This window comes from Pinus tabuliformis, chromosome 3_2 (genome assembly GCF_031772625.1).
Source record: "Pinus tabuliformis cultivar Carrire ecotype Pingquan chromosome 3_2, CPIR1, whole genome shotgun sequence".
NCBI lineage: Eukaryota > Viridiplantae > Streptophyta > Pinopsida > Pinales > Pinaceae > Pinus > Pinus tabuliformis.
The window spans coordinates 758,545,193-758,617,281 of NC_142302.1; the positions used below are offsets into that span (position 1 = coordinate 758,545,193).

The 72,089-nt window shown below is 40.3% G+C and overlaps 1 pseudogene; it reads left to right on the forward strand.

Annotated features, from left to right (window-relative positions):
- The first annotated feature begins 37,651 nt into the window (after positions 1 to 37,651).
- LOC149182828 (pentatricopeptide repeat-containing protein At2g27610 pseudogene) lies at positions 37,652 to 41,407 on the forward strand (annotated as a pseudogene).
- The last annotated feature ends 30,682 nt before the right edge of the window (positions 41,408 to 72,089 follow it).

Consider the following 72,089-nt stretch of genomic DNA (forward strand, 5'->3'; position numbering starts at 1 on the left):
GAATATACGTATTCTTCTCCGAGTAACTATTGTTTTCCATATCATTATTATGTAAGTGAATGTTTGTTTCTACATTCATACGCAGAAAGCGCAAGCATTAATGTCATAAGTCAACAAATACACACATGAACTATTGTTCTACAAATATTTTATGCAAAGCAACAAATTATTATTACTTAAACATGGAGTGATTCATTTTTCAAATTTTAGTGTACTATTGATGTTAAAGTGCTTAAGCATGTAGCACTGATTAGCCATGATAAAATGTTTATAAATGGGAGTATTAGAAATAAAATTCCATGGAGCTTCACCATGTTAGCAATGGAGATTTTGGTCAGTTACACAAAGGGTCATAGTGGGATAATAGAACATGTTTTATTTTATTTAATTTCAACTCATAATTTATATGGTCATGAAGACAATCCATGAAGAAAACAAAAATACAATTATTATCTTAAAAAATCCCTAACCTTAACACCCAATCATAATTGGAGATGTAAAGATCAAGATAGGCATTGGAATTGAAATACAAAGAAACTTAAGTGGCTTTTTTAGAAGCACTACTAAGTATCACAACTTTTCTTTAGCACTATATTATTTGAGACCATTTTATAATTTGGCTTCTTGTATCTTCTGACTTTCAATCTCAATGTAGTATCAAGTACATGAAGTCGAATGATGTAGTGTGTTAAAAGTATCATTCACCTTCCTGTATGTTAAAAATATTTCAATTAAGTACTTGTTGCCCATCCAAAATCACAACATGATAAAAATATTAAGGGATTCCTTAAATTGCAGCAGAGGACACCATTTCAATTCATTTAGGCTTTTGAGCACCCCATGAAATGTGTGTTTCTCAATTGCTTTTTTTTCTCCCCCATCCAAACAACTTCTCATCATAATCTCTAGGATGTTGTTCAGAGAAGATGGTAGAATATCACAGTGATGTCTCCTCAAAGATTGCTTCTAGTTTAGTTATGAGTTCGGTGATAGAAATATGATATATTGTAGATTCTATAATGCACTTTTACCCACTTGGAAAGCTCTACTTTACCAATACTTTAGCCTCCTGATTCCTCATGCCTTCCACGTCCACATCCTTGTTTCCTGCAATGCTACCTTTGTGTCACTCTACATTCATCTACACTTCTATCGACATGTCTTTGCACCCTTTTGGTGCAAATTCTAGTATATATAACCTTTGCATGTGTCCTCCACTCATAAAAGGAATCTTCCTATCATGATGCAAGGACAATTAATGTTATGTATTGTAAGATTATTTTACAAGCAATCAATGATATAAGTAATAAATATGATAAAAGTAATCAAAATTTATTTAATGCATTCTCTTGGAGCCATTTTCTTAGTACACACTACGACAATTTGAAAACCTAGTCTCTATGTATGCAAAGGCTGGAAGGTGAAAACTAGGACATCACAATAAAAATGAAGCATGGCTAGCATGCCAGATGCATGCCCATAATTTGTACATTATACCATATGAAACTTCAAAATTCATCTTGAAAGTGGTAAATTCATGATCCCTAGTGCATTCGAAAGGATAAAAATGAAGACAAAGCAAATGATGAGAGTGCACAATGTGCCTTGTAAAACATGAGTCGTCATTTCCTTGGACAACGACTAGGTCATAAGTATTGGAAAATCATAAAGGAAGTAAAGATTTTCTCGATGTTGATAATTACTTGTGATGTTTCGTATTATTACAATTCTTTATATCTTGTTTCTTTAGTTCATCAAGCAATTACCAAAAGTAACAGCACATAAAACAATGGACACAAGATGTAGGCACATGTCAAGGCAAAACCCCTGTCGAGGGGAAAACCCAGTCAAATTAATTATTCCTTTCAACAGTATCTTTGTGACTCTTCACCCTATACCTTGACTAGACCTTCCCTCCACACCATTTCAGCCTCTAGAAGATTGACCTCTTCCTAGCAACTTCGACTATGCAGCAGCTAACAACTTCTGACAGTAGTCCAACTTGGAAGACTTCAATCTCCCAATCCAGAGCACGAAATAGAGATATACCACCACCAAAATTTAGATTTTCCTTGACTCCTTAGACTCACCCAAACTCGCATTCACTTCAGCTTCCCGACAACAAACTTTCCCAGCTACCCACTTCGCACTTCTACCCAGCAATAGGATTTTCGCACTTCTGTGCAGTAGAGAGAATTCGAACTTGATGAGAAGTGATGCTCCAAATGAATTTGATGTCCTTCCTTTTATAGTCTTCTTATGGGGTCGAATAGGGTCTTAGGTCGACTTGATCTTCCCTTAGGCCGACATGGTGTGGAGGTTCCATAATTCATATTTGACTTAATACTTAACCTTTTCACATGATTCAAAATCCCAAGAAGGGTCTCTTTAAATGTACAATAATTCTATAGACCCAGAATAAATCGTAGAAGTCATCAATGGGGACTTTGACGTAAAACATGGTGACCCAAGCTTGAAACCCATCCTTTAATAAGTCACAATAATAATAGTTATTACTATTTTCTTTATTCTTTTGACAAGTACATTACATAATGACTCAAGTACGTTATTGAAGACCATACATAATTACTTTTTCCAACGCTCCCTCTTAACTAGGTAGGTATTCATAATGTACATATATAATGGAATATCTCAAACTATATGAACCATGAAGAACTTTAGGCACCGCAATGCCATGGACTAGATACCTGACGAGGGAAATCTATCCAACAAGTCACTCAACAATTTAGGCACGCAATGCCATGGACTAGATTCCTGACCAGAGAAATCTATCCAAGTGCGACTAAGTTGGAATCAAGCTTTCATGCCCTCTAGGTACCATCAGGCTTACTTTCTAACCACCAACCCAAAAATCCAGGTGTGTCTCCAAAACAGAGTTCAATAATCACAACCACCTTTCCAAATTCGGGACCCAAACATCAGCATTAAGTGCCAGCCAGATGTCTTCCCAGGAAATGCTTCACTCGCAAAGCCTCAACACCCCTTGATCCAGTAGATCAATAATAACCAATCTATCCCAATCAAATTGATTGGTAACCAGCATGTTATCAAATCCTTCGAGAGATTCACCTATACAAACACAACCTCAATCAATAATATACTTTCACATGTACATAATCAAATACAAACCTGTGAGGTCTTACAGACAACAAATGTTGCTTCTGAACTTTCCATAGTGGGACTATCAATTAAATTTTTGTCATAATATTCCTCGATCATATGATTTCCTTCCTACTTCTGATGCAACATCATATCCTCCGAAATTCATTCTTCAATTAATACCAAGTTATGCCCTCCCTCTTGACCAGGAAGCACCTCTTTATCCAAACTCCCTCTTAATCTTAGGGAGATCTCTTCTATTCATGCTTCCTTTGGGAGATCAACTTATTTTTTTCGACATCGGAGAATCTTTCGTGGATTTCAACCATTTCATCAGAGTTATCATCATCCCCATCATGTTCATCACATCTTCACCAAGTTCAAGATTGTGTACCTGCACAGCTAAATAACAAGTACAACCAAATCCATAGAAGCATGATGTTATCCATATAAAAACACGGAAGCATTTCATATATATATATCATATACCCAGACTTAATTATAAACAAGATACATATACTCTTCAACATCTTGCTAGGGACTTTGTTATACACCCTAGACTATTTCATAACAACATTCATTCCATCTAGGGTTTCAATGTTCCTTCCAAAGGTATGGCATATCTTCCTTCAACATATAGAAAACCCTAGAAACAATTCACATAGATATAGATCTTCAAAGTATCTAACAACCTTTCAAAACATATATATTAGACTTCTCACTAGGGATTCACACAAATCCTAAATTTCAAACAAATCCATCAAAGTCAATCACATCTTTGTCATTAACCTAGCTAGCTTCTACTAAGGTTAGTTCCAACCCCTAGAATTTCAATCAGTCACTAACATGACCAACTACTACTAGGGTTAGTTGCAAACCCTAAATTTCTGATCAGTCATCAATCTCATCCAAAAATTCAAATTTCAACAATCTCTTCACAAATCTCAAATTATCATATAGTCATCATATATTAGAGATTTCTACTTCGACTAAGGTTTAACTCCAAAACCCTAGAATTTCATTTTCACAATTTCAACAATCTTACACAGATCTCAAATCATATAGATTTTACTTTGACTAAGATTTAACTCCAAAACCCTAGAATTCCACAATCTCAACAATCATTAATTACATAGATCTTAGATTGTTACATTTCACACCAGACAATGCTACTACTAGGTTTTAACTACAAAACCCTAGATTTTCATTTTCAACAATCATCTAATAGATTTCAAATTGTTTATATCACACATACTAGACAATTTTGACTTCACTAGGATTTTGTTATAACACCCTAGATTTCTAGATATCATCATCCTATAATCTCAGACAAGGACTTTCATTAAATCCTGGAACAAGGACTTCCATTGGGTCCTAAGACTTATGACAATCAATAAATAGGTCAACATATATCTAGGATTTCATAACCATACATAAGCATAACATATGCATGAATACATATGACCTAGACCAACCTAGGATTTCAACCAAGAGACATATCTATATATGCCTAGATTTCATCATCATGCAGATACATTTCATGAGTTATTCAAACCCAACTTCACAAATATCATCAAGAGTTATACACAGAATCACCTTGATTACACCTAAGGTTTTATCAAACAAACACACACATACCAAAGGAAACATTTCTAAGACACTATAAGGGTCTTTCTCACACATTCCACCAAACCCTAATGAGCTAGGGTTCCAATGTAGAACACACATTCCACCAAACCCTAATGAGCTAGGGTTCCAATGTAGAAACATAACAAACCCTATATTATCAAAACTTCAAAGATTCCTAGATTCCAAACCTTATCATTCAACCCTAATAAGTTAGGATTTCTAGATCACACCAAAATCCCAAACAACACATCATCAGTAAAAACTTCAACTAGCATTTTATAATATCCCTAAGCAGCTTTAGGATTTCAGACATTCACAATAGCATACTCTTGGATTAGGGTTTTCCAGAACCTGTCTAAGGTTCTCCAAATCAGTTCAGATTATGAGAGAGGGTTGGTAGATTTAACAACAGAAGAATCACCCAAATAAGAATCACTAAGATTCAATACAGCTAGTCATAACAGAGAGTAATAGATCATCAAATGAATAATCATTTCTATCAGTGTATTCAAAGCCTACCTCTTTTTCCCGACTAGCCTTTTCTTGAGAGAGCCTCCTTCTTGTAGATGTTTTCCCTTTATTTTCTCGACTAACCTTGTCTTGAGAGATCCTCCTTCTTGCAGATGTTTTCCCTAAGACAATAGAGGGAGAATGGTGATTAGTATTCAATATAATCAAAACTAAATTAACCCAAAACTCAAAAGGTATGAGACACATATTTTTTTGAAACAATCTCATCAATGGCCAAGAGACCATACCTGTGTCTAGCTATCTTCACAAAGAGGGTTTCCACACTATCTTCTTTAGTCATTTTCGTATTCCTCAACTCATTCTTCAAACGTGCTACTTGACCAATGTTATTAATAGTGAACAACTTTGACAAGGCTTCATACATCTCTTGAGCATGATCGATGTTCGCTATGAATGGGACAATATTGTCTTTTATGCCTTTACCATTAGAGTCATAGCCACCAATTCTAAATCCCTGAATTTCGCTTTGTCAGCATCACTGACTTCTTCTGTAGGCTTCTTTACTTTTCCTTTTACCAAATACAACACCTTGTTCTTCTCGAGGATTAGGTCAATCCTGTTCTTCCAGGATCTGAAGTTATATTCTCCTTCAAGCTTGTTCTCACCCTTGATAGATTAGACATCTTCCTTGAATATGATAGACTCCTTTCCTAAGATAGTGCCTATGAATGGATTTGCCTTTTTGTTCTTCACCAAAGCTCTGAAACCATGTTGGAAAATTAGAAAGGCAGTAAATATTTTATCGATCTTGATAATTACTTGTGATGCTTCTTATTATTACAATTATTTATATCTTCTTTCTTTAGTTTATCAAGCAATTACCAAAAGAAACAACACATAAAACAATGGACACAAGATGTAAGCACAGGCCAGGGAAAAACCCCCCTCGAGGGGAAAACCTTGTCAAAGTAATTCTTCCTTTCAATAGTATTCATTGAGACTCTTCACCCTAGACCTTGACCAGACCTTCCCTCCACACCAAGTCAGCCTCCAGAAGATTGACCTCTTTCTAGAAACTTAGAGTATGCAACAACTTGTAGCAACTAACAACTTCCTGCAGCAGTCCAACTTAGAAGACTTTGATCTCCCAATCCAAAGCATGAAACAGAGAGAGACCACCACCAAAATTTCGATTTTCCTTAACTCCTTAGACTCACCCAAATTCACGTTCACTTAGGATTCTTGACAATATACTTTTCCAGCTACCCACTTCACACTTCTGCCCAGCAATAGGATTTTCGCACTTCTACCCAGTAGAGAGAATTCAAACTTGATGAGAAGTGATGCTCCAAATGAATTTGATGTCCTTTTTTTTTTAGGTTTCTTGTGGGGTCGAATAGGGTCTTAGGCCGAATTGATCTTCCCTTAGGCCGACATGGTGTGGAGGTTCCATAATTCATATTTGACTCAATACTTAACCTTTTTACATGATTCAAAAGCCCAAGAAGGGTCTCTTTAAATGTACAATATTTTTATAAACCTAGAATAAATCCTAGAAGTCCTAGAATAATTCTTTTCTTTATTCTTTTGAAAAGTACATTACATAGTGACTCAAGTACATTATTGAAGACCGAATATAGTTTACATTTCCCAACAAGAAGGAATAGTCATAGTCGTGAAACCTTGGAAAGCAGAGGGGGACCAAAAATTTGAGTGTGAAGTCATAATTTTGGGTTTTGTTATAGTGGCTACAACAAATGGTGAGCCACTGGTAGAGTCCAACTTCTCTGCCTTAGTCCCTTGATAGATTGAGTCTTGAAATATACACAAGGAAGTATTGAACTAGGTATTGTGGTTATCACTTGAGTTATTTGACCGACTATAAATATGGCATTCATTTGTTGCACGACCAGGTTCCATTAGAAATTAAACACCATATTAAGATCTCACACATGTCAACCTTCCACGATGATATAGGGAACATGTCAGAGGGATTATTATCTTCAAAAATTTAAATTAGGTTTTGGTGTTGCCCCACTTCCAGTAAGCCTATTCAATACCGTGATGAAGTTACTTGCATCACCTCTCTGCGTAGGAAGGATTTCTCTTCTTTCACTCTTTTTTTAATTTTCATTATGCTTCTGGCATTTATTAGGTAATTATTTCATTAGGGAGGAAGAGGGATCCTAACTTATTTCACGAGCAAGAGAGGTTGTTTATTGTTTGATAGAAACGAAAATATGTTATGAGTTAGGTGTGTCCTCATCCCATATTTATCTATCACATCTCTAACCGAAAAGTGGACAACAAAAACCACAAAATGGGCTATTAGGATTGGACTTGAAACAAACTTCAGGTTATAGACAAAGGTCTTATGAATTGATTAGAGTTCCTCACCAGTACCAAGTCATGTTTTCCTTTCCAATAGATCATACTCATGTATAAGCATGATGGACATGGTTTCCACACCAGTATCTACAAGTGGCTACCTCTTGAAGAGACCACAACAACCATACTAGACCATTGGATGAGATTTCAATGCTCCAGACAAAGCAAGCGAATTAGATAAAATGGAGATGATGGAAGATCTTTTCGACATCATTATATGAAAACTTGTAGAGACACGAAATAGACAAGACTCAAATGAGAAGAAGAAGTATAATGTAGGAAAATGCAAAGTAAATGAATGATTTAAAGGAAATAAGGTAAATGTCTTGCAAGATGCAACTAAGAATTGTGGAGTGCCTATGCAAATAATTCCAAAATAAATGCAAAGCAATGAAGCTATGCACATGAGAAACAATGATGCAAAACTATTCTAATAATCAAACTCTTGATGGTGTTGGACCCGCCAACGTGTCAGGGGATATCGCTGGTAAGAAGCCCCAATTAGATGTCATACCATTTTGTGTAGGAGTCCTAGCAGTGGGTCGTATGGTAATGCCTTGACCACGATTTCGCACAGAGGAAAGCAAGGTAGCTCTATTGGTAGCAAGGGTGTGACAGCTACAGCGAGCCAAGGAAGGTGCATGAGAGGATCTAACACACGGGGGTTGAGATGAGTGCGCCCCTTGGAAACCTGTGATAGCACGCAGCTACAAAGGGAACACATGAGCAAAGATGCATCACAACATGGAGGGAAAGTTAGCTAGAAATCCAATGTGATGGTTAAACCAACAACACATTTCAAAAAGATTCATAGATACATACACAGATAGCTATAAATGCATATGTAAGTAAACAGATACATATATCATTTAGAGTAAACTAGGTAGCATAGAATACAATACAACATATGCATGAAACCTGTTGGCTTTTATTATATTAATAAGTGTAAGTTCTAGTCATACAATACATCCATGTCCAACCACTAGTTCCGATAGCGGAATGTTACAGCCACAACCGCCTGCTCTTCCAAAGAGATGTACTAGCTCTGCGCATGGGAGAAGCCAAGGCTCGTTACAATATTGTCCAAGCTCTCTCCAAGATAGTCTTATCGGAAGCTTGGTTCACCAAAAGCCTTTACAATGAGTTATGAGGTTCTATTTATAGAAAAGAGTGGGGTGACCCTTGACATTCCCCTTTGTGACAGTTCATCTACCCTCATGACTCTTCATCTACTCTATGATTGTTACATCCAACTATCGACACTTGAACTTCCACTTGACAAGACGTTACATTACAATGCACATGTCCCCATGTGAGACAAAATGGCTTGAGAAAGCCATGCAAGGCATCACTGACACTCAGTCCATTGTGGTGAGACCAACTCTTTGACATGCTTGTGATGGTGAAGGTGGTGAGTTGATTCCAAGCTTGGTCATTCGTGATGGTGTGCATGTGCTCCATGGTGACATCTTGCTGAAGCGAACTCTCACCTCCATTGCATCCAGGTGCATTAGTATGGCTCCTCCATCAAACTCATCTGCTAGCATGTGCATGGTATTCTTGGGTGCGGATGAACTAGAAACACATTGATGCATAGTGTATGTGCTGATCTTCCAGTGTGTGCTGGTGGTCATGCGCATTGACTGTCAACTACATGTTCAGCTCTAGTTGGACTTGCTTCTTGTCTTTTCCTCAGTGAGTGTGCCAAATGAGTTAGATCGCATATGTGCACACAATGACATGCATGTTGCTGAATTCCCTTGCCTGCGATCAACAAAACCACTCACCATATCTGTTCCGTGCCAACTGTTGGGATGAATCTACAACTTGTACAGGCACAATTTCATTCGTTTGTGCATGTTGCATCCCTTACTGTAGAGGTTCCTGTTGTGACTCATTCTCTCGTCTGTGCAGCTCCTGTTCTTCCTTGATTTGTTGCTTGAGCACATGCAACTCCTTCTCTGTTTCGTTATCTACCTTCACGTGTTCTTCATGTCGCGTCATCACCTCGTAGCCTAAGTCTCCAAAGTTTCTTTCATCACAAGTAGATTTTCTTGAGCTTGCAACTTCATTCTACCCCTATGTTGTCAACAACCTTCCTCTTGCATTCGTTGCATCCGGTATGCTGCCTTCAGTTGTTGTTCATGGTTTTGCTTGTTGTGATGTTGTTGTCGTCATATCTTGATGTCATTGTCTACGAACAACTTGATGTCTTCATGGATAGGAAAGTTCATAGACACTTAATCGACTGCATCCCCAAGTGTGCTCTGAACGGTGTCTTTGACTCTAGTCTCTTGGAAACTATTGTACCTGTGCTGCTGAGAAGCAGATGAACACCTATGATACCTGGAGACATGGAAATACTCATGGAAAGTAATCTATCAGTTGAAAACCAAAATGAACTTGAGAACCGACTTGCAACATACCTGTGTGATTGATCATGAAGGTTGCACAATTTCTGCTGGGAGGTCAGAAGACTAACTGCCAAGACTGCACAAGGCAAAGTCTGGGTTGTCAAGAGGTTAACTGACTGTTGGAACTGTGCAATGCACAGTCCATCCTGGTTACTAACTGTTGGAATTGCGCAATGCGTAATCTCAACTAGCAATGGTTGTAGGCTTAGTGACTGCATTGTGCAATTTTCTGGGCCAGCAGTCATTGTCCCTTAGAATTGCACAATGCAAGACTGGAGGATAGTCACTAGGCATAAATGCGCATTTGTTTAGAGGAAGACAAATCCTTCCATCTCAGTATTACGCAATGCTATCTTGGTGAGGCAGAGTCCAGGCCAAGGCTGCCAAGACCCGCCGATAGGCGACTCAAAGAGAATGTGAATGTGAATGCATGACGATACTGAGTGTAAACATAAGTGAATGATTGTGCATGAAAATAGTGGATGGAATATTTAGAAAATGGAACAACATGCATGTGGGTGAGGCGAGTCGCCGAATCAACGACCATTCGTGAAAAACAATTTCATGCATGCGACAACAGTGAGATGTTAACGAAAACTAAAACGGTGCTAGTACAAGCTAGTATGTATCAAAATGACAGCAAGCGCTCACTGAAATCAAGCAGATAGCATTCATATGAAGTGAAAAATAAAAAGCACTATAAATGCAACACAAGACATGGAAGGCAGGCTTACCCCAAAACAACTGAGCTAAATGTGCCAACGACTCCTAGATGCGATGTGGGATGTCAGAGCTGCAAGGTTGATGTGAGGAATGAGCTATGCAACGTTTGGTTCATGAGTTTTGATAAAATCAAAGATGTGACACGCATGCCACAAATCTAGGAAGAGCGACACTTGGTGGGAGGTTTCCAAAATGATCCTTGCATGCAACCTCCAGCTGCTAAAAGTAGATCCCTGAATCAAGGGATGCCTTTGCATGTTGCCTTGGGAGAAGCATCCCATGCATGAAAATCGGTTTTGCTTGGTCCCGGAGGGAACCGGTCAACTCAACTGCACATGCAAGAGGTTGCTCAACTGCTAGGAGAAAATGCGCATTTCTGGAAGGGAGCTGGGCTGGCTGCCCAGGAGATTTGCGCAATTTTTGGGCAGAGTAGCTGACTACTACCCAGGATTGCACAATTCCTAGGCTGAGTAGCCCTGCTGGGAGGAATTGCACAATTTTTTTTATGAAGCCTCACTGGCAACATTGTGCAATTCTAGAGCCCAACAGGCTACCAGACAGAATTGCACAATTTCTAGAGGGAAGGCTGGTTTCCCTCCAAAATTGCGCATTTTCTTAAGGGAGCTACTCAGCCTGCAACTGGACCAAGTCCAGAGGAATAGCCTGTGAGGGGAATCCATCAAGCTTTGATTGGCAGGTTGTCTTTCTACAAGAAAAACATTGAAGCTTGTGTACTTGACGAAGCAAGAAATGCTACTGTGAAAGGTTGGTAGGGAGGCTCCAAAACAAAACTAAGGAAAAATTTTGGAGGGTGGTTGTAGCCGCTACAACACAAACATACTATCTTAAATCCTAATCCAAATGGAAAAGAGGTCGGAATCAAGTGAAATCAAAATTCCAATGTAGCCACAAGATCTACCTTTGACCTGTGAATAAAAATATATAAACATTTAGTAACAACACAAAACAATGTGCAACAATAAAAATATTTTCCTGAATAACTTGCACATTAGAATGAAGATCACACCTGCAAGTTAGAGAATCAATAAAAAAGGAATGTTCTAACTAGGGTGCAGCTTTATGTTTATAAATAGAATGATAAACAAAATCATCCCAAAAATTCCCCACGAATGTACCTCCATCTACATCTTCATTCATATAAAGTACAAGATAAAATTGAAAGTTCTTATTAGCAAGAGAGCTTACTATATAAGACTCCTTGAGCCAATCAGTGATTCTTTCATGAAATTGAAAACGATGATTATGAGAGGCCTGAAAATCATTCCATGATGAGCATCCATTAGATAAAAATGTGTTATGGGAAGCGTCCTGTTAAAAAAACTAACTCTGATACAGCTCAAATACCTTGCCAAGGTTGTGAGGACCTGACATAACTATTAGTGGAAGTTGAAGTGCCTCAACCTCTTGGAAAGTCTCTAAACTCTTAAATGATGGATCATCAAATTTGGGTGGCTTAGAAATATCATCGAGTGGATATGTGCAACCATCATTAGATGTGTAGTGAATATGTCATCAATGCCACTAATTGGTTCATATTTGACATTTAGCGCATGAGACTCTTCATGGATAAAGAATATAGATGAATTAGGAGGAGGGCTTCTTTGAACATTTAAAGCTGTAAAATCTTCCTCCTGGACTATAAAATATTGGCAATTAGAAAAATCATGAACAATAGATTCAATCTTCTCATCTTTTGATTATGGAACAACACCATCATGTACCTAATTGTAATAAAGACCAACAAGATCAAGATCTAAAGAACTTAGAGAAATTGTTGGTGTGGAAGGATCATCAAACGCATTAGGGTATAATGAATAATGTGTTAAAGATGAAAGGAAATGAAAAGACTCAAGTGGAGAAGCGTCGATTGCAACCGAATCATATTCAAAATTCACATCCTGCATACTCATATCAACTTGCAAAAACAATGGATCAAGATGCATGTTATGCTCTATGAAATTGTTTAAACACCCACCCACGATAATGCCTTGGTCATGGAAGGGAGCCAAACGTAAGAGCATATCTTGAGGAGGATGGAGATCAACAAAACTTCCATCAACATAATGGTTAATGGATATTATACCAATGTAATTTTCAGTTTGAACTTCCTCTACTTCAGCGGGGTGTATTGAAACTTCAAAATCATGACAGGCTAGTTCCTCCTCTTGCATGATCCTTTCATTACCTAATTTATGAGAAACAAAAATTTCAATGTCAGTACAATAATATATTAATTCATTAGGTAATGAAGACAGAGGAGGAGGAGAAGAGTTTGGGGGAATCGTCTCCTCTTCGAAAGCCTGAGATTCTCTTTGAGTTTCATCGAAACAAGAAACACAAGTTGGCATAAAATCTTGTTGATTTGTAGATTGGGGATTGTTATAATCATCAACAATTAGCTCTGATTCAAATTTCTTCAGAGAAAAGAAAACCAATTGGCATACTTTTCCTGCAAATAATTCCAATCCACATCTCCTTCAGGAAAAGTATAACAAAGGTTATGAAATCTATATATAAAATTATCTAATGATTTACTTGGGTTCATTCTAATCTTATTGATATTTTCAAAAACTTTCTGATAACTATATCCCTCAAAAGCAGATAGAAACTCATCCATGAATTACTGAAAAAAAAAATGAATAGATGCAAGTGGTAAATTTTGAGACTAGGCTTTGACATGACCTTCAAAGGTGGTTCCCATGGTGAATTTTCCAAAGGCATATATTAGATGGTTTTAAATGGTTTGCAATGCTTAAATATGTGTCTCACCATAGTCTTGATCACACCCTTTTGTAGAGGTCTTAAATTTTGATGCATTATTGTGGCGTTTATTGCAACTATTCACTTATTTTGAATATGTTTATACATATATCCTCCAACTGCATTAGCGTTTGGTCATGCCTTCTACATTATTGTTTTAGTTCCAGTGCATAAGCAATAAGCTTTTAATGCCTTTTATGGTATATTTGTCATTTGCAATTACTTTATCATATTATTTTTCTTGTAATCACTGCTCTTGGTAACGCATCCATAAGGTCATTTAGAACATATATCTTTGTTCTTTGGTATATCTAACACATGGGCTATGTTGATTCCAATATATATGTCATTTACAATTACTTTATCATATTATTTTTCTTGCAATCACTGCTCTTGGTAACACATCCATAAGTCCATTTAGAACATATATCTTTGTTCTTTGGTATATCTAACACATGGCTTGTGTTGATTCCACTTGTATCCAATACCATCACACATATTCCAACGCACTTGTCACAAGTCATTTGAATTGTTTCCCTTTACCAAGTGCACATGATTCTAGCACTACATATAATGTCTCTTGTGTTATATGCTCACAAATGGTTTCAACACAGCCTTTTATCACTTCCCCTATATCAATTTAATAATAACGTATATAACCTTTGAATGTGCACTCCACTCGTAAAAGGAATTTTCCAATCACGATGCAAGGATAATTAATGTTATGTCATGTAAGTTTATTTTACAAAAAGTCAATGATATAAGTAATAAATATGATAAAAGTAATCAAACTGTATTTAATGCATTCTCTTGAAGCCATTTTCTTAGTGCACACTGTGACAATCTGCCCATAATTTTTACATTATACCACATGAAACTTGAAAATGCATTGTGAAAGTGACAAATTCATGATCCCTAGTGCATTTGACAGAATAGAAATGAAGACTGAGCAAATGATGAGCGTTCACAATGCACCTTGTAAAACATATGTCATCATTTCTCTAGACAAAATCTAGGTTAGGAGGAATAACCATAGTCGTGAAACCTTAGAAAGTAGAGGGGGCCCTGAAATTTCAGTGTTAGGTCAAAAATTTTGGTGTTGTTGTAGCAGCTACAACATAATCATAAACTCATCAAGTTATGATTCATTAGGTGCACCACTACTAAGGAAAATGATAGGGATTTTATTACCACAAGAGAAATGCAGCATTGAGGGCTTCATATGAACTTTTCATTTTCCCCAAAACCACGATCCTAAGTTTAGAACTTGGTCTCTATTATCTTCAAGATTAAATTCTACAATAAAACGACCTTTAACATATGCGTAAATGTAAGATTTGGTCTCCAACTCCATGAAAACCATTGGTGGATGTATGCCAATTTTAACGGAAGACCAATGTACCAACATATTAACCTATTTTCGTTATAAATGGAAGAACATTCTATAGAATCTTTAACTGCAACAACTGATGGGGTTAAGTCTTTGTTAATCATTGTGATATGAGAAAATTGAGGTTAGGACCCTCAATACCCTCACATCATTATGTCTTTGAAGGATGCTACTAAATAAGTGGAGGGAAGCATACCGGGTAAATGCATGAAGACGAGTTACACTTTTCGGCCAAATGTGGCGATGAATTTCAAATGTTTGCTCTTTTATCGAATTGAAGCCCTCAAAATTCATATAAGCATTGTGAATTTTGATTCGAAGTAAAAGGACAATTTGCGGAAAATTATGTTGTTGTTCTAATGATATTTTTTTGCAGAATTTTTTAGTGTTGTATAACATGCCAATTTTCCATTGAATGAAATGCTTGTCCTTGCAATTTTTCACACATCTTAAGAGGTGTATGTGTGTTCGCGTAGAATAACTTAGTCTAAAATGTGTGCATGTGTATGTGTGTGTATATATATATGAGGATGATTTACATGGAGAGAGCTAAGTTTTTCATACTAAAATTTTATCTTTTTATGCAAAATTATATTTTTTATTATTTTTTGGAGTTGGTCGAGTAATATTTCAATTTCATTTTGCAAATACATGTGTTTGCGTAAGTTTTTTTTTCAATTATTGAAATAAATTGAACAACCAAGAATATTCTTTTGAAGGCGACTCGTAAACAAAGATAGTGGTATTTTTTGAAATTTGTTCGTTGCATATATTTTATGTTATTGATTTTTTATTCAGTGTCTTTAAAACTATATAATAAAAAAAAATTAACCATTATGTTTAAAAGAAATTAGATGAAAAATATCATATGAATTCAAACATTTCAAACTCATATGCCATTCAATAGAAGATTCCTTCATGAATCCAACATGATCAACTCTGCTACCTAAGGAAATTTTTTTCTAGAACTCTGCTAGGGTATCAAATGGTGTTGTAGAAAAAATTGCAAAAGGGGTGTTAAAATTGTGGGTTTTAGGATCTGAGAAGCTTGATCGAGTGCTTAAATTTCAAATTCAAATAGCTTCATTGAGGGTTACCTAACCCATCGATCGAGCAATTTACATGGTTAACTAGGGGCTTGATTGATCTACGGAGCTTGATCAAGCCTCTGTAAAAAAAATTCAAATCTTTATGTGAATAAGATAATCCCATAATTTAGATTTTAGAATCAATAAGGATCTAAAATTTAATCCAATAATAATTTAAACAATTTGATACGATATTATTTTACTAAAAATGAAAATTCAACTGGATCTAGGTTATGGACAATAGTAGAATTTTTTTACATTATTGCGCCAAGAGGCGCATTCTACAACCCAATGTTGGGGCAATGTGTAAGTATGTATGTTCGTGCTCAAAATATACCTTGAATTTGAATGGATCATAAATTTGCATTCCACAAAAGTTTTTACCACATTAAAATTCCAAATTTTATTATAATTTTTGTTATCATGCCATGTAGAAACCTTATTAAATCTAATATTAATATTTGTAAATTATTATTGTTGTTATTATTAAATTATGAAATATGATATTAATATTAAAAATTTAATATTAATATTATTAATTTTGGATTAATATAATATTAACTTTAATATAATATATAATTTGTTAGATTATAATATATATTAATATATTAAGATGTATATTAACTCCAAATAAATATGGGAGTGAAGAACAAAGACCTAGAGTGATAGAGGTGGAGACATAGAGGGAGTGACAAGGGAGAGATGGATATAAAGTGAGGGAGAGAGAAGAGGAGTGAAGAGAGAGAGGGAGAGGGAGAAGACGAGAGAGTGGAGGAGAAAGAGAGGGAGAAAGAGATGGAGTTGGAGGAACGGATAGGGAGGGAAGAAGAAAGACATATAGAGAGATAAAGGTAAAGAGAAAGAGAGGGAGTGACAAGGGAGAGATGGAGACAGAGTGTGTATGTTTGGAGTTGAGATAGAAAGAAAAAGGAGATATGGAGAGAAGGGGGAGAGAGAATAAGAGAGAAAGGGAGATAGTGACAGAGTTGGAGGATGAAGAAAGAGAGAGAAAGGTGGGAGAGAAGGGTGAGAGATGAAGGAAGAGAGAGAGGACTTGAGAGGGAGGGAGAGAGACAGATGGAGTTGGAGGAGGAGAGAGAGGTAGATACGAAGAAAGACATAGAGAGAGAGAGGTGGAGAAAAAGAGAGAGTGTGTGAGAATGGACATAGAGAACAATGGAGAGAGGAGGGTAGAAGGGGATATAGAGGGAGAGAAGGGGGAGAGAGAGAGAGAGAGAGAGAGAGAGAGGAGAGAATGGGAAGAGAGAGGGAGAAGTAGCGAGATATAGATAGATATGGAGAAATATTGTTTATGTTTATGGGGTGATATAGAGAGATGAAGGAGGGACTGAGGGTCATAGAGATCTATATGGAAGAGGGAGAGAGGGAAGAAGAGAGAGATAAAGAGAGGGAGGGAGGGAGAGATAGATAGATATGAAGAGTGTGTGTGTGTGTGTGTGTGTGTGTGTGTTGGGGGGTGTGATAGAGAGACAAAGAATGAGAAATGGAGGGAGATATAGATATAGATGGAGGGGGGAGAGAAAGGGAAGAATATTGCTTACGCTAGATGCATTGATTTCAATGTAGATGTTTATTTCTGATCCTATTTGATTTTTTGCTCTAGATGCATTGGTTTCTGAGTAGATGTTGATTTATCAATTTTTTTTATTGTTTGCATTAGATGCATTGATTTCATTAAAGATGTTAATTTATAATTATGTTTGGTTGTTTGCATTAGATGTATTGATTTCAATGCATTGATTTCAGTGTAGATGTTGCTTCCTAATCCTATTTGATTATTAACACTAGAAGCATTTATTTCAGTGTAGATGTTGATTTCTAATCCTATTTGCCATTGCTTGCATCAAATGCATTGATTTAAGTGTAGATGTTGATTTCTAATTGTTATAGACATTTTTGGGCATTGCAACCCCAATCATAAATGTCCATAAAATAAGGGCTCTTAAGTCCCTAAAAGTGTTTTTCCAACCCCTAAAAGAACAAGGTCAGCTGATTACATCATCTCCCAGAAGTTCTCCATGAAAAACTACTCAGAACTGGTCAAAACTGGACCATCTCACCTGCTCCATGGTCAAAGTGCACTGCATACCACCTAAATGCACATGGGAGGTGCAATGCATACTGAAAGGCCCTTCTATGGGGTGCGATGGGCGAGAGTGGACAAATGGAAGGGTCAATCTGTGAGGTGGAGGATCATGGAATCTTCCAGAAACTTCTCCTGTGACACTTGCCTCTCTGCATTCGCCCAGGGATGAGTAAGAGATCATCAATCTCCAAGTGGAATCAAGAACTATTAGAGAGAGGACACTAATCAAATCTCAAAAGCTGACTCACCCCCCTTGCAAACATATATATATGGATCCCTCATCCCAGAGATCCAGAGGCTGGAATTTTGTATCTTGTAATGAAGTGCTGCTGGTTTCTTGGTGTAACATCATAGTGTTGGGTTATCTAAGCTTTTCATGAGGTGAAGAAGGTCTTTCTTGCTAAGAGGATGACGTTGGGTCAGAACAATTGGTTGTAATCCTCTTTGCTATTCTTGATTATTAATAAAGCTATTCAAGTTTTCCTCCACATTCTTTTATGATTGATGATATATGCATTTGTGTGGTCAATATATATCTGGTCCTATATTGTTTATGATGGTAGATCTATGTTCTTGGATAGTGTTATGCTGCTTTGATTCTACAGGTGCTCTTTGAAGCTGGGTAGACGAGGAAGCGAGTGGAAAAGATCTATCAGAAGGGAGAGGAATCAAGCAAGGAGCCAAGTGCAAGACAGAGGTTGGTCTCCTTCTTTCCCCTCTTATCTACTTCTCATAAAGGAAAACGAAAGTGGTTTTAGTTTGTTTGTTTCTAAGGTAGCTACCAGCCTTAGTGGGACTAGCAGCTCTGCATAGACACTAGATTTCCCGATAACAAAATGGCGACTCCACTGGGGAACGAATAGATTGTTTGTTTGTCTATATTTGTTTGCTTTATAAACTTATAGACGAAGCCTGAAGTCAAGCCAGCTAGCCTTCGAACTGCATTTGCTATGTAAGTGCAAAGTAGATCAATGTTGCTTCAGTCTATCTCCGGGTTTTGTTTATGAACTGAACAATTGATTTACAAGCTCTCTAATTGCCCTTGTGGTGGCTCTAGTAACCTCCTTAGATCTACCCCTGTGATTTATTTACTGATTACCACTTGCTCAGCCTAAATCCTTGAACTGTGCTGCAAACTATGATCAAGAACTGGATCAAAAGTCTCGCATTGTACCATCGCACCCTCTCTTTAAGGATCTCAGTATGCATCGCACTTCCCGTGTGCTGTAGGTGGGATGCATACTGGAATCCCTATGTAACAGGTGCGCTGATCAGAAAGGGCTAATTTTGCCTGCAGACTTTGGTTTTTTCACTCTTTTCAGCTCTATTAAGGAGTTTTGCTGTCTGTAGTCAGTATACCTCTGTTGGAAACCCCCTTCTTTGCCATTATTCTGCCTCTATTGTGCAAAGAACTGTAAATGTTTTTATGTATTGTGATCCATTTTCAGTTCTCTTTTACAAAGAAGTAGCGTAATTGAACTATCGTTTCTTGATTTGGAAGTGTCGCAAGTGTCGTTTTCAGTCATAGAAGAGAATCCGATTGTTCTTGATAGTCGATTACACTGTTACTCTTGTATTTGATTTGAATTAATAGTTTTTCAAGTGTCGAAAGCAAGTTTTCAATTCCAAATCACAAAGTGTCGTCATTGTCTTCATTTTGTCTTGAAAAGAAACTTGTTAGTAATGTCGCTTTGAAAAATAATTCAGATTTGCGCTTAGCTTTCTTTTTATCATTCACACATTAAGAAGGCTGAAAACAAATACATGCATGTGCATTTTCATTTAGACTGTTTGTTGGTTTGATTTAGGACAATGCATATAGTGTGTGCTCTCTACTCTATGTTGAAAGAATATCATCTCTCTTTCCTTAGTAGCTAGGATTTTCATTGCAAAAATAAGATTAAACGATTGTTTATCATCTTAGATTGCATTTTAGGAATTGTATGTCTACATCATGCGATGAACCTGAAAGGCAAATTTCTTAAGCAAGATCAACTGTAAAATAAATTTAATGAATCTAAAAATGCTTTGGAACCTAATGCACAACATTTAGAAGTCTAGGCTAGAGACGTATTCCGACGTCGTAAAGCCTGGTAACTGTTGTTTTCATTGCTGGTTGGGTGATTCCTCCACTTTGAGACGATAAGTGCCAGTACGGACTTGTGCTCCCACGTACCATCGAGTATATATTGGGAGACCACAATAGGCTTTATCCTTTATCCATAGGAAGCCGTGTCTGCCACCCTATCGATCGCAATGCACTGAACACAACATTCGGGAAGATTGACTGCCGTACCGTAAAAAGTATTCTGCAGTTTTGCGATTGGTTTGGTAATCCCTCTGTCTAGATTTCCAGAGTAGTCTCTTTCGTTCCTTTTCAGACTCCTTAAAGGAAAAGGTCCATCTAAGCACTTGTCACTTCAATCTCATTAAAAATCGAAGGCGACTAGAGTCATCTTTTGTTTTTTCTCGACTCTTAAAAATTGAAAAAACAAGTTGTGTCAAAGCGTCTAAAATTCATTTAATTCAGAAACATTTTTCCCCTTGATTTTTAGTTGATCGAGTAATCCGCAATCGTTGAAGAAAGTCAATTGAAACCCCGTCGTTCGTGGAGACTTCTGAGTCAACTGTCTTTGTCTCCAGAATCAAAACTGTTACGGACAAAGCGAACTCGTTTAACCGGTTCCAAATCCCCTGATAAAGTTAGAACAAGTGTTCCAACACTATTGGAGACTCTGATTACTCCAAACATTTCTGGTATACCTACCTTTATAGAAGAAGTTCTCCAGCCACCAAAGGACAGTAGAGCTAATCCTAGTGTGAAGGTAAACACTTGTATTACTGAACTAGCTCCATCTATAGCTGATTCGGAAGGTGTTATTCCCCAAACATCAGTCGCTGCAGATTTTATACCTTCTTCAGCACCAGAAATATTTTACGGACCTGACGGTCTACCTCTTCCACCTGGTCTGATTGCTATAGAAGATATTGTGGAGGATCCTCCATCTAGTACTCCATCGCAATTTGGAGTCGGGATCACCCTATATCCTTCTTCATTAGAAATTAGTCTACCATTATCGGAAGCTCCTGTAGAATCGCTAGGAAATCTTTTGGATAGATTAGAAATGTCTGAACAACCGTCGACATCTAGGACTGTGTCATCCGACACAGCAACGACAGAACTCCCTGTTGTCACTGCAACAATGTTCGTCGGCATACCATCTGTCCCAACTAGCTCTCAATCGCTAGATGGAGCCCACTCAGGGGCTATTTTGACAGTATGGTCTGTTCCCGTTTGTTCATTCGGAATAATATCCAGGAACTCTTATGTTGAGTCTCAGCAAATTGATCCTTCATGGTGTCAATTTGGGCAGTCCGGTCCTCAAGGACAAACAATTCCTTTGAGTACCGGATTACCGCCGTATGGGGGGCAATATACCCTTTCATTGTCTCCTCCGGGAGGACAACCATACGAGAGTTCACAAAAAAATTCAGGTTATGCTGGAATTACATCTAGCGGTTGGGTGCCAATATTGCCTCAACAACCAAGAGTTGTATACTCAATGCAACAATGTTTACCTATGTCAAATATACCAACTACGCCGGCTATTGTGATGGTGTCACAAGTACAAGCGTTGCCTGTTGTATGCCAACCTCAGGTTTCTCAGGTTGTAATGCAACAACCTCTTGTCCCTGCGACTCAACCACAATCGCCTACTAGTGGAATGACACAGGCCCAAACAGGTACAATTACCCCTCATCTTGGTCAAACAACCAGTATTGGACAACAGCACGTGGCTTCAAAACCATGGCTAGTGCAATATCAACAACCGCAATTCCAACAAGTTTACCAAGGATCTGAGAAACAAATATTTGCAAATAACGGGCAGCCGTATATTCAAAACGGTCAAAATCAACCATTCTACAATGGTTATGCCCATCAACCTTACCAAAGTTACCATCATCAAATGCATTATGTTGGTATGCAAAGACCAACTGCTCGGGCAATTCCATCTTATCCTGGGTATGCTTCGCCAAACCTGAATCAACAGTTACCCTTCTTGGCAACTTTAGAGTTACCAGATCTAAATCGGCTAACGAACGATCCAGTTGCTTATGCCCCTTGGTGGCCATCGATTCCACATAAACTTCCGTCAGATATTCCTAAATTTAATGGAAATCTGGGTGAAGACCCGTCGAATCATGTGATGACCTTTCATATGTGGTGTTCATCAAACACCCTAAACGATGATTCGATTAGGCTTCGCCTTTTTCAGAGAACGTTAACTGGTCTGGCAGCGAAATGGTATATCGAATTACCTAGAGCTTCGTTTGATAACTTCAGTGCCCTAGCCACAACCTTTTTAACCCATTTTCAGTTACCCATAAGGTACGAAATGGGAATAGAACTTCTTACCAATTTCAAGCAAACGACGGCCACTCACATATCCGATCATATTCATGAGTGGCGATGTCATCGTAGAATGGTAAAAACGTATGTTCCTTATCAGCTTTTAGCTGAATGGTTTATTAAGTCATTATTACCTTCCATTACAGAAGATGTGGCAAAGGGAGGAGTCGTCACTGAAGAGCAAGTTATTGCTCGTGCGCAATATTTAGACTTGATTTATACTCAGTCTGGCACTCTCTACGATAAAATCCCTGACCCTCCAAGGCCGGAATTTTCCATTCCTCCTCCTCCTAAATCAAACAATGACTCTCATGCTGGCGATGGCGTGATTGGTACGACAGACATGAAATCAACAAAGGCTACATCTAACAAGGACCGTAAGATTTCTAGTCAAAATGCAAAAGAAGAACTTCTCGCCTCGGAAGTAAATGCCGTCTCAACTGACAAAGGAAAAGAAACCAAGCAACCAGGAGGCAAGAAGAAAAACAAAGGGAAGAAGAAGAAACAGGAGGAATCATCACCTGAAAAATCTTCTGCAAACCCTTTTGGAGATAAGAAACCAAATCGTCCATGTCTAATATGTGATGAGGATCATTGGACAAGAGATTGTCCATATAAAGCTGAGCTTAGAAAATTCTTCAAGAATTCAAAAACCTCGGCGGTATTAACTAATCCGTTTCCAAATCCAGGAACAAATCTGGTTGCCAGTGATAATGCTTCCTCGTCCCAAGTGCTGATGTTGTCGGTTTTGAAACAACAAAATGCTGCTTTGATAACGACAATGAATAAAGATTACGGGAATCCACAGCTGTCGAACAACAAGGATAAAGATCAACCCAGTAGTTCGACAACAACTTCGACAGAAGTTGCGTCGCCCATCATTCCAGAGCTAACAATAAAACCGCCAAAGGGAGTAGTACACAAGTCGACATTTAATCGCCGTGCCAGAGCAGCATAGCATTATAATATAGTGGAAGATCTGGCCCAATCACCATCCGCTATGTCGACACTTGAGGTACTGCAAAATTTCCCCTCCCAAAAGTAGGCTTTATTATCAGCAATAGGTGGGATAGACCCAAAGGATTCTAATCTTGTGTCCTTTAATCACAAAGGATATGATCCTCAGTTACCAGCTCAACTAGCTTTCCTCATTCAAGTGAAAGCCCTCAACAAAACTGTTCATCGAACAATTATTGATGAGGGGGCATCTACATGTATTATGTCGATGAGCTGCTAGAAATCTTTAGGATCTCCAACCTTGTCGCGATCCTCGACGACATTAAAAGCATTTGATGGACGAACATATACTCCATATGGGATTCTAAGTAACTTGCAAGTTGAACTAGGGGGAAAAACAGTAGAAATAGATGTCGAAGTAATCGACGGAAACCTCGATTACAACATCCTACTGGGAAGGCCCTGGATATATGCTATGGCTGCCGTTGTGTCGACCTACTTTAGGAAGATTGCATTTCCTTTTCAAGGAAGAATTACAATCGTCGACCAACAAACATTTCTCCCCAATAGTTCCCAAGTTACGGGAAGCATTCCGATGATCCATGGAAGCCCCCATTTGCTTGAAAATATCGGAATAGGCCTACTAAAATACCCTATATTAATGGGGACTTTTTCTCTCCCGCCTCCGATCAATCTGGTGGAAGTGGCGACAGTAGGAAACTGCGATATGATATCTTCTATTCAAAAGATCTCAGAAAACGATATTAACATGGATCATATGCAGGTATTGCCTCCAAGCCCAATAGAAATATTGTAGCAATCAATGTTTTTGGCATGGGAGGCAGACCTGAATCAACGCTCATCAAGCATTTGGATAGATAGGTCTAAGGAATATGGCACCCCTTCAGATCCTTGGTCGCAAGTGCATTACACCGACGAAGGAATTGTTCAGTCAATGACAATTGATGGGGCGCCATGGGAAAATTACCACCATCGTTCCCATCTTCCAGATTGTCAAGAAGATACTCTGATGACCTTCATCATCCTTCAGTTTTTGATTTCCTATCAAATACCGTAAACATGGTGGATTCCGAGCGAAACTTGTCCAATATTGAAGAGACTATTGCCATAAATATCTCGACCAAAACAGAAGTTGTAGAGAATATTTATGTTGGAAAATGTTGTTCTCCTTCAGAACTGGAAATATATAACGCTCTTTTTCACAAATTCAGAGATGTCTTTGCTTGGTCATATGATGAAATGCCAGGAATTGACTCGAATATCGTTGAACACGAAATAAAGATGTATCCAGATGTCAAACCAGTGCGACAACGGCTACGGCAGGTGCACCCCAAGAAAGCCGCTGCCATCAAGGCAGAAGTTGAGAAACTTCTCCATGCTGGTTTTATTTACCCAGTTCCTCTAACCGATTGGGTATCAAACATTGTTCCTGTGATGAAAAAACAAGGAACGATTAGAATGTGCGTCGATTATAGGGATGTAAATCAAGCTTGTCAAAAAGACAACTACCCTACACTCTTTATTGACCAGATAACTGATGAATGCGTCGGATGTGAAATATTTTCATTTATGGATGGATTCTCTGGGTATAATCAAATAAATATCCGCCCACAGGACCAGTCAAAGACTGCATTTATTTGTCCGTGGGGCACATTTGCATATCGCAAATTACCCTTTGGTTTAAAGAACGCAGGGGCAACATTTCAGAGGGAAATGAATTATGCCTTCCATGACATCAAAAACATCGTTCAACCATATCTCGACAACCTTCCGGCTCATTCGCAAAAGCGGACCAATCATCCGCAGCATTTGAGAGCGATATTTCTACGTTGCCGACACTACAAGATACGACTCAATCCACATAAATGTATGTTATGTGTTAGTTTTGGTTGTTGGCTTGGCTTTGTAGTCTTGAAGGACGGGATCCGTCTCGACTCTTGTAAGGTTCAGGCAATCATAAATTCGCCTCCACCTTCAAATTTTCTTCAGATTCAGAAACTCCAAGGGAAAGCAAACTTTCTGAGGAGGTTCATTCCAAATAACGTCGAACTTGCTAAAGGTTATACGCGTCTATTGAAAAAGGAAGTGCCCTTCATTTGGGATCAGGTCGCATAAGCTTCCTTTGATGCTTTAAAAGAATCCCTAATGAAAGCATCATTAATGTACGTTCCTGATTATCAAAAAGACTTTAACCTGTATCTGGCTGCAGCGAATACAACCATCGCAATGGTTTTAGTTCAAGAAGACAACGGAATTGAAAATCCTATATATTATTTGAGTAGAAACTTAAATGATACAGAAAGCAAGTATTCCTATGTTGAAAAGCTGGCTCTCGCAGCTGTTCAAGCGATACAGAGATTTTGACACTATGTCCTCTTTCGAAAAACTACCATTTTGTCAGATTGCAACCCCATGACTTATATATTGTCGCGACAGTTGCTGGGGGGAAAATATTCAAAATGGATAGCAATTCTTCAAGATTTTGATCTGGAATTTGTAAAATCCAAATCAAAGAAATCCCTGGTTTTCACGGAATTACTATGCAATCTCCCATCGTCGTCCAACGATGAAACATCCGAAGAAACCATCATGGATGAATCTTTGTTTTTGATATCTTCAAGCAATCCGTGGTATGGAGATATAATCATCTATCTCCAAACCCAAAAATATAGGTCTAATAACTCTCGCTCGAAACAAAAATGTATTCGATACCAATCAAAAGACTAAGTGATTGTCGGTGATACACTTTACCGTCGTGGTGTTGATACAGTTCTGAGGAGGTGCCTCACCCATGAGGAGGCCGAAAAAGTCCTGAATGATTTCCATTCAGGTGCATGTGGGGGGCATCAATCTGGTTACTCTACAGCACAAAAATTTTTACGAGCAGGATACTTCTGGCCAACAATGTTCAAAAATTGCATAACCGCAGTCAGAAGTTTCCATGCATGTCAAATTTTCAATAGCAAAACCAGAAAACCACCTGAACCCCTGCAACCGATAGTTGTTGTTGGGCCATTCGCCAAATGGGGCATTGATTTCATGACATGTCACCCCACCTCGACCGGGGGGCATGGATATATCATAGTCACAGTAGACTATTTTACCAAATGGGCCGAGGTGATGCCTACATTAGATAACACCGGTGAAACAACTTCCATTTTCTTTTTCAATCATGTAGTCGCCAGATTCGGCGTTCCACAGGCTATAGTCACAGATCATGGATCGCATTTTCGCAATCACATGATGGTCGAATTGGCTGCCAAATTGGGGTTGTCCCACGACAGCTCTACTCCATATTACCTGCAAGCCAATGGACAAGTTGAAGCAATCAACAAAGTTCTGAAACGGATGCTGCAAAGGATGATTGGAGTCCACAAAAGGAGTTGGCACCTGATCCTATACTCAGCCTTGTGGGCATACTGAACATCGGTAAGGAATGCAACCGGGCTTACACCTTTTCAATTGGTGTATGGCCTAGAAGCAATCTTACCAGTTCAGTGCGAAATCTCGTCCCTCAAACTCGCAGTCGACCTTCTCCCCGGAACTTCAAAAGAGGAGGCTCGTTTCTTGGAACTAATCCAATTGGATGAAACCTATCATGATGCCCCTTTGGCTAACGAAGCCCATAAGAAACGAGTCAAGGCATAGTTCAACAAAAATGTCAAACCCCGTGTCTTCTCAGAAGGTGACTTGGTCTTACTTTACAACCAGGAATCCGATAAATTGGGAGCAGGTAAATTCAAGTCTTTGTGGATGGGCCCCTATATTGTTAAGCGTGTATTAGCAAAAGGAGCCTATGATTTAATGAATTATGACGAGATTCCACTGGCGCAACCCCGTAACAGGTTGTACCTTAAGCGTTACTACGTGTGATTCAGTGTAGTAACCTGTATGCTTTTGCCATCCGAAATCCAGCTATCTATCGCATGTTCCTAAGGGTCAAGATTTTGGAAAGGCAATTTGATTTTATTCAATATCAGCATATTTCCATAAACTTAAACACATTAATAGACTCATTGGAAAATTATGTGTTAGATAGACATTTGCAACATTTATAAAAAGAAGCATTTCATCAATATTTTCATCAGGATCATGTAACTTAACCAAAATAAAACTCCGAAAATCAAAAGTATATATATAATTGTTTATGGTTTACATATAATGTTCTGTAACCAAGACAAAATTGGTCAGATGACCCAAAACTCAAAACACTAGGGGGCACCCTAGTCTAATGATGTTGGTGATAACAAGTCATCGCATATGAAATCTTGCATAGAAGCCTACTCCATCGACTCGGCACGCCGGTAGTATGTCGTTGTAACCTTAGAGGCAGCTCGTCAGTCCTCACATCCGGAATACCAAGAGTGAGGCCTTCGACCTGATCCTGCAATGCTGAAAGAGTCTCGGACACATCAAGGTCGCGAAGGATAGCCCTTCCCACAGCCTCTCCTGCTGGAGCGGCAACGAGCACTCTCAGGTGTACTATTGGCCGAACTGGTTCAACATCTGCATGAGCACATGAGTTTTCATTAGTCCTTATAGAAGAAAGCACAAGAACATTATAAAAAGAAATGATAAACAAAGATATGGTCAAAGAATTTACCGATGACACCCCACTGCTCGCCAGCCGACAGTACCAAATCTGGATCACCCCGGAAATCCATACTAGCATATGGATACTCGGAAAAAACCATCTCCTAACGGTTGAACCACTCGAAAAAGGTATCAGAAAAGGAAACCTGGGACTGACCAGCATGTCTGGCCATAAGGTCGACCCATCTTTGCATCCGTGGCTCAGTCGGTGGAGGTAAACCAAGTGAAACATACTGCGGCTGCATCAGCGGGATCTTTTCCAAGGCGAAAGCGGTCAAGATAGAACCATATCCAAAGTTCTTCAATCTTCCATTTTTCACCTTGGTCAGTTGTTCTTTCATCATAGAGAGTACTGCATCACACCAGTTGAACACCTTTGGTTCAAGGCATTCCAAGGCGTACTGCATATAAGACATGTTGGCCACATGAAGAGCCGCACTACCAGCCAGTCTAGCAAAAGTGAACAGAATGGTCCTCAAGGACCTGTCAGTGAAATCTCAAATATTGATCTTGTCATCCTTACTCGGCTGAGATCCCTCTCTGCAATACCTGCGAATGTAATCTCTCACAGATTCACCCCCACGGGCCGAACCTGATAATGAAATAGGGGCACCCCGACTCAATAAGCCGATCAAAAAATAGATGTCCACGATAGTCAAGGGGATGGAATTGCCCCTAATCTGGAACACCTAGGTGGTAGGATCCCATGCATCAAGAAAATATTGCAACAAGTTGATTTGTTGCCTCATGCTAGAGATGCGGAAAAACTTGAACATGCCACAGTTCCGCAGTGCATTTACCGTAACCGGATCATGTAAAGCAAGCATGTCCTCTTCTCCATGCTCACATTCTCGCCATGTAACAGGGATTTTGCTCCAATGAATCTCTGAAAAAAACAAGAGAAGAGTCAGGATCCTGATTTGGTGAAAAACAAGCAAAAATTTCCATGAAAAACTGTGCCTAAATTTCCCTCTTTGCGCCCATCGCACCCCCAGCAGTGTACTTGGTGGGATGCATGCTGACTGGCCAATGGCCAAGCCAGCATGCATCACACCTTTCGATATAGAAGAGGTGCGATGGAGCCAGGGCAAGTTTTTCAAACCCCAGAGGCTCAGAAAAACCAGAAAACATGCTCAGAATTCAAAAAGGAAAGGATGAAACTAAAGAGCTTAGGTTTAGCTCCAACCTGGTCCAGACGACGCTGAGAATCATCCACAGAATCTCCCGGAATCAGCTAGTGAAAATCAAGGGGGAAGGCACCTCCAAAGCTCCAACAAACCAAAGTTCAAATGAAATGGTAAAATGAGAGGTAAAAAACCACTTTTAAATTACTTTTCACGTAATTTAAGTAAAATATTAGTGTTTTGACTCATTTTTCAAGCATATATTATTCGTTTCTAACTAGTTTGATGAAGAAATTGAAGAGGTAGTACAACCTTTGAAGGAACAAAAGTTGTCAATGGTAAAATCAAGATAATCAATGACCATTATATCAAGCAGTTTTAATGCGGAATTCAAGCTCGTTAAAAATAAACATAAGCAATGAGAAAATGTTCCCCTAGAGTTTAAGCTCATTAAAAAATGAACCAATTTCCGGTAAATAACCATCGTGAATGCATTATCATTAGCCTTTTAAGCTTTGGTCGTGTTCTCATCATCACCTCTACTCTGTATTGGCCGATCATTCACCTCCATTTGATTGTTTACCCTTTTTGAGGAACCGCTGCGAAGAGTGATCCTATTAACCATCCTTGTGACACTGTCGTGATTGGAAAATTCCAAACCTTACCCGGAATTAGCTGCTACCCAAATTTATCACTCGTTCCTCAAAAAACGAGTCTCCTTTAAGCTCTTTTCAACTAACTCATAAAATATGAAAATATTGCCGAGTAATTGGCCTCTCCAGCTCGTTAAAGTGACCGGAAGTGCTATCCCTCCTTTAGATTTTAATCTTTTTGGACTTGAGGGATTATTACACAAAAAGATCGAGCGCTTGTTTTGTTCGGCTCGTTAAAAGTACCGAAAATTCATCCCTTTTGTATTATTTTATACTTTTTCAGACTCAAGGGATTATATGACGAAAAAATATTATTGGAGTTTTCTTTACGTCCCTTTTCAGACTCTCTAAAATTGAAAAGGACCGAGTTATATTTGTCGTTAAACTCGTTAAAATCGAATAGCGACAAACTTGTCCATACAGACGAGAACGAGTTTCACTATCGCTAGGCTCGTTAAAACATAGCGATGGGTTTTCCCGAAGGGAAAATTATAGAACAAGCATATGTTATCCTCCTCAAGCTTGACAAAAATAAAGAGGTACTGGTCAGCAATGACTGGGGAAAAATTGGGAAGAAAACTTGAAGAAACTTTATTGGTAGCAAGTCGCTCTTGAACATGACACTTTCACTTCACATCCGAGTCGGGTTGGGTTGTTCCGTTCACTGGTCATATCACCATGGGTCCATCACACCATCCATATTTGGGGTTAATGTTACCAATCCATCATGTCAGTGTTGCTGATATGTTCAAGAGAAGTCGCTCAGAGAATTCACCTGTGTCTCATCCACTGCAATACATTTATGCTCCATCCTTTCATGACCACCACCCTGAACCTTATGTCGTCAGATCGTTTTCACCTCCATTAAAATCATTTGCTCCATTCCGTGTCATTGATGTGGGATTCACTAAGGCCCTCCTATGACGGATCGCTTCTTGTCGGCATCAGCTCATTATCCAGGAAGTTGATCTAGAAACAACCCTTTCAGTACTTTGAAGCTTGCATGCCTCAATGGCAAGTTTCTCACTTCCGGCGACAGGTTTACATCAATGGCCTTCGACCGAAAGATTTTGCGTGGTGTTCAATGCCAAGTCCCTTATTCACACCATGTGAATTGTACTGTAGTACCTTGAGGGTCATCATCATTATCGGTGATTCCTCTCGCGCCTGTTAACAGCTTACATCATTGGCTAGTAATCAGGCGATGTCTTTCCATGTTCGACTCCAGAACATCTCTCACATGGATCGACTTGTACTTTGAGTGAAGATTGAACGAGATTGAAGACCCCAGATCTAGTTTCATCCATCTAGGCTGCGATATATATTCAGGAAAATAAAGACATCAAATTTACATCATTACTGCACAGATAATCATCCAATCCAAGGGATGATGGCTCTACCAGAATCATCAGTCTGCACTCAGACGATTGTCTGTCTTATGTACATGAAAATGAATTTATAAAGCTGAGCATGGGAATTCCCACCTCAGCTAGATCATGAAAATATTATGAAGATAATGTATTGTATTGTATCTTATTACAGGTCGCCTTCCAGCTTGAAAAAACTTCGGATCCTCATGATAAAGCATTTCACCCGACATCAAAAGATTAACGACCTCATGCTTTAGGGGGCAACTGTTATAGACATTTTTGGGCACTGCAACCCCAATCATAAATGTCCATAAACCAAGGGCTCTTAAGTCCCTAAAAGTGTTGTTCCAACCCCTAAAAGAACAAGGTCAGCTGATTACATCATCTCCCAGAAGTTCTCCATGAAAAACTACTCTGAACTGGTCAAAACTGGGCCATCTCACCTGCTCCATGGTCAAAGTGCGCTTCATCCCACCTAAATGCACACTGGAGGTGCGATGCATACTGAAAAGCCCTTCTATGGGGTGCGATGGGAAAGAGTGGACAAATGGCAGGGTTGATCTGTGAGGTGGAGGATCATGGAATCTTCTAGAAACTTCTCTTGTGACACTTGCCTCCCTGCATTCGCCCAGGGATGAGTAAGAGATCATCAATTTCCAAGTGGAATCAAGAACTATCAGAGAGAGGACACTAATCAAATCTCAAAAGTTGACTCACCCCCTTGCAAACATCTATATATGGATCCCTCATCCCAGAGGTCCAGAGGCTGGAATTTTGTATCTTGTAAGGAAGTGCTGCTGGTTTCTTGGTGTAACATCATAGTGGGGTGATCTAAGATTTTCATGAGGTGAAGAAGGGCTTTCTTGCTGAGAGGATGACGTTGGGTCAGAACAATTGGTTGTAATCCTCTTTGCTATTCCTGATTATTAATAAAGATATTCAAGTTTTCCTCCACATTCTTGTATGATTGATGATATATGCATTTGTGTGGTCAATATATATCTGGTCCTATATTGTTTATGATGGTATATCTATGTTCTTGGATAGTGTTATGCTGCTTTGATTCTACAGGTGCTCTTTGAAGCTGGGTAGACGAGGAAGCAAGTGGCAAAGATCTATCAGAAGGAAGAGGAATCAAGCAAGGAGCCAAGCGCAAGACAGAGGTTGGTCTCCTTCTTTCCCCTCTTATCTACTTCTCATAAAGGAAAACGAAAGTGGTTTTAGTTTGTTTGTTTCTAAGGTAGCTACCAGCCTTAGTGGGACTAGCAGCTCTACATAGACACTAGATTTCCCGATAACACTAATCCTATTTGATTGTTTGCATTATGTGCATTGATTTCAGTGTAGATGTTGATTTCTCATCCTATTTGATTGCTTGCATTAGATGCATTGATTTCAATGAAGATACTGATTTTTTATTTGATGTAACTCAATGTATAGTGTACATTAATTTCAAGGTAATTAGATTAACATTGTGCATGGATTTCAACGTAAACACAAAAAAGGAATTGACAACATGCATTGATTTCTATGTTATAGTAATTCAACCATAAATAAAATACTTGATTCTTCATCTCAAATAAAATGTTCACTTAATTGAAATGTTTGCTTCTTGAAATTGTAAACTATTTGTAATTAACTACATTCTTATTATTCTCATTTTCCATGCTTCATATTGGATTGTAAAAAGTGCAGCAAATAGAATATATATATAAGCTCTAGTAGATAACCTCAAACGAAATAAAATCAAATAAAACTTATTTCAATCATAATTGAGTTTTCTAAATTTGAATAACACTTATTTCAATCGTAAGGAATTGATTGAAATACTTGGATAGTTAAGTAAATTTAGGAAAGTTGATAACATTATATAAAATTATAGAAATGTTATCATATATTGTTTTTTAACTTATATTAAATTCCAATACAATTGACTTATATCATATTATGACTAAGCTCTTGTAGATAATCTCGAAAGAAATAATATTGAATAAAACTTATTTCTTTTTGACATCACATCTTTTAAAATTGAAAAAAACTTATTTAAATCATATTTGTGTTTTTTAATTGAATCTTGAGATAAGGAATTGATTGAAATATTTAAAAAAGTTGACCATGCAATGATATATCGGTGGGTCACAAAAAATTTCATATATAGACTTTTTATTATATATGGATGACTTTAGAATTCAAATAATTTATTTTTAAAATTGAATTGTAATAACTTACATGTTGATTGCACTAAAAAAATCTTTCTACAAGCCACTATGAAGCATGATTGTAATTCTTTCCATGCTTAGTATGTAGAACGATCATCATCAGAAATGGTCCACATACCTGTAACAATTCCATTTGAACATTAAGTACAAGAAGTGAAGCACCAATAATGTTGCAGACTGCCTCAACCGACCGTCGGTCATGGCGCTGACCACTATGCTTGACTCTTGTGGACACGAGACTTCGGAATTGCCACATCTTTACAAGAGTAATTCGGAATTCAACACCACATATCAGATATTCCTATAAGGTAAGCAAGTTCTAGACTTCCACCCTCAGGCCGCGCTATTATGCCACCTGGGACACTTCTGTGTTCCTTCAAGTGACTCTGCCAAGATGATTTAGGAGGTGCACTACAACCAACTCGCTGGACATTTTGGGATAGAAAAGATAGTGGAAGTGTTGCAGAAGTAGTTTTATTGGCCAAACCTTCAACAAGATGTTAGGAAGTACATCAGATCCTACATTTCCTGCATCATTTCCAAACCTAAAATTAAGAAGCAAGCCTTGTATATTACTTTGTCTACTCCTAGCCGAACCTAGGAATCTATTTCCATGGATTACATGTCGGGCCTTCCTTCTACCAAGCATGGAAATGATTGTGTTTTCTTGGTCATCGACAATTTCTCCAAGATGATCATTCTGGCAGCCTGCAAGAAGAGTATAAAAACAAAAGGCACTACCAAATGCTTCTTTGAACAAGTGTGGGTACACTTTGGGATCCCACAATCCATTATCTCAAATTGGGACAACAGGTTCCTAAGTGCATTTTGGTCAAGCCTCTAGTCGTTGTTAGATACCAAGCTCACTAAGTTCACGACTTTCCACCCCAAACTGATGGCCAGACAAAGGTCATCAACATGATGATTGTGCATATCCTGTGCATGTACAACTCGAAGCATCCACACACATGGGACGAAAGCCTCCCCTATGTCCAACACAACTACAACAGAGCTCTCCACTGCTTAATTGGCCATAACCCCTTTCAGGTGGGACTAGGATTCTAGCCACTATGTCCCATTGATGTTGTCATACCACTTGCAACTACTCAGGTAGATTCGACTCATGTCTAGTTTGAAGTCGACAGAGCTAACAACTCCATTGAGCGCATTCAACACATTTTCCAGTAGGTCCATGACATATTAGACAAAGAAAATTCTAAGTACAAACATCATCATGACCAGCATCGGGTGCCACACAAGTTTCAGGTGGGCGACAAAGTTTGGTTACATTTGCAGAAGGAGCGCCTCGCTGGGGCCTACCGCAAGCTTCACCCACTCCAATATGGGCCTTACACCATCACTAAGGATGTAGGGGAAAATGCTTTCGAGCTCAACATTCCACCATTCCTTGGCCTACACCCAATATTCAATGTGGATCGGTTGTGGCCATACTTTCCCCCATTGCTGGACACATCAGACATTGCTGAGCAGTTGACACCAACAGAGCTCAACCCAAGTTGCATCGAACAAGCCACAACTGATAGGATCATGGACACACAAATCAAGAACACTCACCAGTAGAAGATCCAACTGTATCAAGTTGTCAAATCTGGCCAACTTCTGCACCAAGGCAAGTGGCTCACCAGGGACTAAGTTCAGCAGAAGTTTCCCAATCTCATGGAGGCACTCAACGTAATGGGGACCATTGATTCCTAAGGGGGGGGGACTGATCTGGGTGGATATTGGTGGCCACCAGCCTATTCCACTTCAACCCTCACCATTTTTTCTTTCATTTTTTTAGTTTCCTTAATTGTAGCACAATTTACTATTTTTAGCATTTTTTCAGGTCCTGAACTTCTGGAGCCATTTTGAGACCCTAAACAATGGTTTTATGGAAAATGGCTAACATGAGACTTAAATTGACATTTGTAGTCAAAAGTTATAGTGCTTGGATAGATCTTTCTAACGAGGTATCATGCATGTCAAATGAAGATCGTATGCCAAAGTTACGACCCCGGGAAATGTATGTACCAATTTACCACAATGGGGCCCATATTTTTGGCGCTTTATCTCCTAGGGTTAGGTTTTTGGTTACTTAGGGTTTTCCATTTTTTCTCAATAATAAATAGGCCTTTGAGCCTCATTGTAACACAATTCAAAGACATGTAGTTGCCATATCTCTTCTTAGAGATAAGCTACCATCATCCGAGCTAGTTTATTTCCATTCTGTATGTAAGCATATTTCAGTTCTTGATATTAATGAAATGAAGTTTTATTTTTGTTGCATCTCTGTGTTTATGTTTATATATGTCTTTTTTTGTGTTCCTTCATAAGTCCAGATCACAAGTGGATTTCTTACAACTAGTCCAGTGAGAATCTACAAAGACAAACCGCTCGATAAGCCACCAAATTTCCACTAGGCAGACCGACAAGTGAACTATCTCAAGGTCCATGGTATCTCTTATCCTTGAACCCTTATTCATCATGGTTATAGGTGAACCACACAAAACCATTTTCCAACAAAGTCCATTTTCTCGGCCACACACTGTCCACATCACAATTGGCCCACCATCATTACAAGGTATTTTCATCATCAACTCTTCTTTCATCATGGTTATGGGTCAACCACACAAAACCCTTGTCCTTGAAATTGATTTGCTTGGCCACATCCTATCAATATCACAGTTGGCTCACAAGCATTACAAGGTATCTCTATCCTCATATCTTCGTGCATTATGGTTATGGGTCATCCACAAACCTTCGATTATGGGTCACCCACAAACCATTGGTTATGGGTCAGCAACGTAAGACCCTTGTCTTCAACAACACTTGGTAATCCAAAACTCATCTTCAACAAAGGCTTCTCCAAATGAAACTTCACACAATGAGGACCATTGCTTCCTGAAGGGGGAGGAATGATCCGAGTGGAAATCGACCCATGGTGTTTACCCATGCTAATGTAACTAAATGTCATAAATAACTCACCCATGGTATTATCCACCCATGGTATTTTCCCTCCCATAGTATTTACCCATGGTAATGTAACTAAAAGAAAACTATAAATAACCAGCCTCACTTTGTAAGAGGGTATATTGGTCCACACAATGTAGTTGTAACAACATTTTTCTCTCTTAATAATGAATTGGTTTTATGGTGTATTTTATTAGCTCTTCTCATTTATTTTTTTGGGGATCTATTAAGCTTATGTATTCTTTATCAATGTTCTCGTGCTAGGTTTTAGTTCTCTATTTCTCTCTTTTGGTTCTCGATCTTGGCCCCTCCCAAGATTCAGATCATTCATTTTGTAGAGTAACCAGCCCTGGAGATAATAACCAATAGTGTTGTCACCATCGTGCATATGACTATGACTATGCAACTATTGAAACACCTCCTTGGAGTCCCCATCCTCCCAATATGCCTCAATGTATGCATCAGGGATGAATGGATTGATGTGCATGAGAGTCCCTCAAGTTGTGATCTTTGATGTGGATGGATTTGAGAGCATTTCAGCCAACTTGTTTGTGTTGCCCTTCTTGTACTTGATCACCAAATGAAAATGTTGTAAAAGCCACATCCACTTGTAATGACTGCTCTATTGTAGCTTTGCATCAAGATATTTGATCCCTCTCGGCACTTGGTAGATCCAGAGTTAAGATGCATCTACGCTGGTTTAATTCTTCTTGTTAAATAGGTTATATTCCACATGAATACCATGGGCAATAACATGGGATCTCATAAACCTAGAGCTTAAAAACCATCAGTAACTTGATTAAGTCAAGTTCACCTTCACTACCAAACAAAAAAAATAGAATTTTTATTTTAACATGAGATTTTTTTAATTTTCATTTCAAATTTACCTTAACTACTCAACAAAAATTGATTAAAAAATAATAATGTAGAATTTTTATTTTAACATAAATTTAGTTTTATTTTATTTTAACCTAGTCAAAACGTTTACAAAATAAAACATTATAACATCTCTTACATACTAAACTAGATAAACTAGAGCCCACCACTCAACTCAATTATTTAGAAGTTTTTCAAACACATTTCTTAGTAAAAAACACCCACTATACAACTAGAGTTATGTAAAAGCACAAGGTTTTAATTAAAATGAAATAAAATGATATTTTATAATCTATGAGACCAAGAAAGTGGTAGTTGATAATTAGAAATAGAAAGTGGCTATCAATTTTAAATATTTTTATCAAAGATACTGAAACCGCATAAGCGAGTTTTCCAATATGGAGACGGCCGGCTAGTTTCAGTTTGAAAATGGAATGACAATGAAAACATAAAATAGATCTGTCATACAGTTCCTTCATAGCTATCCCAGATTCATGTTCGCCTCACGATATTTGCCTAAGCAGTCTAAAATCATACAGTTGATGATCTCGGAGTAAACTTTATCTACTAAAGAATCGTTTGGACCATGAAAATTGAGTACGGGAGTTTGCTCTGGTCAAAAGGGAAATGTTTGCAGTCTAGTTCTATGAATGAATGTAAACAATACCTGAACAATAGAGACATTGTTCTGTGCTTGAGCTTTGCAGCAAAATTTACCCGGGAAACGAACGAGTACAGGCAAGAGTCATGAACCAGATGAGCTGCTTAACATTTTCACGTTCAGAATTTAAATCATTAGACTTTGGAATCAGATGAGGCGCTTGGTTGGCTATCGTGGCATTCGCAGGAGTAATGGTATGAGCAAGTCTTGCTACAGTAATGCTGCTGATAGCGGAGAATTGAAAAATAAATCCATGGAGGAACTTGGAGGTATTTTGGGGGATTCCCGTGATTATGCCCGAGCATTGCAGTCTTGTATTTATAGGAAAACTTTAGCAGAAGGGAGAGCTGTTCACACCCAAATTATCAAAAGTGAATTTGGATTGGATTTGTTTCTTCAAAATTACCTTATCAATTTTTATGCAAAGTGTGGTAGTTTATTTGATGCATGTCAAATGTTTGACAAAATGTCTGAACGAAATGTGATATCCTGGAATGCTTTAATTGCTGGGCATGTCCAACATGGGTATGCTGCGGAATCCTTGAAATTGTTTTTTAAAATGCATTTGGCGGGCATGAAAGCAAATGAGTTCACTTTAGGTAGTGTTCTTCGGGCTTGCGCCAGCGTAGCTGATATAAAACAGGGTAAGTGCATCCATGCCGGTACTGTGAAAAATGGTTTTGAATATGATATTGTTGTGGGTAGTGCTCTTATTGACATGTATACCAAATCTGGGAGTTTACAAGATGCCCGGCAAGTGTTTGACGAAATGCCGGAGCGGAATTCGGTGTCTTGGACAGCTATGATTGCAGGATATGCTCAGGAAGGGTGTGATCAGGAAGCCCTCTATCTGTTTCAGATGATGCAAGAGGATGGTGTGAGGTCTACTTACATGACTTTTGCCAGTGTTCTTAGTGCATGTGCAAGGCTGGATGATCTGGAACAATATCATTGCCATACCATCAAGACTGGATTTGAATGGGATGTTTCTGTTGGGAATGCCCTTGTCACAATGTATGCCAAATGTGGAAGGATGGATCAAGCAAACGAAGTGTTTGATAAAATGCTTATAAAAGATATTGTGTCATGGAATGCTGTTATTGCTGCATATGCACAAAATGGACATGGGAATAAATCCCTGAATCTGTTTTTTAGATCGCAGCAAGCGGGTGTGAAGAGTAACGCGTTCACGTTAGGCAGCGTTCTCAGGGCTTGTGGAAGTGTAACAGCTCTGGAGCAGGGAAAGCAGATTCATGCCCACATTATAGAGAACAGGTTTGGACTTGATATTCTTGTTGGTAGTGCTCTGGTAGATATGTATGCAAAGTGTGGAAGTATAAAGGATTCGCAGAGAATATTCAACGAACTTCCAGAGCGCAATGTGGTTTCATGGAATGCGATGCTTGCAGGATATGTGCAATACGGCCTTGGTATAGAGGCATTCCAACTCCTTGGTAAAATGCATCAAACTGGACTAAAGGCTAATGCTGTAACCTTTGCAATTGTTCTCAGTGCATTCATCAACCCAGAATTCCTGCAACAGGGCAGGCAGGTTCATGTGTGGGTTATCAAAACCAGTCTTTTGCTAGATGTCTTAGTAGGAAATGCCCTACTCACCATGTATGCCAAATGTGGGAACATAGATGAAGCATCTAAATCTTTTTTTGAAATGCCAGAGAGAGATGTGGTCTCATGGAATGCAATGATTGCAGCATGTGTGCAGATTGGACATAGCGAGGAAGCCATAAAGCTCTTTTGCAAATTGAAAATGGTGGGCATGAAACCTGATCATGTCACATTTGCCAGTGTCCTTAGAGCTTGTGCCAGCCTTGCAAATCTGGAACAGGGCAAGCAGATCCACTCACAAATCATCAAAATGACATCTGCGTCAGATATGACTGTGGAAAATGCACTTGTCACCATGTATTCCAAATGCGGTACCATAGATGATGCATCAAAGTTGTTTGATGCAATGATTTGTCGAGATACCATCTCATGGAATGCCATGATCACAGGATATGCTCAGCATGGACGATGTCTGGAATCACTTTATCTCTTTGAACAGATGCAATCCAGACGCATCAAGCCAAATGAGATTTCATTTGTTGGCGTTCTTTCTGCATGCAGCCATGCAGGCCTAGTGGATGAAGGTTGGCACTACTATTCTTCAATGCGGTTGGATCATGGTATGGTGCCAGGTTTGGAGCACTATGCATGTATGGTGGACCTTCTAGGCCGTGCTGGGCAACTTGACAAAGCCGAAAACTTGATGAATGATATGCCATTTGAACCTAATGCTTTTGTCTGCCGGACTCTACTGGGAGCCTGCAGAGTTCATGCCAACCTGGAGGTAGGAAAACGTGTTGCAGAACGTCTAATTGAGTTGGACCCACAAGATGCTGCAACATACGTGACTCTCTCCAACATCTATGCTGCTGCTGGCAGGTGGGAAACTGCAACAAAAGTGAGAAAAATGATGAAAGACAGAGGAGTGAGAAAAGACCCTGGATTTAGTTGGATTGAGGTTAAGAATAGGGTGCATGCTTTTGTTGTGGGAGACCAAACACACCCACAAACAGAGGAGATCTATGCAGGGTTGGAGTGATTGACTGGGCAGATAGTGGAGGCAGGCTATTTGCCAGACACAAACTTTGTCCTCCACAATATGGAGCAGGACGATAAAAGAATACTCTGTCAGCCACCATAGTGAAAAGTGGGCCATAGCCTTTTGGGCTGATCAGCACACCTCCTTGGATGCCTACACGAGCTTTTAAGAACCCTTTTGTGTGGGGGTTGTCACATTACGACCAAGTTCATCTCCAAGATTACTAATACTTGTGAGGGATGCCAACTTCTTCATCATTTTAAGGGTGGATTGTGTTCTTGTGGAGAATATTGGTGACACTCTTAACACACACCATGCATACTTTCAGAATATCGACCCTGCAATTGTAGCCCAGTTCTGGATGACTTAGTGTTTAAATTCATTTTGGCCTGCTATGTGGCATCAACAACTTTCCTTCAATGTTAGCTGGTATTTTCTAGCATCCTTTGTTCATGTAGTATGAGGCAACAATTAGCACCCTTTACCTATTCTGGCCAGTTTTTTGTTCTTTGGCATGACTTATTCATTGAGGCTTTTCCTTCATTGTGGGCATCTACGAAAAGGGTGGCCTGACACCTTCTGCTTTGACCTGAGGGAAGCTTGTCAATCATTTTTTATTCGAGTCGAATAAAATTTTGACCGCACATTCTTTAAACAGGTGATTAAGTGAGCACATTGTTGAATATAAACTGATTTGGCTTTCACCTAATTGATTTATTAAATGTAAGATTTGAGTTTGTTGTTGCCTCGTGAATTTCTATTGAAGGCAAGAAACATCTGAGTAGTTGCAAAATTGTGACCAAGATAAGGAAAGTAATGTTATGAGAGTATCTAACACAATAATAGAGTCTGGATTATGGTTTCTTAGAGCAGACCTGTTCTAAAGCAAATACTTGTAGTTAAACAAGCTCGATATGCAGATTGAATATCTATTAAGCCAAGCAGAAGCAGGTAGAAATGGCATGCTCAACATATTTTATGAGAATTTTCTTCCATTAATTAATCATAATGACATGGGTGAATGTAAGTTTTCATTAATGCTTACCTTGATATTATATTGTGAAACAAGAAAGATAATGAGCAATGGAACCAATAGCGGAGAACCTAAGTGCCTAATTCCTCTGAAATTAGTTAAACCGCAAACAAATATCTGAGCATTTACATGGCTATTTCGAAGTTAGAATTTATTTATTTCTAGGGACCAATAGGTGTGATTCAACATATCTAATAGGCACTATCTGAGCATTCACATGGCTATTTCGAAGTTAGAATTTATTTCTTTCTAGGGACCAATAGGTGTGATTCAACATATCTAGTAGGCACTAGTAGCTGTAACTACAACAATATCGAGTGCAATTGCAATAGCAGACTCAATAGGCACCCGGAAGTGGTAATTATAACATTATTGATTACTTAAGAGTAAGTACAATTGCAAGGGGATTCCAGAGTTAATAGTATCGCATGCACAAGAGTCCCGACAATAGTTAGCCTGAATAATCAATACAGTATGCATATGTAAAGAAAGTTGAGCTGGTTAACAGCTACTGTTAGTGTGCCAGGATGTCAGGAAATCTCCACTTTGTCATTAACAACAAGCTCGTTTCCTTTGTGATCGATGACTACTAAGGGCCTGAACTATTTTAAATTAAAATACAGTAAAACTTCTTAGTGCCTTAGCTATTTTAGTTAAATATTAAAATATAATAAATACACAGATGTTGATGTAGTTAATATATACTAAATTAATATTATAATAATAACTAGTTATTAATATATAATAAAAATAATAAAAAAATTAATTTTAAGATCATAATCAATTTAGACACCAAATTGGTATATGAGATGTCTTTGTTTATGGGATAAGGGATGCCTCTATATAGTAATTTGACGGTTAAAGTTTACAAAGTTGTACATCTACTTTTCTCTAAATTTAAACTTGCCACTTTTATGACTTTTTAAAAGAACACACATTTTTTAAGTTTTAAGATGTATCTAAAGTGGTTTAATTATTAATAATTATATTTATTATTTTTGTTTCATTTGATTTGATTTTTTATTTTTATGTAATTGGCCACAATCATATGTTTAGATAACATAACATAATATGACATTACATCATTTTTTCCATATTGACTCATGATATTGTAACAAAACATATTTACAAGTTAATAATATCCATGGTGAAGTGGGGTGAATATCCATGGTTAAAAATCTTGTTATAATGTAAGTATTAAGTTTTTATGTGCTTATTAATGAAATTTAAATATGGTCACAAAATTATTATTTTGATTTTGTTAAAATTGGCAACTAGGGCCAAACTCCACATGGGTCATCGTATTTATGACATCTGATATTTTTCTTGGGTTCCTCTCTTCGAGAGGTGTAGGATTGATTTAGAGATCGTCTGATTCCGACATGTACAAATGAAGTTATGAATTTATTTTGATTATGGACAAATTGTCAAGGTCGGTCAGCAAACTTATGTAGGCTCAGAGGTCCAACAGTCATGTCTATTCATTCTCAACGTTTGTTATAAATACATGATCCCTGAGCCTCATTTGGATACACCCATCTTCACACTTCTCTCTCTCTCTCCTCATTGATTGGGTGCAAATTTTTGGGCCTCTCTCTCCACATGTCCGAACTTTCAGGAGAGCAAAATTTCAAGAGGCCAAAATTTTAGGAGACCGAAATTTTAGGAGACCGAATTTTTGGACAGTTTGACCATGCGTTGACCAACAACGTTGACCTGTTTGACTACGTTTTTGGGTGAGATATTTCTGTTTGGGCAGGCCACATTTTTGGGCACAAAAATCGAGGTCAAACATTGACTTTGACCAGCGTTGACTGCAATGAGCGCTGACCGCAGGGTTGGTTGTTTGACCAAGTTTGACTAGGCTGTTTTGGGTTGTTTTGAGCGTTGATTCATCTTGCTGTTTAGAGGCTGAAGTTGACCAAATTGTTCAGGGTCAAATCTGCCCTGTTGACCAACGTTGACTTTTCTGGTTAGGGCTCTTTTACTACTATTACAAAATATCAGATTTGTAAATTATACTATCTCTCTCTGCTGAACTATTGAAGACTATAAGAAGATTTGATCAAGGGTTTCCCCACATTGGGGTTTGTCCCTGGTTGGTGTCACATCTTGTGTCCTCTTGTCTTGGCTTGTCTTCTACTGTTTATATTTATGTTCTATCTGCATTTTAATATCATGTTGATGTGATTGCTAATCTGAATATTGATACTGGGCTATTAAAGAAATTGACGTAAAATTGCTCTAAAGCATAGAACATACCATTTTTCTTAAAATTAACATGGAATCAGAGCTGAGGTGAAGACAAAGCCCAAGCAAAAGTGAAAGAGCAATCACCAAAGACAGTTGGACAAGGACAAAAGACTTAATGGGTTCCTCATCCCACTTCCCGACTGAAGACAAGCTCCATGATCAATCTGACTATCATGGATGGAAGATGTCTCTTGATTTGACCTTGGAAGAACAAGAAGTGATGGATTATGTGCAGGGTAAAATCCCTGAGCTTCCTTCAAATGCACCGACTGCTAAGAAGACCAAGTACAATATGGCTGAAGTCAAAGCGAAGAAGATTATCAGGGATTCCATTGACAAGTGTTTGGTGGCCTACATCTCCGAATTGAAAACCTCCAAGGAGATTTACGACAGGTTGATCAACATGTTTAAGGTTAGTAATGCTAATCAAATTCTATTTCTCAAGAATAAGTCGAAAGATATTAAGAAGGGCAAGGACGAGGATATTCAATCCTACTTCTTAAGGATCACTAAGATCAAGAATGATCTACTTTCGATTGGAGAAGTCATTCCTAACAGGGAACTTGCTCTCACCACCCTTGGAGGACTCCCACCTGAGTGGTATGTATTTAGAACGGCTATACTCAACAATGATCTAATTCCAAGGTTTAAAGAATTGATGTCTAGATGCATTTAATAAGAAACAAGAATGGTGGAGCAAGAAATGCCTTCTATTAGAAGCAACCTCACTACATTCTCCGATCGTGCCAAAAGGAGAAATAATGCAGGGTTTAAAGGTCATTTCCATGGAAAGCCTAGATCTAAGGGAGGAAGGAAAGGCAGGTGCTTTGTTTGCAATAAGTTAGCCCACTATGCAAGGGAGTGTCCAAATAGAAGGGACACATCACATGATGATGATCACAATCATTCTAGGGACAACTTCAACAACAACGATCAAAGGAATGGCAGGTCCAATGGCAAGGGACAAAGGAATGTGGGACATCAAGGAAATGGTCGACCCTCCAAGAAATCAAGGAACTCCAGGTATGAAGAATCCAATGTTGTTAACAATAAGCAAAAAGAATACTATCTTATATCGGCCCTCTCCACTGCCTCTCCTCTGGGCACTTTGGGAAATTAGCTGATTGATAGTGGTACATCAAGGCACTTCACTGGATACAAGGAAGCCCTCTCTAATTTAATAGAATAGGAGACAAACTTGGAGATCATCCTTGGAGACAATGCCACCTATCTCGTGAAGAGAGTAGGGAATGTTACCCTTCAATTGAATCAAGGTAACACTATTCATTTGCAAGTAGTACTATATGTACCCGATCTCAAGAAGAACCTGGTGTCCATTTCGGCAATGGAAGATAAAGGATTCAAGGTGGATTTTATCGATGGTAAGGTACATGTTTGGAAAAGAAATTTTAAAGATGCTTTTACTCTTGCGTTTAGGGTTGACACTTTGTATCAAGTTGGAGGAAGTCTATTGGGAGCCATGTCTTGCGACACATCTCTACAATATGAACTATGGCACCCGAGGTTTGCCCATCTTCATTATAAGGCCCTACCTGAAGTGAGACAGAGGGTGACAAGTATGCCTGAATTCAAAGTAGAGCATGAAGGTGCATGTCCAGGATGTGTCGAAGGAAAACTTACAAGGGGACCATTCCCCTCAAGTAATAGAAAGACTACATCCACTCCGACATATCTAGTATGATGCCTGTAAACTCTTTGGGAGGATATTTATATTATCTCACCTTTACGGATGATTATTCTCGCAAAACCTGGATCTACTTCTTGAAGAAGAAGGATGAAGTGTTCACCTGGTTCTGACACTTCAAAGCCTTTATCAAAAACCAATCCGAGAAGAAAATCAAAATATTGAGGACTGATAATGTCACCGAGTACGAATCCAATGAATTCCAAGATTATTGCAAAGAATCTGACATTAAGAGGGAGATTACAACACCATACACTCCCAAGCAGAATGGTGTGGCTGAAAGAAATAATCGCACTATTGTAGAAATTGTTCGTGCCATGCTTCATGATCAAGAGCTTCCAAAGTTCCTATGGGCTAAAGCTGCAAATACCGTTGTGTATGTTCAAAGCTGATGCCCTCATCAAGCATTAGACTCCAAGACTCCCAAAGAAATGTTCACTGGTAAGAAACTCGATGTCTCTCATTTTAGAATTTTTGGAAGCCCTGTATATTTTCTTGTGCCGAAAGAGAAAAGAAACAAATTGGGTGCATCTTGGAAGAAAGGAATCTTTGTGGGCTATAGTGAAAATTCTAAGGGATATAAAATTGATGTGGCTGGTTAAAGGGAAGTTGAGATAAGTCATGATGTCACCTTCGACGAAGATATAGCCCTCCGGAAGATCAACAACCTTCCTATCCAAATGAAGGACAAAGAAGCTGACACCGGAAAACAGGGTGCAAAAGAAGATGAAACAATGCCAAATGTTGATGAACCTATGGATCCTATTGATCCTCCTCCTCAAGAGCCCTCCTCCTCCAAGAGGAGACCCTCATGGCTTAGGGAGACTCTCGAAGATGCCGAGAGACATATTGCACCCAGGCGGACCTTCCGTGAAAGCAAGAAGCTGAATGAATATCAAGGATACTTGACCGTCATGAGCACTATCATTCAAAACGAGCCTTCATCATTTGAAGAAGCCGTGAAGCAACAAGTATGGAAGGTTGCTATGAATGAAGAATACGAGTCAATTATGAAGAATGATGTCTGGGATGTGGTCCCTAGACCCCAGGACAAATCGGTTGTCACCTCTAAGTGGATCTACAAAATCGAGCATGGAGCTAATGGAAGTGCAGAAAAGTTCAAGGCTCGCTTTGTTGCTCGAGGCTTCTCTCAAAAGGAAGGTGTAGATTACGATGAGATATTTGCACCTGTTGCTCGATACATCACTGTCCGCTCAATCATAGCCCTCGCTACCTCGCAAGGATGGAACCTACATCAGATTGATGTCAAGACCGCTTTCTTGCATGGTTCGATCAAAGAGGAAGTCTATGTGGAACAACCAAAGGGGTTTGAGGTTCATGACTGGGAATCTCATGTATGCAGGTTGAAGAAATCTCTCTATGGATTGAAGCAAGCACCTCTGGCTTGGTATGAGAGGATCGATAGCTATCTGATGACGCTGAGATTCACTAGAAGTGAAGTCGATTCGAACCTTTACTTTAAGGTTGAAAATGATAAACCTCTCATTTTGGTACTTTATGTGGACGACTTCTTTCTGATAGGCGCGGACACTCTCATTCACAAATGAAAGAGGGAGTTGGCTTCTGAATTTGAGATGAAGGACCTAGGATCGATGCACTACATCCTAAGGTTGGAGGTCTGGCAAAAGCCAGGTGAAATTTTCCTATCTCAAGGAAAATATGTTGTGAAGATATTGGAAAGATTTGGGATGTTGGACTGCAAGCCTATGACTACCCCGATTGAACTTAACTTTAAGAAGTTATGTGGTAGTTCTGTTGGACCTGAATTAAGAAATGATTTTAAGTATCGTCAACTCATAGGAGAATTGATGTTCTTGGTGAACTCTCGTCCGGACATATGTTTTGCAGTTAACACATTGAGCCAATGTATGGTTGAGCCTCATCATATACACTGGATTGGTTCCAAGGATCTTCTGAGATATCTTCGGGGAACAATCACTCATGAACTGAGATACACTGCCAGAGATGTGAGGCTGCATGGTTATTTTGATGCTGATTAGGCTGGCAGTGTGGTGGATCGCACGAGCACTTTTGGATGTTGTTTTTCTTTGGGTTCTCCTTCGATATCTTGGATGAGCAGGAAGCAGAATTCGGTTGCCTTGAGCACCGTTGAGGCCGAATACATAACTACTAGTATGCCTCTTGTGAAGTTGTCTGGTTGAGGAAGCTCTTCAGTGAGCTATTTGGACATGTGTTGGATACCACCATGATCCTCTACAAAAACCAGAGTGGGATTCGATTTTCAAAGGATCTCGTGTTTCATGATCGCTCCAAGCATATAGATATCAGGTACCTTTTTATCCGGGATATGGTACAACGAGGAGCAATAAGGCTCCATCACATTGGGACTGATGAGCAAGTCGCCGATATTCTAACAAAGTCGTTGGGGAAGGTCAAGTTCTTGGCCTTCCGAGAACGACTTGGAGTCGTGGAGAGACCCTCTTACGAGGGTCCTATATGATATGGACATTGAGCTCTGGGAGCTTCGAGGGGCTTGGGGTACTTCTTGGAGTGATGAGAAACCATAGGGTGAGTGGTTCAGCCTTCCCCTAATGGTTTGTTGTGTACAGGGTGAGCGGTTCAGCCTTCCCCTAATGGTTTGTTGTGTACAGGGTGAGCAGTTCAGCCTTACCCTATGATACCCCTTGGCAACATGTAGGCAGGATGAGTGGTTCATCCTTCTCCTGTTGAGACATCCTACCCATGCAGTATGGGACTCATGTGAAGTACCTTTCATTTACCCAATGAGTAGGGAAATGAGGATAGGGACCATAGGACTACCGATGGACGCATCGTGCACTACCGTACTCCCTATGCTAGGATGACCGATATTGATTTGGGATCAATGGAACTAACTTCGGGTCAGTAAGAGTGATATGAGACACTCTCTTTTGATTGGAACTGACTTTGGGTCAGTAAGAGTAGTATGAGACACTCTCTTTTATTTGGGACTGACTTCGAGTTAGTAGATAATGGTATGATACATTCTCGATCACTTCTTTTTCTTCATAGTTTAGCAAAGCAGAGCAGTGCACTAATGGCAGAGATAGTACAGATTGGCAGATGGATTAGTAGATGGAGTTATCCCTAGTTGAGAGGGAGTGTTAAAATTGGAAACTAGGGCCAAACTCCACATGAGTCATCTTATTTATGATTGTTGATATTTTTCTTGGATTCCTCTCTCCGAGAGGTGTAGGATTGATCTAGAGATCATCTGATTCCGACATGTACAAATGAAGTTATGAATTTATTTTGATTATGGACAAATTATCGAGGTCGGTCAGCAAACTTATGTAGGCTCAAAAGCCCAACAATCACGTCTATTCATCCTTAACGTTTGCTATAAATACATGATGCTTTAGCCTCATTTGGACACACTCATCTTCACCCTTCTCTCTCTCTCTCCTCATTGATTGGGTGCGGATTTCTGGGCCTCTCTCTCCACATGCCCGAAATTTCAGGAGACCGAAATTACAGGACAGTTTGACCATGTGTTGACCTGTAGCGTTGACCTGTTTGACTGTGTTTTTGGGTGAGATATTTCTGTTTAGGCAGATCGCATTTCTGGGCACAGAAATCGAGGTCAAACGTTGACTGCAGCAAGGGCTGACCACAAGGTTAGCTATTTGACCAGGTTTGAATAGACTGCTTTGGGTTGTTTTGAGGGTTGATTCATCTCGCTGTTTGGAGGCGAAGTTCACTGAAGTTGACCAAATTGTTGAGGGTCAAATCTGCCCTGTTGACCAATGTTGACTTTTTTTGTTAGGGCTCTTTTACTGCTATTACAAAATATCATATTTGTAAATTGTACTATCTCTCTCTGCTAAACTATTGAAGACTATACAAAGATTTGATCAAGGGTTTCCCCACATTGGGGTTTGTCCCTGGCTAGTGCCACATCTTGTGTCCTCTTGTCTTGGCTTGTCTTCTACTATTTATATTTATGTTCTATCTGCATTTTACTATCATGTTGATGTGATTGTTAATCTGAATATTGACACTGGGCTATTAAAGAAATTGAAGTAAAATTGCTCTAAAGCATAGAACATACCATTTTGCCTAAAATTAACAGATTTCTATGGTAAAATGGATCTTTGTTTATAGCTACTATTTATATCTTATATATTTTAATGTGATAGAAGGTTTAGATATATCTCAAAAGTTATTATAAAGTTTTTGCTTTTAGATTTAATTTAAAAAATGTTATAACATTAAATTCAAATAAAATATTTATAAAATATGTTAATTATGAAATTAGAAATGATTTTTGGGCATGGGGTATTGATAAGTCATGATATGTAACAAACTCTATTTACAAATTAATATCTATAGTAAAATAACTGTGTCTATCTATTGTTAAAAATAATGTTATATTGTAAATATTAAAATTTCGATATGCTTATTAATTAATGTGATATATATATTATGATTTATTTTAAATTTGAAAAATTATTTATAACATATTACACTTACACATCTCTCTTAAACTAAATTTTTGCCACGAGTAACAAAGTTATTTTCTATTAATAAAATTCCTCACAAATAAAAAAGTCATTTAAAAAATTAAATATCCTTGTAAAAAGTGGAATTGGGAAAAATAAACATTGACGTAAGACTAAATTTAAGGAAATCATAATTTGTTCCAAGGAAAAAACAAACTTTTCTTTTTATGGTTTTAATATATATATATATATATAAAATCCATAAATAATGTTCATAGTTAGAATTCCTTCTAAATGAAAATTATACAAGATCACCAAAGATCACTTAATTTATAAAATGGACTTGAATTAAAGTCTCTATGCGGAGTCAAGTTAGAATCCCTTTTAAATGAAAATTATAAATATCATCAAAGATCACTTAATTTATAAATAAAAGTATTTTTTTCATGATAAATTCAACAAATTATTATTTAAAGAATAAGTTATTTTTTCTCTAATAATTTTCTCATATAATCTTTTTTATAATTTCCCTATGTAGTGAAATCAAATTAGAATTTCTCCATTTAAAAAGAATTATAAATAATCCTAAAATTTTTATTGAATTTACAAATAAAATTCCGCAAACGATTTTTGAAAGAATAATTCATTTAATTATACTTTTTTAATTCCATTACACATAAGAATAGATCCATTTAAAATGGAATTTCCATTATACATAATAAAATTGAAAAAAAAAGTTATTTAAGTTTAACTTTTTTAATTCCATTACACGCAATAAAATTAAATTAGAATATATTCATTTAAACTGAAATTTCCATTATACATAATAAAACTGAATTAAAATAGATCCATTTAAAGTGAACTATAAATCATAGAAACTCATTAAATCTACAAAGTGTTTTTTCTTATAAAACTCATTAATTCTACCGAGACTATTTTTTTAATAGTCACAACAAACAAAAACCTATTTAAATTTTTTAAAATAAATTTGTAAAGTGAATTATAAATCATAGAAACTCATTAACTACAAAGTGTTTTTTCTTATAAAACTCATTAATTCTACCGAGAGTATTTTTTCAATAGTCGCAACAACCAAAAAAACTATTTAATTTTTTACAAATAAATTTGTAACATAGAGTGAGTTCAAATTTTCCATGCTGCAATAGTTAGGATTATAAAATCTTTCACTTTTAAAAGAAGTATAGTTTGACTTTGGAATGCCTATGGAGACCCATTATTAACATATGTAAAGGGTAAATCCATTTTCTATTTTATTTTTCGAAAATTTAAAAATATTTTTAAAAAATTATAAAAAAACAATTATACTTTTATCATAATTTAATTTTACTAATATATTAAAACTCTTTTGTAAGATATCCATGTTAGACGTGAAAAATTTTGATGGATAAGGTGAGGCAAAAGGAAGCGTTGTGACCTAGTAATGGTGTGAAGCTTTGGAGTTGCAGTCGACCACTTGGGCTCCCTATGTGGGTCTACGACCCTCCTCTTGCTCGGGCTTCAGCCCCGCTGGCATGGCTCTTATTTTGTTCATTAGGTGGGGAGTTCTGTGCTTTTTCTAGGGGCTTTGTCTGTTTGTTGAAGTCTTCACAAGGCTCATTCTTGCTCCTCCTGGGTTGGGCTGGCCTCCTCAATGGCGGAGCTTTCCCTGGCAGCGCCTTTGCTCGCGGAAATTGCATCCTTCAACATTTTGATTGCATCAGCTTCGAAGTTCAGTAAGAAGGGCGAGTCAAAGTTTGTGAAGAGAGCAGAGGAGATCCCCAAGATAGAGATATGTGCCCCTCAAGCCCACTCTCGCGCCCTGCAGCTTGTAGACAGGGGTCTTATTGGCCAGTTTATGGGCCTTTGGCCATCCCCTAGGATGGTTAAAGCTTGGATTGAGAAGAACTAGAAGCCTCTTATTAAAGGAGAGGTAATCTCCTCCTTTTGTGGCAAAGGATTTTATAATTTTTACTTTGAGAATAGGTTGGACAAAGATTTAGTGTTCAGGAGTGGTCCATACTTTATGGGAGCCTAGGGGTTGTATCTGGATCAATGGAGTCCTAGCTTCAATCCAGAATGTGATGTTCCATCCTCGGTTCCTGTCTAGGTGAAGTTGCCTTACCTCCCCCTTCACTATTGGAATGACGCGACTTTCAGGCTCATAGGGAACTCCCTGGGGAAGTACATTGATTGTTCGGAGCCAAAAGATGGCCTCTTCTCTTGTGCTAGGATCTGTGTGGAGGTGGACTTAGAGAAAGGCTTCCCAGCTATTGTCAATCTATGCATGGATAGTTGGATGCATGTGCAGGAAGTTGACTATGACCAACTGCCTTTTAAATGCAAGTTGTGCCATGAGTATGGGCACTTTGCTAAGGGCTGCCCAAAAAGTTTGGAAGTCTCGGATAAGCAGTCAGGGGATCCTAAAGAGCATTGGAAACAAGTTAAAATAAGGAAGCACTCAAAGCATTCACTCAACGAGGGAACCATTTGCTCCATTATGGTCTCCAAGGATGTTGGCCCTTCTCAATCCCCTCCCTCAGGCACACCAGTGGTGGGGGGTTCAGGTATGGTGTCAGAGAATCGTTTTGGGGTTTTCGGCTCTGCTTTTGGAGTTGAAACTTCCATCCCTCCCCCCCACTTCCTCCTCCCAGGAGGTCCCAGCCTTTCTTTCGGCCCACCCGGCTCAGGCCCCAAAAAGCCATAAGGCTACGAGCTCTAGCTCGGACACCGATAGTAGCTCCGAAGAATCCTCGGAAGAGGATGAGGACGATGATGGATTCCTTACATCAAAGGAAGGTCTCGGGCCATCTGTGCAATAGAGTTATGCAGATGAAAGACCAGAAAGTACAAGGACAAAGAAACCAGAAAGAAAAGGGAAAAAAGAAGGAAGAAAAACAAACAAGGAAGTAAGGAGGGAAAAAACTGAAAAAGACAAAGAGTTGGGAGTCCAACACACTATCCCTCATCAGCTAGCAGGAGCAGGGAATAAAGGAGGGGTGGGGGAGAAATAATATGGGCCCAGGTAAGGGGGCGGGAAATACAAAAAAGTGAATAATGAATATATCTCCTGGAACTATAGGGGACTCAGATCAATAAAAAGAATAATGGAAGTGAAATCCCTAATCCAAAAGGAAAGTATAGATGCCACCCTTCTTTAGGAGACCAAGTTGGATGAGCAGACCCTTCACTCAATCCAAAATAAGATCTAGAGTCGCAGCAATCTAGAAATAGTTAGTTCGAGAGGGGCATCAAGAGGCCTTTGTACGATGTGGAACCCAATGAAACTGCAATTGGTAAGTTCTTTAAAACTACTCATTGGATTGCAACTTCTTTTAATATAATAGAAATGCAGCAATCCTTCACAGTGATCAACGTCTACATGCCCACTCACTTTCGTGAAAAGCAAGAATGTTGGAAATCCTTGATGGAGCTAAAGGGTATAGAGTATGGTCAAAATTGTATTCTAGGAGGAGATTTCAATACAACAATGGGCAGCCATGAAAAAAGGGGTGGCTCCATTGTTCGAGATGCCCTCCAGGAGCATATGGAAGATCTCATATTAACTTTGAACCTCTTTGATGTTAAGCCCCATAAATTTTTGTATACTTGGACCAATAAAAGAGTAGGTGTGAGCCATATCGTGGCCCGACTGGACCGCTTTCTAGCCTCTAATAGTCTCCTTATCCTAAATTTCTGCCTTAAATCCTCTATTTTGTCGTGGTCCAGTTCAGATCACCGACCGATCAGTCTAACAATCTCCCAGCCCCTGGATCTGGGTCCTATCCCCTTTCGCTATTCTCCCCTATGGCTTGATGACCCTAATTTCTTGGAGGTGGTTTCCCTCTCTTGGTCGGGGTGGATTGAGGGAAGCCCAATAACTATTTGGGAGTCCAAGATTCATAGGCTGAAAGGCGACATTAAAAAGTGGCTAAAGGAAAACAAATCAGGCAGACAAGGCAACATCAAGGAGATGGAAGAAAAATTAGCTTCTATCCAGGGACAAATGGAATCAACCCTGGTAAGCGAAGCAAACTTCCAAAAAGAAGCGGAGACTTTCAAGGCCCTCCACACAAACCTTAGGAGGGAAGAGGAGTACTAGAGATTGAAATCTAGAAATAATTGGTTGAAGGCTGGGGATAGGAACACAATTCTTTTCCATAAACAAGCCAAGTTTAGGGAATCAAAAAACAATATAGCATAGATAAATCATGGTTGGGAAACCATCAATAATTTTGAAGAAATTAAGCGAGCGGCGGTATAACGCTATGAAAATCTATATAAAAGAGACCCTTCAAGAGATCTAGAGAGTGAAGCATTATTCCTCGAAAGTATCCCAGAGATGGTGTCGGAGGAAATGAATAAAACTTTGGTATCCCCTCCTTTGGTCGAGGAAATCAGAAGGGTAATCTTCTCCTTCCCCCCTGATAAGGCTCCTGGCCCGGATGGATTCTTGGCTAGCTTCTATCAATTTTTTTGGGAAGTAATAAAGAAGGATCTATGCAGAATGGTGGGTTACTCATTCAAGCATTTTGTCATGGGGGTGGCATAAATACTTCCTTCCTGGCTCTAATCCCCAAAGAATCGAACCCCTCTTCCTTCTCTAGATTTCATCCAATATCTCTTTACAATGTCTCATTTAAAAATTTCTCGAATTTTTTGGCCTTAAGGCTCAAACCTCTTTTGGCTTCTTTGATCTCCAATAACCAGGGGGGGTTTGTCACAGGAAAGCAAAACTTCAACAATATTATCCTAACACAAGAAGCTCTTTATTCGAGCTAACATAGGGGCAATGAAGGGATGATCATAAAGTTGGACATGGCAAACACTTTTGACAGAGTTAGGCATGGTTTCCTGATAAAAGTCCTCAAGAAAATGGGGTTGGATGATACATTCATCAGATGGATCAGCCTGTGTATATCTTCCCCTTGGATTGCTCCGTTAGTCAATGGTCGGGTGGCAGGCTTCTTCAAGGCTTCCAGGGGTCTACGTCAAGGTTGTCCCCTCTCCCCCTTCTTATACATCATTATGGCGGATAACCTGAGCAAGAAACTGGAGCATGAAAGAGCTATCCTCAATCTTCTGGGAATTAGGTACAAAGAAGGAATCAGAAGTATAAATCATGGACAATTCGCGGATGACACAATTTTGATGGGAGGAGCCTCGACTATAATTGTCCAGTGCTTCAAAAGAAACTTAGATAGATTCCTCAGTGCTTCGGGGGGGACCATCAATGACAACAAGAGCCACATCTACAACTAGAATATCTCCATCCAAAAAGAGAAGAAAATCGAAGAAATCTTGGGGTTCAAAGCAGTGAGAGACTGGAAAGACTTCAATTATTTAGGGGTACCTATATTCCTAAGACGAGCTGCTCCATATGCCTGGCAAAAAGTTCAAGATAAAATGAAAACAAAAATAGTAAATTGGGGAGGGATATGGCTTAACCATGTGGGTAGAGAAACCCTGGTGAAGTTTGTCCTGTCGGTTATCCCCTTGTATCAGTTTTCAGCCCTGCAAGCCCCCAAGTGTGTATTACATCAAATGGGGATGTATATAAGGAAATTTATGTGGGATGGAGGGAGAATAGAAACCAAAAAATATCATTTGGTAAATTGGAAAATGGTCAGAGCCCCAAAACAACATGGTGGATTGGGAATAAGGGACCCGGGGATAGCAAATATGGCAATGGGAGAAAAAATGTACTGGAATATGATCACAAATCTGAATCAATGGTGGACTCAAGTGATTAGGGCTAAGTATTTAAATTAGCAAAATGACCGAGAGGGAAGATAGGACCCAAGTTTGGGCTCCCCCATCTAGAAATTGATAAATTCCTCCTCAGACATCATCAGAAAAAATATAAGCAAAGTCCCGAGGAATGGAGCCTCCATCAACATTTTCACGGATTCGATTCCATGGGCCTCCACCCCTTGGGCTCATATTTTTCCCTGGATGCTCTAAGAATATTCATGAGGCAAGGAGGGGTGGAAAATTTGGATCAGATCTTAGAATGGGACCAACAAGGAGGGTGGAAAGGGTGGAAGATTGATAACATCCCGGAGACCCTTCTCCCTCAAAGAGAAAAACTTATTAAGAAACTAAGAGGTTGTGCCCCCATAGCTCTCACAGTTGCAGATAAGTGGGGATGGAAAAATTCCAACTACACTATTAAAGAAGGGTATTCTCACCTACTCTTTAATTCCCAGGTACCACATAAATCCTCCATCTCGAATAAAATTTGGAAACCAATGGTATCCCAAAGGTCAATTTTTTTTGTTGGCTGCTATCTCATAAAAAAATCCTCATAGTAGAGAACCTTAAAAAACAGGGTCATATTGGCCCTTCAAGATGCCCGCTTTGTGAAATTTCGGAAGAGTCAATTCCCCATCTCTTTCTCCATTGTCAGGTGGCTAAGGAAGTCTAGTCGGTGGTCCTAGGCCCTCTATACTACAAGACTTCATGGCCATATCACCTCCTATTTTTTTTTAGTTCTTGGCCCAAATGCTATTTGGGCTCCCTTCAAGCCAAAAGCAACTTCAAAGATATCTGGTATGCTCTTCCCAAGTATGTCTGCTGGAAAATTTGGCTAACAAGGAACAAAGCGATTTTCAGAAAGACCTGCCCCTCCACCAGTTTTATAGCCATGAAATCCCTTTCATCGTGTATGGAATTGCACATAATAGAAATTGATCCCTCTTTGGATGAAATTGAATCCACTTTGACTATGTCATGGGTATGCACCCCTGCTACCCAGCTACCAACAAAAGGTAACCCCTCTCATGCCTTGTGGATTCTAAGGTTGTCTTCTGAGGGGCTGGTGGAATGGATAAGTGTTGGCTTGAGGGGGCATAACCCAGGTTCAACGTTAATTAGCCAAACAAATCCCTACACTACTGGCCCTTTCGGCATCAGCCCGCGAAGCACGGACCAAAGTCTCACCCGAAGCAGTATGGGGGGATGCTGGAACCAATTTTCCGCACCCTGAGATGGTTGTGATGTCGTTTGGTTTCTTTTATCCCTGCCTTCGCACAGGTGGTCTCCCTCTAGGGCTTGTAAGACAAACCCTCTATTCCGGCCTTCAATACCTTCGCAAAAGTATACGATCGACCTTCGCGCAACCATAACCTATGGTTCAAGTACTTTCGCGCTGATATGGCAGCATGCCGTGCAGATTCCTCAATTATCCAAAGTGATTTGCTTATCTTGTCAAATACTTGAAGTTATTACCATGTAAGCAGATATTCGTAATTGCGTTCAATTATTCAATGTAATTGCATTCATTCGCGCATTATATAAGCATAATAAAGGAAATTCATACACAAATATCCAAACCCATCAACAAAACAAATACACAGAAATTGCAGAATAACTCATTTTATTAATATCTCCCAAGTGTTACAGACTCTGTCCACCCTGCGCAAACAGCTGTAGGGTCCGCACACTGAGCTGCAGAGTTCTACCCTATGCCTCTACGCACTCAGCTGCAGAGCCTCTATCTACACAATGACCCAAGACTTAGACTTTTTCTTCAGAGCTATCACTTTATGCCATTCTATTGATTCATTGATCCCTTTCTTCTAAACTACTTAGACCTTAGCTCTTTTTATACAATCCCATGGTCCGCGGACCATGGGTAAGTCTCTTACAACTGACTTTACTTTACAAAATTAAGGGCGGACTACCCTTTTTGACACATAACACCTTCGCGCTTCACGACCACAAAATGCGGAGTCTTTACAATTATATTACAAAAATTGACTTAACATGAGTTTTTAGCCCAAAAACTACCCTTGAGGGATCGCGCTCCCAATAGGCCCCCAACACAAACATCGTGACTCGCCCTCGAGTCACTTGGTAGGCATGGAGATTTTTGCGCGAAGCCCATCCAGCTCGACCCTGATGATTGCAACTTTGATTGTGCACTGAGCTGTTGCTTGCTTCACATTGTCAACTGTTTTCTCGGTTACTGCCCCTACGCTATCAGCCTGAAGCTGTTGTTGCGTTGCTTGCAGAGTCACAAGCTTTCCTTCAATGTTTCCTGTGACTGCGTAAGATTCCTCCAACCAGGGCTTTAGTCATGCCTTCAGCACTGCTTCCTTGTGCAGTGTTGCGTCCACCTGTTCCTTCAGCTGCTTGGCTTCCTGCAGCTTGGCTAACCTCTGTGTCAACGCGACAGTTCGCGCTGTGCCCTTAACTTCATCATAGTGCTGTTGGAGTTCGCACGCTTCCGTCTCTAGCCTCTGGATGTTTGGGTCCTCTTGCAAGCTAGTCAAGACCTCAAATGATTGTTCGAACAATTGTGTGCAGTCTGCTACTGCACTCTCCACCGCTGTGACTACTTCTGTGACAGTGGTCGCCCATTGTTCCTTTACCTCTGGTGGTGTTGAAGGTTGGGCCCTCAACTGGAGCTCTGTAATCTGTAGGTTCAGCTCCAACTGAACCCGCACCATCTCTGTCCAAGTGTCACGCACCCCTATGGCCAATTTGCGGATGCGGACCTCGACTGGCTCCTCCTCCGGAATGGCCAACTCTGGGACCATTCTGCATGCCTCCTCCACGACCTGTATGATCTTCTTGCTCTGGTTGGTCACCTCAGCCTTAGCGGCGATGGCAGCATTCCTCTGTAGGGCCATCTGCTCATTGTTTATCTTTTGTTCATTGATCACCTGGAGGGTGCAGTGCTCGCGAACCCTCAGCTTTGCAATTACTCCATCCTGCAAGAGGTGGAGTGCTTTGCGTGGAAGCATTTCCAGATTCAGTCCAACCCCTTTCAAGGCGCTGACAATGGGCCTGTCAGCCTCATTTTCCGTGGTCAGTGCTCCATTTGGCAGCACTATCGCATTAGAAGCCTTCGTGCACAACATATCGACAGCCTCTGACGTGCTGATAGCCAAGCTGGTGGACATCGTATTAGCTTGCGACGCGTGGGTCTGCAACTCCTGCAGCCCAATCTGGATGGCCCCTAGGATGATCTGCTACTGCTTCTCAAATTTTTGTAGGGCCTTTGCGGTGACATCTCTAATTGTGTCACCGATGTCATATTAGTCACCCTCCGTCAGTGTGATAGGATCCAGCAAGGTCTTAGTCACCTTGGATTTCTTTCGGGACCCTCCCTTCTCCAGCTTTCTCGGGCGTTTAATGCAGGTGGACGTCTCCTGAGGGTCCGTGTTGTGCTGCTTTGTGTCCTCCTCTTTGGTCTTAGGTGAAGGCGACCACACGCCTTTGTCAGAGCCCCGCTCTGCACCACCTGTCTATTTTCCTACCTCCTTTCCTGCCTGTTCCGCTTGGGCCTTCTCAGCGGCCTCCTTTTTCCTCTTTTCGACCAGCTGCACCATCTTCAGCTTGGCCTCTTCCTTCTTCTTTTGTGCGGTGGAATTGCTTCCCCCCACTGCCAATTCCGTGGTGATGCGCCACTCTGCCGGCGATTTATCCAAAACCGCATCGACGACATCACCTGTGGTTAGGTACGGCAAATCGTACCACTTTTGTGCAGGGTCCTTCTGCGCCCTGATTGATATCCGATGGAAATCAAATTTAAACTAGGCATAGCTCTGCATGTTAGTGTATACCGAGGGCGACAATCCCGGCTTGCGATTGATGCTCATCCTGATATTTATTTCCATCAACATCCAGAAGATCTTGTTGTCATGAATGCGCTCCGCATCCTTGGTCACCCACATCGAAGCGTACTTCGCTGCTTCAGGAAGGTCTGGCACAACCGAGGGGAATTGGCTCTCCTCTGGTAGATCCCATGCTACCAGCATGATCGATAGCAAGAGCCACGCATAGTGGAAGGTCTTGCTTTACTCTTGCGGTTCGCGACAATTTGCCAGGAACTCTCCATGAAGGTAGTTTGACCAATTAAACTGGACTCCTTCCATGCACTGTTATGCGAGCGCGACGACAAACACCGAAACCTCATTGGCGTGGAACTTCCACATCACCTTCCCTGCAAGGATCTGCGTTGCCACCTTCATAGTGGATTGTAGATGCTGGAGATAGTGTACCCGCACGGTTTCTTCCCCAGTTTGAACTTCTCTTTTATTGATTTTGCGTGTGCCTGCTTACCCTTGCCGCCAAATATCATAGCTGGATTTTCGCTTGTATACGACAAGTGAATTATTCTGTGAATCAACATATCAGTGATGGGTATCGGCTCCTCCAGCCATAAACACCCATCATGCACCAAGCACAACAGCTGCTTGATGACCAAAACTATCACAGGGGTGCAGTTATAGTGCGACACCCAAAGCAGGTTGAGTAATCCTGCCTTCTCTACTCCTCTGAGCCACTTCCACGGCTCCAATGCAGTCATTCCCGTATTCGTGTCTATGATGCAGCGCATCAGTTGTTCGGTTGCTAGGTGTGGGAACTTCTTGTGGTTTGCCAAGTCCCAGTCTTCGAGCTTCAATATCAGCACCCATGCCAAACGCGGACCGTCAAAATAAATTCCATTTGGTAGCAGAGGGGTTTGCAGGGGAGTCTTACTTTCATCTATGTCCTTTGGGACCTTGGACTTAGGTTTGCGCGGAGGGACATGCTCCGAAAATCGTGTAATAGGGTCCGCACCCTAGGCTTCAACCTCTTCTATTTCCACTCCCACATCCTCATCGTCCATGGGGATGTCTTTGATATCCTCCTCTTCTGCTTCTAATTTTATAGCCTTGCTTTTCTCCTGGGCAGTGGGCTTTTGGTGGATTTCGTCTTGGCGACGCGCACACCGGTATGGCAGGCTACTTGCCTTCTTGTCTTTCATGGTCTCCTTGGTTGGGGTTGGCTTCGATCTCGACGTTCTCAGGGATTTAGGGACCTCCGCTAATACTTCGGCCACTTCTGGGGCAACTACTTCAACCTCTCTCTCCATTTCCTGTGCCGGCTCCTCTACTACTTATTGTGTATTGATAACTTCTGGGGGTGCTGACATGATCTTCCGCAAGAATTCCTGTGTGTCCACCGGCAAAGTCGCAAATACCCTAGAAACTATCAGAAGCTCGTATTGCTCATGATTCATAGGCGCTTGAGAGCTCAACCGCTGAATACTCAAAATGCCAAGTGTTTTTTGCTGGGTAGCCACTTGTAATTTATAGGGAATTTTGAATTCAAATCTGACCGTTCCCCCCAAAATCGGTTCATTAATGCCGGATTGGCGGTAGATTTTCAAGGATCTAAGCCATAAATTTCATCTTAAATGTCGGTTTCCCGCTCCATTTTGCCTCACTTCTATCGTCTTTTCATGAACAGTGACTTTAACGGTCACTTTCCGGCCAACCTGTGTGATTTCTTCCTGGGTAGCGCAACTCCCTCTGCACTGCTGCGGACCCAGTCAGACGTCCGTGCTTCACACCATTTTCCAATCACGCAGCTCCCCAACCCAGGCAGTGTAGTTTATAGTCCCGCGCCTCCTTTCAACTACCTAGAGCGCTAAGACTATGCTACTTTCATTTAGTCACATGGCCAGACCGCTGGTGTATGGCTTCAAGCGACTGCCATTCACCTTTCTTGGGAAGGGTTCTCCATTTAATTTGACCAGCTGTACCGCTCCTCCGTCAGTAATCTCCTTAATAACATAAGGCCCTAACCAGTGCATCTTGAATTTCCCTAGAAATTTATCAAACTTACTATCATATAACAAAACCAGGTCATTTACCTTAAATGTGCGCAGCTTGATGTGTTGATCATGCCATGCCTTTTCGTGCTACTTTTGGACCTGCTGGTGAAATCTAGCCAAAAATCTTTCTTCTTCAAGCTCATCCAGCTGCATGAGCCTCTCCTCTAGGGCTCCGTGATCCGTCATACCTGTGAGCACTGCTATGTGCAGACTAGGCACGATGTATTCCATAGGCATTACTGCTTCCACACCATAGACAAGCCTAAAAGGGGTTTGTCCAGTCAATTTCTTGCATGTCATTCGATAAGCCCACAGTACTGCAGGTATGCGTAGGTCCCAATCACTTCGCTAAGCATTGCAAACCTTGGTCAGCATGTTTTCGAGCACTTTGTTGAATGCCTCCACTGTCCCGTTAGCCTGTGGGTGATAAGGTGTGCTCTTCTGGTGGTATACCTGAAATTCCTCTGTCAGTGCACTGATCGTCTCATTCAGGAAGTGCGTACCACGATCACTCATCAAGATCTTCAGACATCCAAATCACGTCAGTACATGCTCAAATAGGAACTTCGCGGCAGTCACGCCTGTGCAATCCTTCACCGGCTGCGCTTTTGCCCAACGAGTCAAATACTCCGTCGCAATGATAATGTACCTCGCTCCTGTCTTCCCTTGTGGCTGAATGGGTCCTACAAAATCTATCGCCCATTTCTCAAAGGGTTGCAATGTCATTTGTGGATTCAAAGGCATTTCATCTCTCCGCGATGGCCTCCCGTTCTTTGACATACATCACACGCCTTGCAATATTCTTTTGAATCCTGATGAAGGGTTGGCCACCACAACCATGCACGTAGAATCTTCTGTGCGGTTGCTCTCCCTGCATAATGTCCTCCCGCAGCGCCCCCATGAGTGTCTGCGAGGATGTTGCTTCTTTTGAACTCAGGTACATACCATCGCAATATCTCATCAGTCCCCATCTTGTATAGATGCCCAACAATGATAGAGAAATCGGCGTGTGCACCACTAATTCCTTCTTTTGTTGGACAGTATATCCTTCTGGTATAATTCCTGTTGTTAGGAAGTGTATTATATCCTCAAAATGACCATCCGCGACACGCACTGCAAATAGTTGCATGTCAGGCAATCCTTCTTCCAAGTTAGTAGGTTCCTCCCTTGTTTCGATGCACGACAGATGGTCTGGTCCCGCGTTTAATCATCCAGGCTTCACAACAACTTCAAAATCGTACTCCTGGAACAATAAGAGCCATCTGCAGATTCTCCCCCCAACACAGGCTTATTGACCAGGTACTTCAGCGCGGAGTGATCTGTATACATCTTAAAATGGCCTCCTAGTAAGTAGTGCCTATACTTCTGGAGCGCATACACCATAGCTAGCCCCTCGCGCTCAGTGGTGGAATAGTTCTTCTTTGCTTTGGATAATCTGCGGCTTACGAACACGATAGGATGGTCCAATCCTTCTCCACCAGCCTGTGTTAGTACTGCTCCTAGCGCTATACATGACGCGTTGACATGTACATGAAACTCTTTCTTCCAGTTTGGGAAGACTAGAATCGGCACGGTAACCATCTTTTCTTTCAATATATCCAAGCTCTTCTTACATTCATCGTTCCAGTAGAACGTGACATCCTTCTTCAACAATTTCTCCATAGGTGCGGTGATCTGGGCATAGCCTTTGATAAACTTTCTGTAATATCCCGTATGTCCCAAAGTAGCGCGCAATTGTTTCACACTCCTCGGTGCTTCCAAGTTTAGTATCACTGCGATCTTTGCGGGGTCTACCATTAGTGCTTGTATACAAACCACATGCCCCAATAGGTTGCCAAAAGGAACGCAGAACAGACACTTCTTGAGATTGAGCGTGATCTAGTATCTTCTAAAGGTATCCAGCATCAGGCGCAATCTTGCTACATGGCGCTTAACCAGCCCAAATACAGTCTAGTCATCAAAATATACCTCTAAGAACTTATGAATAAATTCCTTGAATGCCGCAACAACCACACGCGAAAAGATCGCAGGTGCATTCTTCAATCCAAACGGCATTACAATGTACTGAAAACAACCCCACTCAGTTGCGAAGGTTGTCTTGCTCTTATCTTCCGGCGCAATTTTGATTTGGTGGTACCCAGAGAACCCATCAGTGAAGGAATATGCTTCCTGGCCGCCGACATTGTCGAACACTTCATCTGTGAATGGAGTTGGGAAAGGATCATGCACACAAGCGTCATTTAGTTTTCTGAGATCCACACATATCCTTATCTCATCCTTTTACTTCTTCTCTTGCACCACCATTGGGCTTACCCATTCAGATTCTTCCACAGGCTCAATGATGCCTGCTGCGAGCATCTTGTCTAGCTCTAAGCGGACCTTCTCCTTATATTTAGGATTGAGACGGTAAGGCCTTTGCTTAACTGGCTTCGCGTCGGGCTTTAACGTGATCTTCGTCATTCCTAGGTCCCCGATTATTCTTTTCAGATCCGTAAACTTGGTATAGAAAAAGTCCTGGTATTTGTGGAGAAATTCAACGACCTTATCCACTGTCGCGTCTTCCCAGTTGTCTCCAATCTTCACGAATTTTGGTTCTACCTCCGTACTAATGTTCACTTGTTTAGTTTTCAATGACGTGGTTATATCAAGGTTTTCAATCTGCGGTCCTTGAACCTCGTGATGACCTTCTATTTCCGGAATGTTAATCTTCCGTGGATCTTCGTCCTCTTCTTTAGAAGTTACATTATAACATTCCAATGCGCGACTCAGCTGAGTAGCCCATTCAGGCCGAGTCAGGTCTAAAGGATCCTGCGGTATCCTAAAGATTGCTACTTTTACTTCTTGTAGCACTCCATCAATATTGTCAAACCCGTCCTCAAAACTGAATGTCATCATGAATCCTTCGTGCAGGATATCCCATTCGCCTGTCCCATGGCGGAGCTCTGTTTCTATATACCAATTCATTGGGATAACATCTAGGGTATGACAGAACAGGTGCACCCACTCAGGTTGGGGCTTTTCTCCATAAACCTGGGTCCATTTGGCCAGATGCGCGTGTGGATCGTTCTACTCATCATACTTGCCTGTCAGTCGCATCTTAGGCTTCCCAAATCGTGTTCTCATCATCCTCCTATATTCATGCCAATCATCAAAGCTTCCCTTGTGTGTACCTCACCATCTTTCGGGTGTAGTGCACAGTGCCCAGTCCAAGGCCTGGAAGCACTGCTCTTCTGGTACCTCCCTTTCAAATGCATCCAAAAATATATCTACCTCATTCAGACCATCATAAGTAGGCAGATTTCTTACCTTTGACGACACAACGCAGTGACTAGGTCATCATGTTGCAATTCAGCGTAGTTACTTCATGTAACCGATTTTCCAATGTTCTATTTCTTCATCAGAGTCCGAAGTGCAGGAACTCTCATGATCCCATGCAATCCGTCCATCCGTAGTGGGATTCACCCAATATTGGTCTCGCGCTGTTATCTTATAGATATAGTCTAGGTCGTCATCACTCTCATAATCGTGGACATGTTCAGTATAGCGCAATCCTTCAGCGGGATCGAGGGGTACTATTACGCGCAACGATTTCTTCTCAAATATCATCTTTCGCTTCTTCAGATTGATTACCCTGTTCATATCAGTAGCCCAGTCAATTCCCAGGAGCACAGGATAGGGATTGTTATCATCCACTATCTCTATTACCTCAAAGTCAGCCAACGGACTTGCTCCCTCAATATCCACGGTCACCCCCTGCAGCCGCTCCATGGGGATGATCTTCTCCTGATTCGCCATGCTTAAATGAATCGGAGACCATTACAGCGCAGGTCTCCCCATTCACTCCCAAGTCTGCTTTGGTAGGACATTCGCATTTGACCCCAGATCCAGAATGACCTGATCTATTTCATACTCTCCTATTTATGCGGTCAGTCTCATCTCCCGTCTCGTCCTTGTTTTATGCTTTCCAATCTTTCGCTACACACAACTCACTTGGCGCAGTTTCAACGCATCTATTGATGAGTTCTTGTAACCCTTTCATAGCCTTATTTTCGCGCAGTAACTTCATACAGGTTTCCAGGAAAGTTGTGAGCATAGAAGGGTCCATCTCTTGCTCAGGCTTATCCTTGCTTCTTGAGGTGGAGGCCTCAACGAAGCTCTTCTTAACTTCCATGAAGGTTTCATGTGTGCGCTCCAAATCGAACTCAACCTCCTTTGTTGATGCTTTGTGAACCCATGTATTGTATTCTGGTTGTTTCCCCTTGTCATCTCTTGCCACGATTCCACTTCTGAGCATTATATTTACGTTTGGATCTTCCTCGCATGGCTCAGGCCTCATCATCTGTAGGTTCTGAGTCGGCAGAGGTGGTAGCGCCCCTTTGTCACGTGTCCTAGCTATCAGCGTAGAACAATCTTTTGTTTCATGATCAAACAATGTGCAATACTTGCACGACAGATGCGTTGAATTAGTGCAATCGCAGGCATAGTGTCCCGGTCCTCCGCAATTGTAGCAAATCAACTGTCCTCGACCTCTACCAGGTCCTCCTCCGCCTCATCCTCTTTCGCGCCCCTGAAATAATGTCCACGCCTCCCTGCACTCTGGTCAAGGGGCTGCATTTCGACCTGGACCCTATAGGCGAGAGTTCTATCCATCATCAGTTCATAGCTCTTGCAAGTACGCTCATCGTGCCCTACTGACCTACAAAAGTTGCAGAACAACTATTGCGGTGTCTGTACAAACTTCTATAGCAAGTGACAGTTATCCGTGGCATGTTTTCCGGCTACCTGATAGATAGCACACCATAATGCAGGCCTCGCGCTAGGTCCTGCTTGAGCTTCTGGCCTTAAAGGCATCGGTCCTCCTCTTGCAATATAGTTTGCAAAGACCAGGCAATGGTCTTTGTCATGACCCTGACTCTTGCATTTCAAGCACCATACCTCCTCACATACCTCTAGTCGAACTGTCCTGTCCTACTTCAAACTTTGCATCTCAAGGCACAAATTCTTCAACTGCGCATGGATCTGCTAAACTCCTAGATTAGGATCTTGCATTGGAGTTTCATGTAGTCTCATGGCAATCTCCAAGGCCTCTGCCTAAGTTGTTATCTTTTGCTGCGACAACACACTCCTTAAGTGTGGTAGTAGCGAAGCCACAAACCACTCGCGATGCTGTCCATCTGTCAAATTCATGTTGGATTCACGGATTGTACATTTTAGCCTCTGATCTAGTTCCCAAGGTGTCTCACCTGGTTGCATCACAATCTCTTTGAATCCCACAATTGACTGCGCCTCAGATTTAGGCCTACTAAATTCCCTATTTAGTGTTGCTTGGATGTCTGCTACTCCAGCATTCAGGTTATCGTTAGAGTACTTAATATACCAGGTTAGCGCGCGATCTTGCAGAGCACTAACCAATGTCGCCTTCTTTATATGATCATATGTAACACCTTGAGCTTCGCATACAACCCTCACAACGAACCAGAATTGGTTCGGGTCCTCATTTCCCAAGCCTTTGAGAAAAGGAAACTTCACTGTATTTGCCATACTGAACCACGATGGAGGTGGGAGTGGTACGAGTGAAGTTGGAGGTGGTATTCGTGGGAATCCTTGTCTTATTAATTGAATAGAACTTCACAGAGAAACCTTTGCTATCCCTTCTTCGTCACCTCGCGAAGGTGAAATCAAGGGACTATACTCCAGACCCTTTTTTCCTTCATTCCTGTAAGGTTTTCCGCTTCACGTAGTCCTGAACATCAAGGTAGCTGCATAACCCGTTTTTTGCACAATAGAATTTTAATTCAGGTATTCAAAGATTTTACGTACTTACCTTACGGTCCTTTGAAAAAGCGTCGTTCCGCCTCACTGTAGTTGACTGAGGTTTCGACCGCGAATTCAGTCACAAATCCTCCTATGACGCGATCGAGCCAATGATCGAAAACGTGGGCGATCTTATCCTCCAATGCTTCCAACCTTTGCATTAGCTCCGGGGTCCACACAATAGGACCGTCAAGTTTCCACCTTCCTTGGCTATCTGCTAGCTTCGCGATCCACTCATATAGCTCGATAGGGAAGGAGAAGAAAAATATCTCGTGGATCTCTGTATATAGGTATCTATCCAACCACTGTTCCTTTGTCAGTCGCGGGTTTTTGTTCTCTTGTGCCGCGAATTCATGGATCTTTCTATCCAACCAGTCTCCAATCTCCTTCTTAGTTGGATTCCAGTGATACGACATCACACATCTCTTATGCAAATTCCAGTCCCGGCAACGGAACCATTTGTTGGCTTGAGGGGGCCTGACCCAGGTTCAACGTTAATTAGCCAAACAAATCCCTACACTACTGGCCCTTTTGGCATCAGCTCGCGGAGCGCGGACCGAAGTCTCACCCGAAGCAGTATGGGGGGATGTTGGAACCAAGTTTCCACACCCTGAGATGGTTGTGATTTCGTTTGATTTCTTCTATCTCTACCTTCGCGCAGGTAGTCTTGCTCTAGGGTTTGTAAGATAAACCCTCTATTCCGGTCTTCAATACCTTCGCGAAAGTATATGATCGACCTTCGTGTAGCCCTAACCTATGGCTCAGGTACTTTCGTGCTACTATGGCAACATGTCGTGCAGATTCCTTAATTATCCTAAGTGATTTGCTTATCTTGTCAAATACTTGAAGTTATTACCGCGTAAGTAGATATTCGTAATTTCCGTCAATTATTCAATGTAATTGCATTCATTCGCGCATCATATAAGCATAATAAAGGAAATTCATACATAAATATCCAAATCCATCAATAAAACAAATACACAGAAATTGTAGAATAACTCCTTTTATTAATATCTCCCAGGTGTTACAGACTCTTTCCACCTTGCGCACACAGCTGCAGGGGTCCGCACACTCAGCTGTAGAATTCTACCCTAGGCCTCTGCGCACTCAGCTGCAGAGCCTCTATCTACACTACGACCCAAGACTTAGAATTTTTCTTCAGAGCTATCACTCTATGCCATTCCATTGATTCATTGATCCCTTTCTTCTAAACTACTTAGAGCTTAGCTCTTTTTATTAAGTCTCTTACAGCCGACTTTACTTTACAAAACTAAGGGTGGACTACTCTTTTTGACACATAACACCTTCGCGTTCCGCGACCACAAAATGTGGAGTCCTTACAATTATATTACAAAAATTGACTTAACATGAGTTTTTAGCCCAAAAACTGCCCTTGGGGGATCCCGCTTCCAACAATAAGATCCTCAAAACAATGGACTCTCCAATTTGATGGAGCATCAAAATGTAATCCTTGGGTGGCAGGAGGGGGAGGGATTCTCATTAATCCCGAAGGAAACATCGAAGACATATATGCTTGGGGCCTGGGTAGGAAGACAAACAATCAAGCTGAGGCTTATGGTTTGTTTCTAGGACTTTCCTTGGCTAAAAAAAAGGGCATCAGAAAGATCCAAGTCTTAGGAGACTCAATGTTGATTATAAAACATATGAAATACAATTCATCAACAAACAACATGAATCTAAATCAAATCATTCATAGATCCCAAGGTATGATTCCTCTCTTTGATCTGGTGTCATTCTTTCACATCCTAAGAGGGAATAACCAGGAAGCAGATAAGCAAGCAAATTTGGCCTGCCAGTTGAATGCAAAAAGAAGTATAGTGAATGAAATAGAGGAAACATTATACATTCCCTAATCATGGTCAAGGTTTTCAATCATTGGACTAGGGTAGGCACTCTTGGCTTGACCAAGAGATTAGGAAATCAAAGCAATATGGAAAACTTGGGGTTCGTAAATATATATCCCTTCCCCCGCCTCTCTCCCTTCATTCTCCTCATTATCGCCTCCCCTCATCTCCCATTTTACGTCTCCTCCCTAGCCCTCGACACCATTCTCCATCCTATTCCGATAAGCCTCCAATCCATTATGACATTCCTCCATTCCAATCCGATATGCCACCCTTCTCCATTCCATTTCATATCTTGCTCCTCGGTCCCTGTCTCATCGGCCTTTACTCGGCCCGACCCTTCCTCGCGCCTCATGGCATTAATAGGCTTGCCTTGCTGCAACAACATGGTTGCTCCCATCACGTATGTACTACACATGGTTTTGGGAGGTCTCACAGTGTGAGAACCCAGCCCCCACGACATAGAAATTGTTGCAATGGCCAACGATCCAGCACAGGAGAAGGTAAGATAATGGGAGAGTGTGAGAAACATTTAATCCCTTTGCTCCGAATTGCTCAGACCGCACGTGGGAGGAAGGCGTGGGTAAGGATGAAGGACGAAGCGAAAAGATGGGAAATTATGGTGGAGCATTGGGATCTCAGCTTCATGAGTACCAACTTCCAGTCCTGCATCAAAATCCAGACCTGCACCTTCTATAAATGGGGTAACGGTTTGATCTTCTGTCATGGTTTCTGGTTAATTTTTGCTCAGGTGGTCTTTGCGAAGGCCTGATGACTAAGGCAGGGGTCACTGAGCAATTGTTGTGGGTTTCGGGTCAAGGTGTTGGCCATAAGGGTGGTCTTTGGTGGTGTATGCAGTTGGGAGGGGAAGCTGGGTGCTGAGAAGCTGAGTGTTGGAAAGCTATGTGCTGGTAAGATGAGTTGGGCGGGGAAGTTTGAGTAGAAAATTGAGGGATTTGGGTTGATTGTCTGGTACAATCCTGAGTGGGGGGGTCCGCAGTATTTTGGAGATTAGGCACTCTGTCCGGTTCTTGGGGCCGCCGCCGACCTAGGACGGGGGGGTCAAGGGAGGGAAAAGCTCGGGAAGGTGGCAACAATATGCATACCTGTAAGGACTGTGTGCAAGAGAATTTGGAATTCAGGGAGGGTATAGCTATTTTGCAGAGGTGTATCCATCAACAGTGAAAGGAGGCACTGGATATGCAGAAGTAGCAGCTCGAAAAGGAGCATCCGGCAACTAGAGGATGAGGTGGACGCGTTGGTGAGCTCCAGTATTGTAGCCATAACATTGCAACTCCCGAGGCTCCCTACTTTACTTTTATCAAGCCGGTAGTTCGTAACAAACTTGGAAGCAACGGTGCTGTATGCACAAGTACTAGCTCTTACTGCAGGCTGTCACTTGATCAGCTGGCGCAAGTTTGCTAGGAGCTTAAGCCAACTTCTATGAATTCTCAGAAGAATCTTTTAACTGTGATGAAAGAAAGCTAACTCGAAAGAGGCTATTCTACTTACAGAAAGAGAAGGAAAACTGAAATGTAACACAAACCCTAGCAAAACCTAGCAAACCCTAATCTACCCACTAACCCTACTATTGCAGGAAAAGAGATGGAAACTGATGAAATGAGTGCCATTGACTACTGAAAAGATAAATTGCATTTATTCAAGCTACTTCTGAAAAGAAATGATAAGAAAACATCTTTTTGTATTTTTGAATGTTTTTATGTGAAATTATTATGCTTGTGATTTATCTGACTATGACTGTGTAGAGGTTTGGTGGCAAAGGAAGATGGAGTTGGCTTTTGCAGAGGGTAAGGAGGGTGTGGAGAGGTCCTAAGAAGCCCCTAGTACCCTTATGAAGACTTCCATTGCGATTAGACTTCGAAAAATCACTCACAGGAAATTCTACAGGAGGTTGCAGGGGATCTACAGGAGGATCTACAGGAGGAGGCCGAAAGCTATTTTTGGAGTTTTGAAAGTGGAAAAATGATGGGAAAAGGGAAATGAAGGCTAGATGAAGGTGTGGAGGTGTCTAGAACTTGTCAAGGAAGATCAGGGATGAACGTGATGGTTGGATTTGTTCAAATGGCAAGGAAACAACTTTATGGAAAAACGCAAAAATTAGGGCAGATTGGTGAAATGTTGCGAATGAGCTGGGAAATCTATGAGGAGTGAGCTGGTGCTGGCTGTTGCATGGATGGATGGTGAGCTGGAAGGTCCTGCAATAGATCTGCACAAAAACTGATCAAAGGAAGAACTACTATACCATGAAAACAGAGCTTTTTCTATCTTGACCTAATTTCTGATCTATAAACAGAAAATGCTAAACAATACCTTGTGAACAGAAAAGCATGCGAGAGAACTATGGTAAATGAACAGGAAATGATCTAAGCAAGTGAATCTGAACCAATATCAACTTTTCCAAATCAAGTTATCACACTAGCAGTTGCATGGAAGAGCAAAAACTGTGTTTTTGGTGGCAGCAGTAGTGCCTTGACCTCAAATCATAGTCCCAAGAAGGGAGAAAGGAGATCAGGGCCTACTGTGGCCTTTTTGAATCTTATTTTGTCACTGCAGCAACCTACTTGAGCAACTGAAACAAAAACAACTATGCTAACCATCAAAAGCAACCTATTCTAACAAAGCAAAATGAATCTATGCAACATAAATTAACTCATGAATGGAAGCAAGAAAACATATAAATACACAAAGGAGGTGCTGGGCAACTTGGGTTGGGCCCTAACCCAAGAGCTTCAGCCCTCTGAAAGAGATCAATGCTG